The sequence below is a fragment of the Phaethon aethereus genome (genome assembly GCF_964289735.1).
Source record: "Phaethon aethereus genome assembly, chromosome: 26".
Lineage (NCBI taxonomy): Eukaryota > Metazoa > Chordata > Aves > Phaethontiformes > Phaethontidae > Phaethon > Phaethon aethereus.
The window spans coordinates 5,135,699-5,200,974 of NC_138602.1; the positions used below are offsets into that span (position 1 = coordinate 5,135,699).

The following is a 65,276-nucleotide window of genomic DNA, read 5'->3' on the forward strand; positions in this document are numbered from 1 at the left end:
GGGGGGACACCCCGCCTCAGCCCCGGGCCCAGCCCACATCGGAGGCCGGGCGAGAGAAGCACCAGGCCCCGCCGCGACCCCCAGCCCAGCCACCGCCCCCGCCAGGACCAGAGGCGGACGACTCCCGGCGCGGAGCGCGGCCGGCCCGCCCCCCGCACCGCCGCTCCCCCCGCCCCGCTCACCGGGCGCCCCGACACTCGTCTCAGCCGGGGCGGGCTCAGCACTGCGCCTGCGCATTGCCTCCGCCCAGGGCGCGCCTGCGCTACCGCCAAGCACCGCCTACACCCGCCCCGTCCTTATGTGGACGGGAGGAGGCGACAACGCAGGCGCGGAGTCCTCGACGCATGCGCAGTCTGCGCTGCTCGGAGGCGGGGCCGGAGGCCGGGAGTGTAGCTGTCGCCCCGCCCTGATTTTTACCATAGAGAGGGGGCGTTACTATGGGAATAGACGGGCGGGAGCTCTGGGCTGGACTGCCGTTCCCGACGGGGTTCGGCTCCCGTTCCCGGGCTCATGGCGCTGCCCCGTAGCCGCCGAGGCTGAGGGTCGGGGCAGGGATGGGGCTCTACGTGTGCGGGCGGATGGGCCGCTCCCCCCGGCCAGGATGGGGTGAAGGGAAGGGAAGAGCGGCCCAGTCCTCCACGCTCCCAGAATCCCTCGGCGCGGCCCATCTCTCTGCCCGTCTCTATGGTTGGGGCACATGCTCCGTGCGTGGGGCCGGCGCCGTCTCCTCCCGGCCTCGTCAGCAGAGCGAGGCCTCCCGTTACCCCCGGCACCCCCGGCATGGCCCCCCCCACAGGTACCGGGCGGCGTCGGGGGCACCTGGGGTGCAGCGGGGGCCTGGGGCGGGGTGGGGAGCATACGGGGGCGGGTGACGGCGGGGAGGAGACGAGGGCGGCGGGGCGGCGTGGCGGAGGTGGAGAAAGGGCTTGGGGGCCGGAGGAGGTAGCCGGGGCAGCCCCCCAAGGGCTGTACAGGGAGGCCGTGGTCTCCTGCTGCCCTCCCTGAACCCCCTCCACCCAACAGCTCCTGCCCCGGGCAGGGCACAGCCTTGCTCCTGGGCTGCGACAGCCGCCCCCCCAGCCGTGGGCAGAGGCACCTGCCAGGGACACGGCGAGGAGGGAGTCGGGTTTCTGTGAAGGGCTTGTCATGGCTGAGAGGGTAAAGAGTGCCCGGAAAATAATCTGGTTGCTGATTGCCGCCAGCACCCTGGTTCTTTAAGGAGCCTTTTTCCCATCAGCGTGGTGTGTTTGCTGGGCCTCTCCTTTAAGTCCTTTTACCGAGCTTTAGCTATGCAGCTGAATTTTCTTTGCAGCCTGCCTAAGACTGCATCTCACAGACCATTTCCTCCCCACGTCCCCAGGTAACGTTGTGGATAGCCAGTCCCCCAGGCTACTGGCAAATCAGCTAAGATGGGACCTGACTGCCGAACAGATAGAAAACATGGCTGCAGAGCTGACAGAGAGGACCAAGCTCGTGTATGACCGGGTGGGCTCCCAGGAGCAGGGCGAGGTGTCCTATGAAAACACTCTCAAGGCACTGGCAGATGTGGAAGTGGAATATACGGGTGCGTACACCAAGAGGGAGTACTGGCTTTCTGGAAATCAAGATGTTGTTAAGATTTTCTTGCTGGTTTTGCTCTGTACTTGCATATCCTTTTTTCTTCCCTTGGGTCCCTCAGCAGTATGTTTGTTTTTTTTCCAGTTAATGTTTGTACAGCTAGATAGAAGTACAAAGAATAGAGTAGGTTTGGAACGGAAGAGCGAGTCTAAAACAAGGACGGTGGTTTGGCAGCAGGATGGTCTGCGGGAGGAGTAGCCAGGTTTTCAAGGTTGTCTGCTGCTTTTATGTGTCAAGGTGCGTTAATGGGAACAAATTGGGCATTGGCAGAAATGGCTCAGATGAGATAAGGAATCCTCAGCTCTTTTCTGACGTTTTCCCTGAGGCAGCGAATGTCTCTCTCTGTGCCTTTTTTAAACGCTGCTATCGTTTTGGGGATTATGTGTAAAATAACACGACATGATGGCATCGTGGTGGCAAATGATGCAGACTTTGATATATCTCTGGCTAATTATTTACAGCAGTAGAGTGCCAAAGTCATGCAGTCCCCCTCCTGCCTTGCGGCATCTGTTAGCTGTCCTCACCGCCCGTGTTGCAAGGTGTCACGTCTGTATGAAGCAGAAGCGAGCCTGCAAGCCTCCTCTTTCTTTTCTCTGATTTATTTCAGATCTTCTTTCAGATATTCTTCCTAAAATAAGAGAAAAAGCCCTTACTAAGCAGGGGGTAATGTTAACTTCAGCAGAACTGTCAGCACTTTCCTTGGGCAACAGAGAGTAGCTGCCTGCTCACCTTCTGCTGGGTGGAGAGTTCTCGTGCCTGGAGGGCAGCACCTTCCCACTGGAGTTGTATTATTTGAGGTTTTGCAGAGGTGGCGGCAAAGAATATTCTCCCTGTTTTCACTTCTAAAATGGAAATATGTCAGAACAGAGCACACCTGGGACGTTGTGGCTTTTGAGGAGCGCCTGCAGTAAAAATGTGCCACTTCTAGCCTGGTCCTCTAAGGGAAGGAGTCATGCAGTGATGCTGCACGTGTGTCTGTCAGTGTAGAAGTCCTGTGATTCTTGAAACTGTTGATACCAGCTATAGCTGGGGCAAAGGCATTGGGATCTCACAGGCATGGCATTCGTGTGAGGTTTGTGAGAAAGATGGATTGTAGCAGGAAATCGGTGGACAGATGTGCTCGGCAGCGAGGAAGGGGTGAACGGGTGCTGCTCAGAGAGAACAGCTCAGGGTTTGTCTGACAGCAGCAGCTTGCCTTGCTCTTCCTTTGTGTGGGTGGGCAGGTCAGGCTCTAGGGCCATCAACTGGCTCCCAGTTAACACAGGCTCTGTGTGTAGACTCCCACTCACAAGCAGTTCTGGGACGTGAAGCCATTGCCTTCGCTGTAAACCCTCTTCTGTCTTTCCAGTCCGTCGGAACATGCTGGACTTCCCCCAGCATGTCTCTCCTTGCAAAGACATCCGTGCGGCGAGCACGGAGGCTGACAAGAAACTCTCAGAGTTTGACGTGGAGATGAGCATGAGGCAGGACGTGTACCAGAGGATTGTCTGGCTCCAGGTGTGTGTTTGGGAGGATGCTCTGTCAGTGATGCACCTGAACAGGGCACTGAAACCTCCTGGAATTACAACAAACCCTTTTCCCTTGCCCCAGAACTTAGAGGGGGATGATACTGAGTCAGGTCTGGAACTGAATTGCTGTGTGATTGAATGGTTGAGCTGTTAGTGAGAAATGGGAAGTTGGGGTCTGAGGGCTCTGCCCCGTCTCGGGGCCTCGATTAACCCTTTGGTAAAATGGTGTTAGTAAACCCATCCTGTCTCGCTCTGGGACGGGGCTGGGTAATGCCCTGAAAAGGGCTGTAATACGACATAAAGATGAGATGTTTAATCAACGTGGTACGAATTAATGCACCAAACCAAACCCTTCTTGTGGGGTGTTTCCATCTGTGTCTGAGTCACTGATGTTACAATAACCCGCAACTCCTCCCAGGAACCAACTTCCTGCAACACCTGATCCTGCAGTTCCCTGTGCTCATGGGTTTTGTTTTACAGGAGAAAGCAGAAAGCGCTTCACTGAAGCCTGAAGCAAAGAGATATCTAGAGAGGCTGATCAAATTGGGTAAAAGAAATGGTCTCCATCTCCCTGAGGAAACACAGGAGGTGAGATTACAGAGCTTAAAGTGAGCACACGTAGAGGAGGCTAACGGGACAGTGTAGTGTTAGAGCAGAGGACTGAGACTCAGACTCCTGAATATTGCATCTGATTCATGTGGCTTTGGGTGCATTGGGTGATGTCTCTGTGCCCCTCTTTTTTCCTTTCTGTTGGATGGGACGTTTACAAAGTGGGGTGGACACTGGGAGTTGGGGAGCTTCCAAGAAGCTGAGATTGCAGATGGCTATGTGCAGGTCAGGAGTGGAAGTAGCACCCGGTCCCCACAAGCAAAGGGGCGGTCCAGGGGGGTGCCCCCCTGGAGCTGGAGTTGGGGTGCGTGGACTGGGGGTCACTGAGCTGCTCAGGGTCTCCCTGTCTTATCTTGTGCCAATGCATGGACCTCGAAGCTGGGTTAAAAATAGAAGAGAAGGTGAAATGAAATAAGGGTAGAAGAGGTTGTTGCTTAAACACCTGCAGCTCCTGAGCTGGCAGGAGACGGCTGGGACCTTGCTGAGGTGGCTGCTTTCCTGCCAGGTGTGATCAAAGGGAGCCTGTTCTAGGCTGAGAGCTCAGCGCCTGCACGCAATTAATTCTGCAGCGTTGCGTTTGAGCAAGAGCCAAGTGCAGACCACTGGGCAACTTGGCAGGCGGGCTGCTGGCTGGAGGTGGTGAACGGTGCTGTTTGATTTCCCCCTTTGGATTGACTTTTCTCTGTTCATCTATATTTTAAAGAAAATCAAAGCAATTAAGAAAAAGCTGAGCGTCCTTTGCATAGACTTCAACAAGAACCTCAACGAAGACACCACCTACCTGCCCTTCTCGAAGGAGGAACTAGGTATGGAGCACTCAGTCTTGTTTCTCTGCTGGTGTGCCCCTGAGGGCCTGGATTCCTCTGGCCAAGGACCAAGAGCCTGCTCCTGTGCTCAATCCCAGAGCTGGTATTTCTGGAGAGGCCTGGGCACTCCGTCAGTCCTGTCTGCTCTTTTCTCAGGGGGGCTCCCTGAGGACTTCCTGAACTCCTTGGAGAAGACAGAGGATGGCAAGCTGAAGGTCACCTTGAAATACCCGCACTATTTCCCTCTCCTGAAGAAGTGCTACGTGCCTGAGACAAGGAGGAAGGTGGAAGAAATGTTCAACTCCAGGTGCAAAGAGGTAGGTTGGGCCTTGCTGCTTGCCAGCAGGGCCAGACAGGGATGCCAGGTCAGGGCCAGGCACCGAGGGTCTTGTCTGAGATTTGTGCTTCTTTCCACACTGGGGCTCGTGCTTCCTTTCTTTCCTGCATACCCCACTTCACTCTGTCTGACTCTACCTTGCAGGAAAATTGCTTGATCCTCAAGGAGCTGGTGGACTTGCGTGCTCAGAAAGCCAGTCTCCTAGGCTTCAGCACGCACGCGGACTTTGTGCTGGAGATGAACATGGCTAAAAGCAGCAAGACAGTGGCTACGTTCCTGGGTACGGCACTGGGCTGCGGAGGGGAAGAGCAGGGGCGTGCACTGGGCCGGGTGTGCTGCTCTCGGCCCCGGGCACTAACCCTGCCTTGCCTTGGTTTTCCTAGATGAGCTGGCCCAGAAGCTGAAACCCCTCGGGGAGAAGGAACGGGCTGTGATCCTGGACCTGAAAAAGAAAGAATGCGAGAAGCGTGGCCTGGAGTTTGACAACCGCATCAATGCCTGGGACATGCGCTATTACATGAACCAGGTGGAGGAAACCAAGTACAGCGTGGACCAGAATCTGCTGAAGGAGTACTTCCCCATGCAGGTGGTCACCACGGGCCTGCTGGCCATTTACCAGGAGCTGCTGGGGCTCACCTTCCATCTGGAAGAGAAGGCTCAGGTCTGGCATGAGGACGTCCAGCTCTACACAGTGAAGGACACCTCTTCTGGGGAGACCATCGGCAAATTCTACCTGGACCTGTACCCGCGGTGAGGCCTTAGGCAAGGCGAAGCGAGGGAGGAGGGCTAGGGCAGGGGGAGCAGAGCCTGCCCCACGCCTGGGGAAGAGGAGGGGCTGCCCTGCTCCCAGACGCCTGGCTGTGCGGAGGGAGCGGGGCTTCTGCTCTAGCAGGACCGCGGTGGCTCCCAGCTGACCGAGGAGGACGATCCATGTGACAGTCTTCTCTTCCTGGCGTAGGGAAGGGAAGTACGGGCACGCAGCCTGCTTCGGCCTGCAGCCGGGCTGCCTCTTGCCGGACTCCAGCCGGCAGATCTCGGTGGCTGCCATGGTGGCCAATTTCACCAAGCCCACGCCAGATGCGCCTTCCCTGCTGCAGCACGATGAAGTGGAGACATACTTCCATGAATTTGGGCATGTCATGCACCAGCTGTGCTCTCAGGTGAGGCCTGGCTGCGCTGGCAGAAGGTTGGTTTGTCACCCTTCCCCCTGTTGTGCTCTCCTGTGGGGTTAAATGACACCCCGCTCTGAGCTTGCTGTGTCTCCTAGGCGGAGTTTGCCATGTTCAGTGGGACACACGTGGAGCGGGACTTTGTCGAGGCACCATCACAGATGCTGGAGAACTGGGTGTGGGAGAAGGAGCCGCTGCTGCGCATGTCCAGGCACTACAAAACTGGAAGCCCCATCCCTGATGAGCTGCTGGAGAAGCTCATTAAATCCCGGCAGGCAAACACAGGTGGGGCCCTGCAGAGGGAAGTGGGAGTCAGCAAAGAGTGGCTGGAAGGAACAAGGGCTGGGTGCTGTTCCCAGCATGGGCAGAGCCTTGCCATGGTGTCCCCTGTGCGTGTGGAGGGGAAGGGGACCCTTAGTGACCTGGCTGGGTAGAGGAAAGGCTTTGACTTGCTCCCTGTGGTGCTGTGGGGACCGAGGGGACTGGGGGAAGGAACCACATCTGCCTGCCGTTCATCCGGGAAGAGTGAGCGTGGTGCGGCAAGACATGCAGCGGGCTGGGTGGTGGCACGGTGAGAAGAGGTGCCGGGGAAGGCAGAGTTAATCTGCAGGCAGGGGATGAGGCTTAGGCCTGAGCGAGTGCTGCTGAACTGGGCTGGTCTGGGGAAGCGGGTCGGAAGTTGGGTGTGAAGAGAACCCCCCAGCCTGCCCTTCTGTGACCTGGCCTCAGAGATGCTCCTGCCTGCAGGCAGGAGCTCAGTTTGCCCCCTTCTTCTGGGAACAGGGCTCTTCAACTTGCGTCAGATCGTCCTGGCCAAGGTGGACCAGGCGCTGCACACCCAGACAAAGGCTGACCCCGTGGAGGTGTTTGCCCGGCTGTGTGAAGAGGTGCTGGGCGTCCCTGCTACCCCAGGTACCTAGGGGTTTGGGGGTCCTGCTCTCGCTTTCTCTCTAGGCCTGGCCTGCAAGCTTGGCTCAGCAGGTTCTTTTGAAGGCTGGGGCTTCAGGCTGGCTCAGTGGGGACCGTTTCTGCTGGCTCTGGGAAAAGCAGGGCTGAAACCATACAAAAATAACTGGAAAGTTCTTCCCTGTTTCCCCTGGGATTGTGAACAAGCTGACCCAGTGCCTGCTCTGCCATATTTACAGCACGAAGGGGTTTTTCCATGCTGTGAGCGGTTCCAGCAGCCTTTCCCGTTAACGCCCTTTCCCTTCCTTTGCCGCAAAGGTACAAACATGCCTGCTACGTTTGGCCACTTAGCCGGGGGCTACGATGCCCAGTACTACGGCTACCTCTGGAGCGAAGTGTACTCCATGGATATGTTCCACACGCGCTTCAAGCAGGAGGGGATCATGAACTGTAAGGTAGGGAGGGCATCCTGTGCCGCCAGGCTCTCGGCGTGTGGCCAGGGCTGCCAGAGGTGGTAGGAGATGGTGGGGAGCGGCATCAGTGGGAGGGCGGGTGTCCTACGCGTACCCCCGTGTCTCTCCCCTTGCAGGTGGGCATGGATTACAGGAACTGCATCCTGCATCCCGGTGGTTCCCTGGATGCTTCCGACATGTTGAGGAAGTTCCTGGGCCGTGAGCCCAAGCAGGACGCCTTCCTGGCCAGCAAAGGACTGAAGGTGGAGAGCAACTCGCTGCCTTCGGCCTGCTGAGAAACTGCTCCAGCCCGTTCCGAGTCAAGCCAGCTCCTTTGCCTACGCACCAGTCCTCTCAGGCCAAGCAATACCCGGTACCGCTGTCACCACACGCATCCTGGGCCAGCCCCTGCCTGGAGCTCTTCCTCCAGGATCCTGCTCCGAGCTCACCGTGGGCTTCAGGAGCCGAGTCCGGCCCTAGTCCGGGGCTCTGCGGTGACAGCTCTGCAAAGGGAGTTGAACTGCCTTTGTCACCCCCCCAAGGGGGATGGGGCTGTCGGTAGCCCACACAAATTGGCTGAACTTTGAACCTGATTTCTGCACGAGGGTGAGTTTTGGCCTCATTTATAGCTGGGGAGGAGGGTGAGAGGAGTTACCAAACTTGAATTGTTGTTTTAAATTCCCTTCTTTTTAAGAAATGAGACTTCCCATCGGGCTTGGCTTGTTTTGTGCCCCAGGGCAGACTTACTGTTCAGAGCACGAAACAAGCGGCCTGAGAAGCTGCGCTGGGAGTCGTGCTCTCCCCATCTTGGGGCAGCTGGCGGCTGTGGAATAAAGATGGGCAGATCCCAGGGCTTAAAAACCATTGCTTTTACTGGAACATCCTGCCCTGAGCCCCACATGTTCCTGCCTGGGCAGCAGGCCTGGGAGGGGGGCAGAGACAGCCGGTACAGCTATTCCCAGAACAGGGGGTGTGGGGAGCGTGGCCTGGGCCCCACACGCTGCCGGGCATCCTGGGGGGGGTTTGTACTTCCCCCAGGCTGTATCAGAGCGGCTGAGACCCCACGCCCGGTGCCATCGCAGGGCAGCCGATGGCTTCTGGGCTCAGGTCGTAGCGGCAGAAGGGTGTGTTGCTATTGCTGTCTCTAAGCCGGGGTGGGTCAGGGGAGGGCTGTGAGGGGAAAAAAAAGGAGGGGGGGGGCGTGGAAAAAGCAGTGGACAGCTTCAAACAACACGGATGCTGGGGATAAAAATATCAAGTGGGCTTTGTGCCAGGCCCTGAGCAGCCGGGCTCTGGGTGCGGCGCCGAGCTGGGGACGGCAGCCAGCCCTTTGCCCAGCCTTGGGAGCTGTGCCACCTGCCCCCCAGCTGTTCCCCTGTCCCCAAGAACCCTAAAACCGGTGCCCTCGCAGCGTGGCGTGGCGTGCCTCCCTCTCTCTGCTCGCCTCTGCAGAGCTGTTCCTCTTGAGCAGGCAGGAGGGCGGCTCTGCCGACGCGTGTGGGGCTGTGGGTGGGAGCTGCCGGCGGGGAGCGCTGACCCCAAGGGCAAAGGCCGATTTCTGGTTTTGCTCACGCAGGAGTCACGCGCCGCCTTTAGGGAAAGGTATTTAGCAGCGCGTGTGCAGGGCAGGCAGAAGGTAGGCTGCTTCCTCGGTAGCAGAGGGGAGCCGAGGACCTTGGAGGGGGGCTGCGAGCCCCCACCGGCGTGAGGTGTTTGTGGTGACGGGGTACTGAGGGCAGATCTCGTTTTCTGGTATCCCACCCCGCCTTCAGCCTCGGGTCACTCGGTGTGACGCCATTCGAGGGCTGTGGAATCGGGCCCCGCAGCTCTTCCCCTGCGGTTTGAGCACGTGGAGGGTCCCGGCAGGAGGCCGAGTGTCCGTGCTTGCACCCGCCCCGGCCCAGGCGCAGGCTGTGTGTGGGAGCTGCCGTCCCTCCCCAGGGTCTCGGGCTGCGGCTCCGTCCCCAGCTGGGCTGTTCCTCTGCTTCTCCTCTCATCTGGGCTGCGTCACCAGAGCGGCTCTGGCTTTCTTCCCCGCAGCCATGGATGAGAGCATGGGAAGGAAGCTCATCCCAAGTGCAGACTTTGTTGTTGCTGTCACCTCCCTCCCCCAGGCCCCCCTGGTGACACGGGAGGGCCGGTGACACCCTCCCTCGCCCCCGGTCCCCTCTTGCGCTGACATGTGGACGGGTCCGTAAGCAGCAAAGCGGCTCCTTGGTGCTTGCTGGGGCCACGTTGAGCATCTTGTCTTTGTCCCCACCCTCTGTTTTAGGCATAGGCAAGTGTCTGTCCCGGGTGCCGGCTGCGCAGGGCCGGGCGCTCTCGAGTTGACGCTGTGGGTGTTTTTAAGTGTCATGTTTTACTGAGCTTTCAGGGTTTTCTTTCAGACCTCTTCTCTCGAGGGAGAGAACTGAAGCTGAACAGGGAAACGGCGCACTTTTCTCCCTCCTTCCCAGGCCACAAATAGCTCTGTCCCTCCCTCCGGTAACCCCCGCCGCTGGCGGTGCGGCGAGAGGTGCTGCCGAAGGCTGCGGCCAGGCAGAGCGGGGTGACCCGACGCCTCTGCAGGTGCTGCCCTTCCCTGTGCATGGGTGATCCCCAGGAGCAGCGCCGGGCACCGGGCTCGTCCCCGTCCCGTCCCAGGCTGGTGGGGAAGAGAAGTCCCTTTCGGGTTTGGGTTTGGTTTATTTTCTGTTAACCTTTTCTAAGGGCAAACTGGTGTGTGTGTGCCGTTCGTAATGGTCACGTCCCACTCTGCTTGTTTCAGTGACTGGATTTTAGACGGTTCCTAGCACTAATAAAGGTTTTCCTAAGCGGATGTTTGCATGGCTCAGGTCCTGCTGAGGAAGCTGCTCCTTCGTGGGGCCGGGGGGGAGACGGTTGTCTCCTGGTTGCTGCCGGGCCGGGGCAGCAGGACTGAGTCCCGGTGCTCCCAGCATGGCCACCACCTCACAAGCACCGCGGCAGCCCCCCGCAGCAGCCTGGACAGCGGGTCCTGTCCCACGAAGATGGGGGCTGAGCGGCAGGCACGGGGTGGCAGCCTGTCCGGCGTGAAGCCCTGGGGAGCGAGAGGCAATGACCCCCCGGCCCTGCCGTGTCTGTGGGGGCCGTGCCCCCCACCAGCCCCACACCTGGGTGAAGAAGCTGTGGTCCAGCACGTCCTGCAGGCTGGGCCGTGCCGCAGGCTCGGGGGCCAGCAGGCGGGCGATGAGGCCCTGGGCACGGGGCGAGAGGTGGGGGGACGGCGGGTACTGTGCCGCCCGGATGCGCCGGTACAGCTCCTGCCGGTGAGCCGCCTCGAACGGGGGGCTGCCCGTCAGCACCGTGTACCTGGGGGGGGGGTGTCTGGCTGCTCAGCGGGGCCGGGAATGCCCCCCGCCCACCCTCAGGGTCCCTGCTTACATGGCGCAGCCCACGCCCCAGACGTCCGAGGGCACCCCGTGTCCCTTGCGGTCCAACACCTCCGGGGCCAGGTAGCTGGGTGTCCCGCAGAGCGCCCTGGCGAAGCCGGGCAGGATGAGCCCCGGCCTGGCAGCACCCCTGGCAGCACCGCAGCCCCACTCACCCCCAGCGCCGGCCAGCCGGTGCCTCCCGCCGCGCCAGCCCCAGGTCCCCGATCTTCACCTGCATCTCCTCGGTCACCAAGAAGTTGCCTGCGGAGGGAGATGAGCCCGAGCGGGGCCAGTGTGGCTCGCCCTCCCGCCGCCCCGGCTGCCCCACGCACTCAGCTTGAGGTCCCGGTGGATGATGCCCTGTCCGTGGAGGTAGCGCAGCCCCAAGATGATCTGCCGCAGGTAATACCGCACCTCCGGCTCCGTCAGCCTGCCCCGGGCCCGCAGGATGTCAGCGAGGGACTGGGAACGGAGCGAGGCGCCAGCTTGGGGCCTGGCGAAGCCCCGGCACAGGGATGCTCCGTTTTGGGGTGCCGGCGCTCGCTCACCCTCCGGCTGCAGTACTCCAGCAGCAGGTAGATGCGGCTGCGGTCGGCGAAGTGCCCGTGGAGGCGGATGACGTGCCGGTGCCGCAGGCAGCCGTGCAGCTCCTGCTCCCGCTCCACCTGCATCGGCGTGAGCCCGGCAGCCCCCCGGGGATCCTTCCACCCTCCCAGTGAGCACCCTCGGGGCGACGGGGACGGGAACCCACCCAGCAACCCGAAAAGGAGGGAGAAGGGGCAAGGCCAGGGTTCTGCAGGGTCCCCATGGGCATCGCCCCTCACCCCGGGACTTTCTGTGTGTCCCCCAGACTCACCCTCTCGGCGACGCCAGCCATGGCAAGCCGGGCCCGTGGGATGACCTTGGCCGCGTAGGCCCTGCCGCTGGCCACCTCCGTCAGCTGGTAGCAGCGCCCGAAGGCCCCCTGCGAGGAGGGTCCCGCAGGAGCGAGCAGCCCGGCACCCTGGGGCGAGCCAAGGGGCGAGAGGCCGCGGCAGAGCGGGGTCCTGGCTGTCGGGGCACCTGGTCCCAGTGTCCCCCCGCACAGCCTCGGTCTCCCCTAGCGGGGACGAGGTGAGCGCCCCTCGGAGCGGGACACCTCGGGGACCCCCTGCAGCCCCGCGGGCTGTGGGGTGCCAGCTGGGACGAGGGGCTGGCCGGGGGTGCAGGGATGGGGCCAGCGCGGGGGTGATGGGGGGGATTTACCTCCCCCAGGAGCCGTCCTCGCTTGTAGAGCATCCCGCTGCCCGCGTCCGCGATGTAGCATGGGGGGAGCTCATCCATCGCGCCCCCCCCGGCCATCCTGCCCGCTCCCCAAGGGACCCCCTCTCCCCAGCACCGTAACCCCTTCGGCTCCAGGCTGGGTGAGGGTGCCGGCGCAGCCCTGTGGGGCCCAAAGGCGCTGGGTGCAAGGGGGGGCACCCAAGCCCCCCCCAGCAGCTCCCACTACATCTTCCAAGTACTAAGCAGGGACCCAACCCTGGCACTAACCCCCCCCGGCACGCCCAGCCTCAGGGGGCACCGGGAAGGTCCTGGATCAGGATGAGAGCGGGTGGGGGGAGTCCCGTCTGTCCCTTCCTCTCTGCAACTGGGGCTGGAGGGGCCCCGGGGGGGTCGCAGATGCAACGATGACCCCCCCCGGCACCCCACCAGCCCCTCTCGGTCGCCGGGGCTCCGGGCCCCGAAGGGTTAACGGGCGGCCGGGGAGGGCCGGGCGCACCTTTGGGGCTGGATATTAATAACGCGGCGGGGAGGGACGGGAGGCGAGCGGGGGGGGGGGGGGAGCCTCGCCCGGCCCCCCCGGAGCTGCGCAGGCTGATGCCCGATCGTCCCCGGTCCCCCCTCCCCGCCGCCACCGGGCCACCGGGCCAGGACTGAGCTGCCGGGACGCCCCGGACGAGGGGTGGCATGGCCGGGGGGGGGTGTCAGGGAGGCCCGGTCCCCCGTGGGGGATCCCACGGTGCTGGGTAAGGTCCTGATTTCTCATTAACCCCTCGCGGATCCCCGAGGCTCCCCCTTCCACGCCGCGCCCGGGGTCAGCCCCGGTCCTGGGGGGAAACTGAGGCACCCGGTGCCCCCCCCGGCCGCAGCGGGGGCTGGGCATCACCCGACCCTGGCCGGGCTCCGTACACGCACCCCCCCTCCGCCCCGGAGCGACGACACCGCGACCCCCGCCCCCATCCCCTGCCCTGCCGGGGCGGTGAGCGGCCACTCGCGACCCCCGGTCCCCGTGGGAGCTGCGCGGCGGGAAGACCTCGGGATTCTCCGAGGCGGGACCGGGCCCTCCCGGGCCGAGGAGGTCGGGGTGCTCCAGGGTCAGGCGCTTTGGGCCCGGGGAGGCTCCCCGCTGCCCCCATCCCGCTCGCCCCATGGCGGGGCCGGATCCGGACCGCGGCGCGCCGGCCCCGCCGCGCAGGTCTGGTCCTGCCCCGACAGGCAGCGAGCCGCGGGGCCGGGGGCGGCCGTCCCGCCTCCCGTGCCCGGGGCCGCGTGGGTGCGTGTGCGGGACGCGGCGTGGCCCGCTCGGGGCTCCGGCCCCGCAGCCCCGGCTGGGCACCCCCTCCCCGCCCCCGGGTCCCCTCTTGTCTCGCCGCCTCCCCCCTGGCCGCGGTCCCCGTGGGAGGCGCGGCCGCGGCTGTGGGGGTGTCCCCCCGCTCCCCGGCGGCGCTGGCGGCCCGGCGGGATGCGGGACACCCCACTGCCGGCGCGGGGCACGGTGGGGCTCAGGGCTCTCTGCTCCCGCAGGCGGCTGCTGCTCCTGGCCTGGCTCAGCCTGGGCTGCGGCCCCGGCGCCGCGCAGGTGAGGGGGTCGGGGGGCGCGGCGGCACCCCCGGGCTGCGCCAGCCGGGCCCCGGCGCTGACCGTCACCTTCCTCCCCCAGGACCCGGCCCTGGGGAGGCCCGTGTGGGTTCCCGAGCCCCCAGGCCCCGTTCGGCCTCCCCGGCAGCCGCCCCGGGGCTCCTGGGGGCCCTGGGGGCCCTGGAGCTCCTGCTCCAGCTCCTGCGGGGACAGCGTCACGCTCCGCACCCGGAGGTGCCTGCGGTGAGTGGGAGACAGGGCAGCGTGGTCACCCTCGGGGCGACCCCGCTCCCCGCCCCCGTAGCACCCAAAGCCCGCCTGGCACCCAAATCCCGCGACACGGCCCCCCCAGCGGCCCCGCACGTGTCCCCGCAGGCCCTCGGCCCCGTTTCAGCCTGGTTTCGGAAGGGACGGGATGGGGCGCATGGGGGGAGCCGGACCCCGTCGCCTTCATCCCAGAGTGCAGGTCCGGCAGGATGCGGCCCCGAGCGGGACATGGTGGTCCCCACTCCCGCTCCCCCGTGGGGCTGGGCCCCTGCCAGCCTGGCTGCAGCTCGGTGGCTCAGTGTCCCCCGGCCCCGGGGACAGAGAGACTCCCCGTGGGGGATGCAGCGCACAGGCAAGGGTGCTCAGGGGGGCCGTGCCCCAGCCCCACTGTGCTGACGCTGTGGCCGCAGGTCCACTGAGGAGGAGCTGTGCACGGGCGACCCACGGCAGTACCGGCTCTGCCAGCTCCAGGTGAGAGTGCGAGGGCTGTGGCACAGCATGGCACGGCACAGCACGGCCCGGCGGTCCCCACGGGGCTCCATCCTCCCCGTCCCGTGGGGTTCCATCCTGCCGCTCTCGCAGGGCTGCCCCCGCGGCTCGGTGCCCTTCCGTGCCATGCAGTGCTCCCTCTACGACAACAAGCCGGTCCTGGGCACGCCAGCCCGGTACCGCTGGGTGCCCTTCCATGGAGGTGAGTCCCGGGGGGGCAGGTGGCATCGCCCGGCTGGCCGGGGGCCACGGCTGCCACCGGCATCACCCCCTTCCCTTCCCGCCCGGCTCCGGCAGCCCCCAATCTCTGCGACCTCAACTGCCTGGCCGTGGGGCACAACTTCTACTACACCTTCGGCCGGGTGCTGGACGGCACCCGCTGCGGGCCCGACTCCCCAGACCTCTGCATCAGCGGGCGCTGCCTGGTGGGTGCGCGTGGGGCCAGGACCCCCGGGACCCCCAGCCCTGAGCCCCCACCCTGAGGTCGTGTCTTGGCTCCCCACAGAGCGTAGGCTGCGATGGGATCCTGGGCTCGGGCGCGCGGCCCGATGCCTGCGGCCAGTGCGGCGACGGCCACGACACGTGTCTCTTTGTGCACCGGCTCTTCCAGGGCACGGATCCCTCCTCCGGTGAATGAACCATTGCCCCGGCCCCCTCCATGGGTGAATGCTTTGGCTCTTGGCTCCCCTGTCCTCCCGTCCCCCATCTGTGTCCCCAAGGCATCGCCTGTGTCCCCCAGCACCCGTCCCCTCTCCATCTCCCCATCACCACTGGGGCATCATCCCCGATTCCTTCCTGTCCCCAAGACGCAGGGACAGGGACAGTGGGCTCAGAGGAGACCCGTCACGGGTGATTTTGCCTCGTTGCAGAGGGTATTGTACCTCCGGGGGCTGGGTGGGGGATCTCTGGGGCACGCCTGTGGTCCATGGGGTCCCCAGGGGAGTTCAGGGGTTCCTGGGGGCACCTCGGGTCTGTGTGGTCCACAGGGTGCCCGGCTAGGCTGCGGGGACAATGATGCCCGTGAGGGCAGGCAGCTCCGGATGGCACCCCGGGGCCCCCCAGATGTCCCAGCACGTGGGGCCCGGCTGGGTTAACACCGCTGGTGCCTGGGACGGGGCTGAGGCTGCCCCAGACCCAGAGATCCTCGGTGCCCAGACCCCTCCCGTCCGTGCCCCCGTCCCTGGGCTGTCCCCTCACACTCTGCCCTGACTGTGCCCCCCGCCAGGTTATTTTGGGTACATGAACGTGACCAAGATCCCGGCTGGGGCCACCCACATCAAGGTGACGGACAAGAGCCGCAACTACCTCGGTAGGATGTGTCCTGTCTCTGTCCCAGTCAGTCCCAGTCAGTCCCAGTCCATCCCAGTCAGTGCTGGTGTGCCACCCATGGGTGCAGGCAGGGCAGGGCAGGGAGTGGCCGTGCCGTGCCATGCCGTACCGGTCCCCCCGCTCAGATGCCGATTTGAGCATCGTGGGCTCAGTGAACTCGCTGGTGCTCGGGGCACTTTTCCAGAGGTCGTGGGTTTTGGGAAGTGCTGAGCTGGAGCGGGGCCAGACCAGCCACCGCGGGACCAGGACCAGGATCCCCAGACCCTCCAGCCCCCTCCCATAGCAGCCAGGGCCCCATCCCTGCCCGGACCAGGGCCGGGGGCTCGGGGGGTTTTGCGCACCAGGTCTTGGCTCTGGCTTGGGACAGAAGCCAAGTTCTTACAAGAAAGCAGATTTCCCCCGAGCCACAACCGCAGCTCTCCCAGCCCACACTGCCCTCCCCGCTCGGGGAGAGGCCTCCGGTGGGGACCCAGGCGTCCCGGCTGCCCCCAGCCCGGCGCAGCGCGGGGGTCCTGGTGACCATGCAGTGCTCGACCCCCCGGACACGCTCCCTCCCGCAGCCCTGATGACGAGTGATGGGCGCTACGTGCTCAATGGGGACTGGTCCATCGCCTGGCCGGGGCCATACGAGGTGGCCGGCACCCGGCTGCACTACGCCCGGGCCCCCGATGGCACCGAGAGCCTGGAGGCGCCCGGGCCCACCGACGAGGATCTGCACGTGATGGTGAGGGTGGGGGCGGCGCGGGGACGGGGGCAGCCGGCCCCTGGCCCCCATCGCTCCCCTTGGCTCTGCCCCTGCCCGCGCAGGTCCTGCTGCAGGAGCCCAACCCTGGCATCGAGTACGAGTTCTGGCTGCCCCGCGGGCACCCCCAGCTCGGCCGTGGTGACACCAGCCCCCTGCGGCAGCCCCAGCCCCGGGGGGCCGGCAGCCCCCCGCCCCGGGAGCCCCCCGTCACCCCGGCCCCCGTGCTGCCGCCCCAGCCCGGGGGCTCTGCCATGGAGCCAGCATCAAGAAGCCCCCTTGGCCGGAGCTGGGCCGGGGCTGCCGCAGGTGCCTGCTCCCCCACGGGGGTCCCCACGGGGGTCCCCACGGGCCCCCGCGCCCCTGGGCTCTGCTATGGGGAGTGTCCCGGAGAGCCTCAGGGGTAGAAATGAGATGGGGGCCCCCAAAAAGGGTCCCCTGACTTAACCCTCCTCAGGACTCTCAGGAGCCTGGTGTGTCCCCTCTCTCATGGGGTACGGACCCTCAACGCCCCCTCCCACTGCTGCAGGAGGGGGTGTTGGAGGTGCCGTGTCCCCTCTCCCCCCTAAACTGCCGCAGCTTTGCCCCGCAGGGCGATGCGGGCGGTGCCGCCCGCCCAAGGGACGCTCCCAGCGCATCCGGCACTTCTGCCAGAGCGACTTCGGTGAGCGCCGGGGACGGGCAGGGGCTCGGGGCGATGCCGGCGGACGTGCCCGGCTCAGCGTGCCCCGTGCTCGCCCCGCAGTCTTCCAGGGCCGGATCCTGGCGCGGCGCTTGGTGGGGCAGGAGACGCGCTACGAGGTGGAGGTGAAAACGCCGTATCGGCACCGCTTCCCGCTGGTGCCCCGGGAGTACGTGTGGGTGCCCAACGCCTGCGGCTGCCCCCCGCTCCGGGAGGGCGGCGAGTACCTGCTGATGGCGCGGCGGCACGTCAACCACGAGCGCACGCTCAACCGCATCCTGCTGCAGGGCGACGGCTACGCCCGGCCGTGGACGCCCCGCGAGGACCGGCTGGTGCGGGAGGCGGCCCGGCACTGCCCCCAGCCCCGGCCGCCCTGAGCCCCCCACGGGCTCCCTCACCCAGGGAGGGGGTGGCCGGCGGGATCCCGAGGGTGAACCCGGAGGGCTGGGAGCGCTCCTGCCATGCACCGAGCCCTTTCCACGGCTGTGGAGGGGCCGGGGCCCCCAGGGACCCCCGTCCTGCCCTCTGCCCCGTGCCGGGCATCTCGCCGTCCTTGGGGTCGACTTGGCTGGGGGGGGGCCGGAGGAGGGTGGTAATTTATTTTTTTGCAGAAAATAAACCTGTATATCGCCTCGCCCGCCGCGCGCCCCTTCCTGGCTGGAAGCGGCCCAGGGCGTCCCACGCCCACCCCACCCCAGAGCCGGTCCCCTCCCGCGTCCCCATGCTGAGCCCCCGCGGCACCGCACCCGCCCAGCAGCGTGTCCCTGTCCCCGACATGGCCACCCGCCAGGCTCTGCCTCTCCAGGCCGGGCACCCGCCGCTTATCTCTCTTCCGGCGGAGGCGAGCGGGTCCCTCCCTGCGCCGGAGCCCCCTCGCCCGTAACGCAACCCGCGGCCTGGCGGGCGCAACCGCGGGGCCCGCGCGGGGACGGGACGGGACGTGCCCGGGGGTGCTGCAGGGACGGCCACCCCAGAGGCTGCGCTGGGCACCCCGGGGCGTATCACCCGCTCGGGGCTCCTGGGGTGCTCTCGCACCCGCCCGAGGGCGGGTTTGGAGCCGGTGCCGGGAAAGGGCTGAGCTCTCCCAGCTCGTGTCGCTGGTGACCGTTCCCAAGCTGGGCACAAGGCTGGGGCAGCAGCCTGGGTGTTCCTGGGGTGGGTGCCCTGGGGTGCCCCGGGTGGCAGCTGCCAGCCCAGGAGGGTCCTTAGCGTAACGAGCAATTAACCTCCGGGAGCCAGAGATGAGCCCTGGGGGCAGCTGGGGCTCTGTCCTGAGGTCCCCAGCTGGTCCCAGTCACACCTGGGTGCTGCCGGGATGGAAAGGTGTCTCCACCCTATAAAAGTGCCTCCTCCCACCCCCCCCATGGCTGTTTTGGGGCTGGGGGCTTGTCTCTGGTCAGGGTTGGTGTGCTGGCTGCTGTGCCCTGGGGGTCCCCGGAGTGGGGCAGCACCCCCAGCTCCAGCAGCTCTTTCGGAGCGAGGGATGCCCGGCAGCCCCGGGGCGGGGGCTCTGCGCTGTCACCTTGGGGCGTCCCTGTCTGGTTGTCCCAGCCATGGCGGGTTTGGGGACAGTGACCCCGTGCGCAAAGAGACCCCGCAGGGAGAGCAGCGGCGACCTGGGGCTCTCGGCCCCCGTGGCTGGGGCTCGCCGGCGGGCCAAGAGCCGGCTGAGAGAGGGGGGCCGGGGGGACCGTTGCCTGCTGCAGGGCTGGGACCCCTGGAAGCGTCTCCCATGTCCCCCCTTGGCACCCGTGACCCCCGGGAAGGGCCGGCTGGCGAAGCTGCGTCTCGAAGGGGAGTGGGGCAGACCAGCGTCTGCTCCCCCCTGCCCCGGGGAAAGGGGTAAGTGTGTCCCCCCCGGGGCACAGCATGTCCCCCCGGGGGCAGTCCCCACCCGGGGAAGGGGGGGTTGCCCCAGGCTGGGCTGACGGGACCCCTCTGTCGCACAGAGCCTGCGAGCCCCCCGTTGCAGCGCTGCTTTAAGGGAGTTTACTTCTCGGGGCTCCCTGGGGACGAGTGGCAGGATCCCGCTGCCCCCAGCCTGTGAGTATGCGGGGGGGGGGTCCCCCCCCAGCCCCACAGCACCACCGACCCGCTGCCTTCCTCCGGCCAGGCTGGTCCCTGCGGTCCCAGCACCTGGCAGAGAGGGTCCCCGGAAGACCCGCAGCACGCCGGAGCGCACCCTCGTCCTGGAGCTGGTGAGCTGGGGGGGAGCTGGGGGTGGGCTGGAGCCCCGGGGCTGGGGTCTGACCCTGCTCCCTGCCTGCAGGAGGGGACCCTGGTCTGCTCCTCCGTGCTTGCGGGCGCACGGCGGGGTGCCGCGGCCGCCTTCACCACGGTCTTCCAGGGAGACGCCTACGAGGTGGGTGCCCGCGTCTGGGGTGGGGACGGTGGGGTGCTGGGTCCCCAGCGGGGCACAGAGGGCCGTGGCTCGGGGCTGTGAAGAGCCACCATGTCCTCTGTGCCTCTGTCCTTCTCCAGTGGCCGGCGGGGAAGTGGGTCCCAGGGGAGAGGGTGGCTGAGGGACCCCTGGGACCCTGGTTGGGGTGCTGGCCCCCCTCTTGGGGGTCACCTTGGTGTCAGGACATGGATACTGGTGGTTTTCTGGGGCTGCCCAATGGTGCTGCTCCCTTCCAGGTCCACGTGAAGCTGCGTCCCCATGTGCAGCAGTTCCTGGAGAGCCTTTCCAAGACCTACGAGGTACCCAGAGCCCCCATCTTCCCCCAGGGTCTGCGGGGAGCCGGTGGGGTGCCGCCACCTCGGGGCGGGGGGACTTGGTCAGCCTGTGCAGGGACCTCCGCCTGCTCCCCCAGATCTTCATCTTCACAACTGCGAAGCAGGACTACGCTGAGAAGGTCCTGGATGTGCTGGACCCCAAGAAGAAGCTGATCAGGTGATGGCCTTGGGGAAACCCGGCTGGGGACCCCCCACGGGGCAGGGTCTGGTCCCCATGGGCTTTGCCTCCCCCTCCAGGCACTGCCTCTCCCAGCAGGACTGCCTCTGCGCCCGGGGCTGCTACTGGAAGGACCTGACCCGCCTGGGCAGGGACCTGGCCAAGACGGTGGCCCTGGACCACACCATCCAGGGCTTCCCCACCCAGGTACAGGCAGCGCTGCCTCTTAGGGGGGTGAGTTGCGTGCACTGGCCCCATGGCCGCGACGGCTCCTCCACGGCCAGTGCTCACCCTCTCTTCCCCAGGTTGCCAACTGGATCCCGGTGCCGAGGTGGTGGGGGGACCCGCGGGACGAGGAGCTGCTGTGCCTCACCCCACTGCTGGGACAGCTCGGCCGGGCGGTGAGGACCGGGGGGCTGGGGAGGGGATGGATGCCCTGGGCTCCTGGGGCGGGGTGTTGTGAGCTGCTCCAGGCAGAGCCCTCCTCCATCCCCGTCTCTCCCCGCACAGGACGACGTGCGCACCGAGATCCAGCGGCAGCTCCCGCACCGCAGGCTGCCCGCCGAGGACTAGGCCAGCCGGGGCAGAGGGGAGCGGGATGGAGAAAACCCCTCGGAGGGGCTGGTGGGGCTCGCGCCGCTGTGGGGAAAGAGCTGCACACCGGCGCATCCAGGCTGTAACTCATCCCGCGGTGCTGGGCTGGCCGGTGTTTTGGCAAAGCCGTCACCCCTAGGTCCCTCCTGTGGTGTCTGCGACCGCGCTCTGCTCGCCTGCCCGGCAGGTTGGGAGGTATGGATGCCGGCCTGTCCCGGGGCTGGGGTCTCGCTGGGGAGACCCCCTTGCTCTCAGGTCCGTGCCGGCTCCCTCCTGCCTGTGCTCTGTCTGGCCCGGCCAAGGGCCGGTTTCACGGGTCATTATACACTTGTAGAAAGGTCTGGCTCTCTTCGTAAGCGTGCCTCAGCCGCGCAAACACGCCGCGCTCGGGGGTGGGGGTCAAACCGCCCTGCCATGCCGCAGCCGGGGTCCTGCGGGCCGGAGGTCGAGCCCCACACAGTGCCGATGCCCCTGGGAGGGCCCCAGCTGGCAGCCCTCTGCGTGCCCGTCCCAGCACTGCCCAGTGCCGCACTGCGTGCCGGGGCGCAGCTGCTGCCATGCCGCTGCCAGCCCTACTGGGACAGCGAGGGCCCGGGGCGTTCATCCCCGCTGCCGCGGCGGGGGGAGAGCACGGCGGCTGTGGGTGCGGCAACCCCCGGGACCCCTTTTTTAAGGACTAAAGGCTGCCGGTAAACAAGAGCCAGGGACTGCGCCATGCAGCAGTGGTGTGGCTCCGGGCTGTCCTCCCCAAGCAGCGGCTCAGCCTCCGCTCTGCCAAAAGCTGCGTGGGCTCGTGGCTACGCTCGCGCTGGAGGAGCTGGCTGCGGTCACTTGGGTGCAGCTGTTTGGAGAGAAGTCACATCTCCTCCTCCCCATGGCCCTCCGCGCCTGGGAAAGGGCACAGGGCTCCCGGCCACGCAGCCTGACCCTTCTGGAAATAGCTCCCTCGCAGCAGTGTGCCAGGCCGGGACCCCTGGCACGGCACCGGTCCCTGGGGGACGTGGGGGGATGAGCCAGGCGGGGAGGGAAGCCACCGCTCCCGTCTCTGCCACGGCACAGAGCTGGACACAGGGCAGGATCAGCCCAGACGCTGCTGGGGGGGGAAGTCACCCGTTGGAGAGGGAGGACCAAAAAGCCAACAACCAGTTTATTTTGGAAGCCAGGCAAGGGCAGCTCTGTCCCAGGCTGGGATCTGGCCGCCTGTGTCCGTGCAGCCCAGGCTGGTGTCACGCTGTCCTTCCAGCCCGGGGCCAGCAGGAGCTACCTTTCAGCGTGCAAAAGGCCACACGGTATGTGACAAAGAGGATGGCTGAGAGGACCAGGCTCCCGCAGATGAGGACGAGGAGGAGGCCCCTCTGCGGCCCCTCCTCGGGGGGGAAGCCCTGCAGGGGGGAGCAGGAGTGGGTGAGCTCATCGAGGGCGCAGGTGGGGGGACAGGCTGTGCAGTTGTTGGCCGAAGCGCCGTGGCACGTGTAGCAGGAGGGGTGGCAGCTGGCGCAGACGCGGGCTGCGCTCGTGGTGGTGGCTCTCCGGCTACGGCCGTAGTAGCGCGGAGGGCAGTAGGACAGGCAGGAGCGCTGGTAGGCGTACAAAGAGCTGCCGCACTCTGCGGGGGAGACGGGGACATGAGCCGGGCTGCGGGGCCACCCGGGGCCGAGAGCACCATCCCCTCCTGCCCGAAGACTCACCCTCGCACGCTCCCTGCGCGTCCCGCCTGATGCACTCGTCCATGGCAGTGGCTGCAAAGCGCCTGGCCCTCATGTCCTCGTCCGTGCCGTGCAGGCGCAGGATGAAGCTGGTCAGCAGACCTGCGGGAGGGAGGCACAGGACTCGGTGCTGATGGCGGCTGTGTTCCCACCCTCCAGGGTTTGGGATCTGCAGGCTGGTGGATGCGGGGCTGGAAGCTCTGGGGCCGCGTGGAGGACAGCGAGCCATGCTCTGCTGGCCAGGGAAACCCTCAAAACAGGCAAGCATGTCCCTGCAGAAGAGAGGGCTCTGGCCAGACCCCATGCCCAGGAAGAGAACAAGCCAACAGGTTGCTAATCCACAAGGAAGAAGGAAGAGACAGGAATGGCTGGGTGCTGGGTGACCCTGGTGAATGGGGTTTGCTCCCCTGGGGCCCTGAACACCCACCTGTGTTATAGGCATCGCCCTTGTTCTCTAGCAGGAGTGTCCAGGTCCCGTTGGGGTTCTCGTCCCAGAAATGTGTGGACATGAAGGTCCAGTCCTTGTAGCCCTGCTGGCTGGTGTCGTACGGGCTGGAGGAGAGGAGAGCTGGGAGTGACAGCCCAGGGGCTGGAGGGGAGGGATGCAGCCCAAGGAGGCCCTAGAGTCACCCTCTCATTGGTAAAATGGGGCATTGCCAGGACGTGGCAGGGGCCACAGAGGAGTTTTGGGCACAGTGAGCCCATTCCTTGTGGGGACCAGAAGGAGCTGCTTCAGTGTGGGGGCCTCCTGGCCCCAGGAGAGGCTGTGAGGAGACCCCTCTGCCCCCCAGCAGCTGGTAAATCTCATTGCAACCTGCTCCCTGTGAGCTGGCAGAGCGCCCTTACCGCACGGTCAGCAGCGTGGACGTGGTCCCCATCGGGCTGGTCAGGGTGATCACCAGGTCCCCCCGGCGGCTGTAGCTCAGAGAGAGCTGGACCTGGACGTGCTCCAGCGAGCGGATGTGCTTGGTCCTCCCTGAGCAGAAGGAGACGTCTGTAGAGACGGTGAGCTTGGAGGTGATTTTCCTACCAAGTACAAGACAGAGGCGAGGGCATGTCTTCGCCCTCCAAGGGCATCCTGCCCTCCACCACCACCTCCAGGCGCAGCCCTGTGGCTGCAGCAGAAGCCGTGCAGCACAGACCACTTTCTGGGAAGCATCGCCCGTTCCTGTAACGGGCACAGCATGACTTTGCCACAAGCAAGTCCCTGTGTGAGCTCACGTGCAGTCAGACCCAGGGGGTAGCGTCCCTTACCGGGGAGCGTGAAGAGCCTTGATCGAACACCCGCGCTGAGGCTGAGTTCCTGTCCATGCCTTGGCCATCTCCACCAGCAGACCAGCGTCCAGGAGCCCGTAGCCGTAGTGGTGGCTCACTGAAAAGCAGATGCCACCCAGGAGAGGACACGTGAGCCACTCCGCCCTGAGAGAGCACCAGAGCTCGTGATCCAGGCCTGCTGGCAGGAGTTTGAGGGGCATCACGTCCCTCCGCTGGGAGGGGAGCAGGAGCAGGCAGGGCAGGCAGCAGCTGAGCCCTGAGCTCACCCTTGCGTCCGACCCCGTTCACGGCCCAGTCTTCTGCCTGCAGGTGAGCGGGCTTGGAGGCCCTGATGACAAGATGCTGCAGGTCACGCCAGGTCAGTGCTGGGCTGGAAGGAAAGGGGACTTGGGGACAGAGCGCTCTGCTTTAGGTTAGCTTTTGAGGGTGAGATTTGGTTCTTCTAACTTCTGACATGGGTAAGTTAGCTGTCTGAGTCCAAGCTGGTCCCCCCACAACTTCCTTCACTGCCAAAATGGGAGCAACAGAGACTTGCAGGGGACAACTCTCCCCCTGCCTCCGGCTGCTCTCCTGCGGTGTCCTGGGAGAAGAGGCTGCCCCACCAGAACCAGGGGAGACCTCAGCTCCGTACCCCCAAACCTCCCTGCTAGCGATGTCCCTTTTCCTCGCCCCTGCAGGGCCCTGGCGGGTCACCAGGTGCTCCCTGGGGCTTGTCCTGCTGCCACATGGCACCTACTTGGCCTCCAGCGCGAGGGCGATCATTCCAGCGGCCAGCGGGGCCGAGGCGGAGGTGCCCGTGTGCTTGTCAGTGCAGCGGTGGTGCAGGTCGGTGGTCACCTGGGGGGAGGAGGGGGGGGGTCTTGGCCATGTTGTCTGCTGCTGGAGCAGAGAGCAGGACCGGTTGGAGTTGGGTAACTTCAGTAAATGCTCTCTCTCGGTCCCGTCATGCTTTTTGGGGTCTAATGCAGACACTTTAATAAAGCCTCCCTCTCCCTCCCCAGGCAAGGAGGGCTCAGATGAGCCAGCTCTGTGCTGGGAACCTCTGGCTGAGGCTTGCTACTCCGGCAGAGCCGGCACGGCACTCACAATCTGCACCGCACTCGTGGTCCTGCTGCTGTAGGTGGTGGTGAGGATGGCAGAGCAGCCCTCGCTGTACCAGGGCCTCCGGCCGCCCGCCAGGACGCTGCCTACTGACAGCGTGTAGATGCTGTTGGCGTACCCGTCGCAGTTGCAGTTGTCATAGTTGATCCCGCCGTTGCCGGAGGCCCAGATGAAGATGGAGCCGAGGCCACCCCGTCCCTGGCAGGGGAGAGGCAGAGGGGGGGTGAGCAGGGAGTCCCCGTGCCAGCAAGGTCCCCAGTGCCATCACCAAGCTTACTTTGGTGACCCCTCTGTAGAAGGCCTCCGTGGCCAGCACGCCTGGCCCATCCACGGTCTTCCCGTCATCCTCGGGGCCCCAGCTGGCGCTGTAGATGTGGATGTGCTGGGGACGCAGGCTGAGGGACTGCGCCTCCACCATGTCCGTGATGGGACCGTCCAGCATCCGCACGCCTGCGGGGCCAGGGCGAGGAGCGGCAGTGCCCGAGACGCGGCATCACTCGGGGGGCTGTGCCAGCTCCAGGTGGATGGGAGCCTTGTGCACGCCACGTGAATGTAAGGGCTGAGCCGGCCCCCACTTCACCCCCAGTTGCCTTGAGCACCTTTCACGATGCTGCCCTAAGGGGATCAGGCTCCCACAAGTCTGTGCGGCTGCTGCTGTGAGCTCATCCCCAAAGCTCCTTGTTAAGCCCTTTGCAATTAAGCCCAGCGAGTTCTCCCAGCTTTTAACCCCATTTGCCATACTAGCTTCCACAGGGGAGCCTGAACCTGCATGGTGCTGGTGCTGCCTGCCGGAGCCCCGTGTTGCACTGGGCATTAAACCCCCAGGGAGCACCAAGCCCCACGCCACAGCCAGGTGTGCGGTGACACCACAGCACCCTCTACCCCCCCTGCAAGTTCCTGGCTCCCCCCAGAGCAGCCCTGCCTAAGGCCATGCATCACCCCAGGGTGCCGGAGCTGGTTCGTGACTCCCGTACCACCAGCACACCAGAGCAATGGCTCACCTCCGACTTTGGCGTTGTACGCAACGCCTGCTCCGCAGATTCGGTTGTTGGCTGCAGCTGCCACTTCTCCGGCACAGCGTGTCCCGTGCCTGAGGGGCAGAGCCAGCCTGTGAGCCATCCTCTGCGGGGGGTGAAGGGGCCTGGGACCGCCTCGGCCCCTAGAGAGATAAAGCACCCAGCCCAGGGTGCTGGGCAAAACTCACCGGTTCTCATCCCCAGCGGCGTACCTGGGCTGGGGATCAGGGTCGTTGCTGTTGAAGTCATAACTTGCCAGGGGGTCCTATTGCAAAAAGAGGCAGCGGCATGAGCAAACTGCCTTTCAGCATGGGTTGTGACAGCTCAGGATGGGCTCCTGGCGCTTTGCCCAGCGTCTGGCAGCACGGACCCCCCTGCCTGCCCACAAGCTTGCTGCCTGCCCAGCCCAGAGAGGGCAGGGGGGGCCCTTTGCGCCCAGCAACTCCGTGGGGTTATCCTGGAGTTGCTGGAAACAGGGTTTCACTGAAGGAGCATAACTTTGCGCATCGCTGTACTGCTTCGTTGTACCCAGGCTCACGCTCAGTGAGCGCGCACGGCACAGCGAGTCGCCCGAGGGTGAGCCTCACCGGCTGTGCAGTTAGGAGAGAGGAACTACAAACCACTGAAACGACGTTGTTATAAACAACAACTAACATTTACCTATTCTTTCCTCTCGGTTCTCGGAGCACGTGAGGGCTTACCAGCTTTACTGGCTTTGCAGCTTGCTGTAATTACACCTATTTCGGGGGCTTGAGCATGTACAAGTTCTAACATTTCCTTGATGTGAAAATTCACTGCGGGAGACATCAAACCTTTTGATCCAGCCACGGAGAGGCTGAGTTCCCACTGCAAAGTCCCACGGGCGGGATGAAGGCCCTCCCCTCCCCTGGAGACAAGCCCTGAAGGAGCAGGTTCCTGCAGCCCACACTGCTCAGCCCCTTGTAGTTACGTAGTTGGCAGACAGGTCCGGATGGTCCTTCTCGATCCCATCGTCCAGGACTGTCAGCACAACCCCCAGCCCGGTGTAGCCTTTGCTCCAGGCAGTCAGGATGTTCAGATCAGGATTGATGTCATTGTTCTGGAAAAGGGATTCAATCTGATCAGCCCCGAGGCAGCAGGCTGCGGGTGACCTTCAAGGACTCTTCTGCTGCCTCATCACTGTCAGCATTAGTCCTGTTTACACATCGGGGAGGTGATTTGCTTGAGGATTAGGAGAGAGAGCAGCAAAATCTCACCATGTACCACTGTTTATGGAACCAGGGATCTGTTGGCACCACGCTGACGTTTCGCTTTGTGCGTCTCTTTACAGTTTGCTGCTCAAACCAGAGGACCTGGGTGGGAAGCAGCGTTGTCGATGTCAGGCAGAGCCTGCCCAGCGTGGCAGGACTCCATCCCTGCAACCGCCTCCTCCCTGCAACCGCCTCCTCCCTACCTTTGGCTCTTTTATCAGGCGCATATTCCAGCCCCAATGTCTGCTTAAGGCTTTCCGCCTGGTGCCGCGGTGTTTGAAATGATAATAAGGCTCTCCCTCCATCACCTGCAGGCGCAAAGAGCTGTTGTAAGAGACCGTTTCTAGACAAGCGGCCAGGCTGGGGACGCGCGTGCCAGCTCTGTGTGGGCCGCAGAGATCAGAAAGTTGCGTTTATTGTGAGATTAGGTGGCGGGACGAGCAGAGAGCACCATTTGGAGAGAGAGCAGGCTCCCAGGGAGGGATTGTGTGTGCCCTTTGGGTTTCCTCGCTCACTGGTGCCATTAGCAATGTGCACCCCTGCTGCACCCATGTTTTCATCCGCGTCCGATGGTGGGAACAATTGAACGCCCTATTTTAAAATTAAACCAGCGTCCCGCTCTGGGACACGCATGGTGGGGATGAGCGGAGGGGACAAGAGGAGTGGGACAAGGGCGTGTGGGCGGGAGGTGCTGGGCTGGCCCCGGCCCCCGCCTGCCCCGTTGCCCTCCCCGCGCCGGCCGGCCGGCCCGCGCACACCCACCGGGCCGCACCTGGCCCAGGCAGAGCAGGCCGTGCCGGCGGGCCAGGCCCGCGGCCTCCCGCGGCCCCGCCGCCAGCCGCACGGCCCAGCTGCTCAGGTAGACGCGGGGCTCGGCGGGGCCCGGCGGGGCGGCGGTAGCGGCGGTGGCGACCACCAGCACCAGCAGCCCCGGCCCCAGCGCCGGCCTAGGCCGCGCCGCCATCGAGGCCGCGGGGGCTTGAGCGGGCGTTGCCATGGCGACAGCGTCGCCCCGCCCCTCGCGGCTCCGCCCGGCCCCGCCCCGCCGCCGCATTGGCCCGGGGCGGCGGGGGGCGGTGGGAGGCGGTGGGAGGCGGTGGGGCGCGGGGGGCCGGCCCGGCACCGGGGCCGCCGCCGCCGCCGCCGCCGCCGCCATGGGCACGGTGCCGCAGCGTCTGCAGCGCCTCCTCGATCGCCCCGGGCCGCTCGGCGACCTGCTGGGCCGCCTGGAAGCCCGCACCGGCGTCCGGCGGCTCTACCTGGCCACAGGTGCGACCGGCACCCCCGGGACCCCCCGGCCCCGCCCCTGGGCTACGCTGCCCGCTCCCCTCCTGCCGCTCCCGTTTTGGGGGGGGGTGTCTCCGGGGTCCTCCCCTCTTTCCTGAGGTGCGCCGGCAGCCCCTCACCATGCCTCTGGCCTCGGGGGGGGGCGCGGGCAGGGCCCCCCCTTTTGGGCGCCCTGGGGGGCGGCCGCACCGTCCGTCCTCGCCTTCGGCAGGCGTGAAATCCCGCACCCCGAAACAGGCGGGGTCTGCGTGCCGGTGGTCTTGACCCTGAAGGCCCTCCAGGAAGCCTGGCCCTGATGGAGGGGGTCCCTGCTCCCTGGCAGGCGAGCCCCCAAAGCGCGGTGGCGACGGTAGCGCCGGGGACCGGGTCCCTGCCCGGCGGGAGGGCAGAGCTCCGGCCGTCAACCAGGCCCTGTTTGCTCGTTAATGGGAAGCCAGCCGGCATCTTGCCCGGGAAGGAACGGCCTCCCGGCACGACATGACCCCTCCGTCCTCGCTGCGGCTCCGACCCTCAGCCCCGTGCCGCGCTCTGCCAATTTACGTCTTGCCCGTTCGCCTCCCCCAATCCGGTATTTTATAGAAAACCCCCCAGGAGGGCTCGGGGTTTCCCGGTTGCCCATGTCCTGCCGGGCGCTCCCTCTGCCTTTCGCCTGCCGGTGCCGTTTCCAGGCCCTTCACCTGCTGCAGGGCTCGTTTTCCCGCTCCGGGGGGAGAGGGGTGCGTGAACGGGCACGTGCCGCTGCCCACGGCTTGCGTTTGGACGCGGTACGTGGTGGCCGGGCGTCTTCTGAGCAAAATGCTCCCAGGACTTGGTTGTGCTCAGGTGTGATGGGCTTTTGGGGGTAGGGAAAAACGGTACCCCATGCTCCCGAGTCCCCGTCCTGCGCAAGGAGAAGCTGCTGCTAAACTACAAATACCTGATTTCTCCCTCCCCTGGCTTGGGAGCAATTCCTAAGTCATGTTTGAACCCAGCAGGGTCTAGTTCTGCATCTCTGGAGCCAGTAGCGACCCACGGGCTGCAGTTCGGAGCTCATCTTCCCTGGCCTCCGGGCAGCACAGCTAGGTCAGCCATGTGGTGGCTTCAGCTGGGTAAAAATCATCCCGGAGGAGGACAGTGTCCCCTTCCCAAGGCACGGGGCCAGCCAGGCTGGCCGTCACGCCGGCTGCTTGCCCTCCTCGCCAGGGAAACCTTCTCTCTGCCAGGCTGGCAAAGCCCCACTCTCTTCTAAGCTCTGCCAAATGTCCCCTCCTGCGTGGGGCTGGGGGACTCGGGGGCGAGGGGGGACGGGACAGGCACTGCGGGAAGCAGTTCTTCTTTGTTAGTGAAGCCTTTCACTTGGTTTTTTGCTGTTACGTAAAATTTCTCAGGGGACTAAACTTAGCCCGTGAAATCCCTTCTGAGGCTCCTGGGGCAGAGACACCCGGTGCTGCCTGAACCTGCCCGCCAGCCTTCGTTGAAGGGGGGTTTGCGATTGCTCCGCCTGAGCTGCGGGAAAAGCTGCGCCGTTCCTGCCCGGCTCCTGGGAAAGCCCCGAAGGGCCGTCCGTGCCGGGAGCCGCGGCTGCCCTGCACCGGGGCCGGCGCAAGGCGCAGAAACGCTGCAGTGAGCAGAGCGGGGATAATCCGTCCTCCGAGCCCGAGCAAGGGCTTTCCTCTAATTCACCGGCACGGACAGGTTAAGTCCTGGCTTTGCTGCTCACTGCGGGGCTGGGACGGTAAATGCCCTTGACTCCAGCTCTGCCTGTCCCCGGGCTCTCCTGCCCTCCGCCCCTTCGGGGTCTGGTTTTTGGCTGCCTCGGGCAGGTGCTTGCGTGGCCAGATCCGGGCTGTGTTGGGAGGGAGCTGCTGGGTGCCGGCACCTCCGGGCCCTCTGAGCCTGCGTGTGAGCGAGGGCTCTTGGCTGTGGCCATGGTTTTGGCAATGAGGGCTCCTTGCCTTGGCTTCCCCCATCCGCCAGCTCTCCAAACTCCGCTGATCCTGCCTCCTGCAAGCGTCTTTCTAGGGCTGGGCAGGCTCCAAACGACCAAAGCCTTGGCTTACGTTTAATTTTAACAATTTAATTTAAATAATTTAATTTAATAACAGGGCAGCGGGATTGGATTGCTGGTTCTCAGGGGGCTGAATCCTTAACGAACGGTGGCTGCTCAGCACAAGCATGTGCAGGGAATGCGTACGGGGAGCGGAAGGGAGACGCAGGCTGCGGTAGCAAGGCTTGTCCTTGAACAGTCGTTATCGAAATGCCTCCAAGCCCTGCGTGCGGAGAAGCTCAATCCCTTAACTTTGGACTATAGGTGTGTGTTAAAGGCTCCGCTTCCGACATCTCTGCAGCCTTGGCCCAGGTCCAGGCTGGCGACGGGTCAAACACGCTGCGAGTTTGTTGCAGTAAAGTCCCTTCCAGGCCAGGGAGGGGACAAACGGTGACGGGACCAGATCGTGGCCACACGTAGTGGCTCAGCGTGGTTGTGCATGCGGCGTGTTGAGCACCTCAGTGGTCCGGTGTGTGGAGGGCTGTACTGGAATTAATTGGGGGTGGTCGTTATGCCCACCTAGAGGGTCGCGGCATGCGCCTCTTCTCACTACTGGGATGAGAATTCCGCTCAGCGGACGGAGCCAGGGTCTCTCCTGGCCATCTCGGTGCCGGCAGGTACGCGACCGTCCCCTCTGTGCCCCCCGGCAGGCTCTGTGGCGTTCCTGGGGCTGTACCTCGTGTTCGGCTATGGCGCCTCGCTGCTCTGCAACCTCATCGGCTTCGTCTACCCCGCGTACGTCTCGTAAGTACCAGTGCGCCGGCCCAGCCTCCCTGCAGCGCCTGGAGAGCGTTCCCTGCCCTTAGCTGAGGGTCTCCCCGGTAAATGAACGGGCGGTTATGGCCGGGAAGCTCTTGAGACCTTCCTGAAAACACTGGGGCCTGGCACGATCCCAGCTCGGGGAAGCAGCGCCCGGTAGGAAGGTTTGCTCCAGGGTTTGGAGGACTCGGGAAGGAGGTGCCCGCCCTGGCAGCAGGGCTGCAGCGGCCATGCCCTTCCCCTCTCCTGCCGCAGCATCAAAGCCATCGAGAGCTCCAGCAAGGAGGACGACACCACGTGGCTGACATACTGGGTGGTGTACGGCGTCTTCAGCGTAGCCGAGTTCTTCTCCGACACTTTCCTCTACTGGTTCCCGTTCTACTACGCTGGGAAGGTAATGGTCGGGCTGGGGGGGACTGCCCCGTCACTGCCCTCCTTCTGGGGGCTGCCTTGCTCAGCCCCTGCCTGTCCTGCCTGCCCTGCCATCTTCCAGCTCTGGAGCATCTCTCCTCCCCGCAGTGCCTGTTCCTGGTGTGGTGCATGGCCCCAGTGTCCTGGAACGGGTCGCAGGTGCTCTACCAGAACGTCATCCGGCCCTGCTTCCTCAGGCACCACCAGACCGTGGACAACGTGCTGGGCAACCTCAGCACCAAAGCCCTGGACGCGGCTTCCAGCGTCACCCGGGAAGGTAACGTGTGTCCCCCGCGGTCCTGCTCCATGGCTGGGGCAGGTGGTTTTCCCCGGAGCACTCCGCCGGGATGCGGGCAGCTCTCGTTTTAGTTACCGGCAAGCGGCCATCTCTCCGTGACCGTGGGCCGTGCTCTCGCGGCCCCGACCCCCGTGGTGGCCGTGGCCGAGCGGGGGGCTCGCTCTCCCCCGTCTCTGTAATTCTCTCTCTTCTCTTTGCGCCTCGCGGTCCAGTCCTGCAGACTCTGGTCAGCAGCAGAGCCCGGCTGGCGGCCGAGGTGGCACCGCAGCTCAGCCCGTCTGTATGTAAAGAGCCGCGGGTCCCACTGCCGCAGAAGGGAGAAGGGGCCGTTCTGTGCCAATCGCCCCGCCGCTACCGCCAGCCGCTCGGCTGGATGCTGCGGCCGGCTGCGGCCGCCTTGGCGCCGGCCGAACCGAGCTCCTGCTCTTGCAGACGCCGGCGGCGGCTCGTGCACAACCGTCCCGTTCTCCCCTCGCGTGGGTAGAGCAGGCGCCTTCCCTCCCGCTTCTCCTTAGCGAGCCCCGCCATGTCTCCTCCCTCGGCCCCGCCGTGTCTGTGTGTGCGGGGAGAGCCGCTGCCTTCCTCAGCGCCGATGCCAACTTGGGGCTCCCCTTTGAAGCCCCCACCTCCCCAGGCGCAGGCAGGGCGGGCAGCTGCCTGCCAGCCCTGAGGAGGGCAGGAGCCGGCCGCCAGCCCCGTGCTGCGGCAGGAGAGGGAGGGAACGGGATGGTGACGCGTAGCTGGGACGGGCTCGTCCCCGGGCTACCGGCTGGGTGGCCGCTGCTCCAGGGACCAGCCCTAACGCCATCCCCGTGTCTCCCGCAGCCTCCAGAGCAGCCCTGAGCCTGGCGCAGGAAGCGGAGAAGAGCAAGTGAGAGAGGCCTGGGCCTGGGTCCCGCTCGGCCGGGCGCAGCCGAGCGGGGCCCGGGTCCAGGTCCCACCGCTGCTGTCCCCAATAAACCCCCGGTGTTCCGCGAACCGCCTCTCCCGTGTGTTCCCTACGGGTGGTGGCGGCTCCTTTAAGAACGGGGGTGGGCGGTACCTTTAGGAGGGGCGGGGCTCCGGCGCCGGGGCGGGGCTCCGGCGCCGGGGCGGGGGCGGGGCTCCGGGGCGGGGGCGGGGCGCGCTGGGATGACGACACTCCGGGGCGCGCCGGAAGTGAGGCAGCGTGGCGGGGCGCCGGCGCTACGGTGCCCGGGAGCAGGGCGGTGGGTGAGGAGCTAGGCCGGGGGCGTGTCTGTCCGTCCGGAGTAACGCGCGGCGGAGGCGGTCGGTCTGTCTGTCCTGGGGGGGGCCCGAGGGTCTCTGTCCCTAAGGACGGGGAGCGGCTCTGTCTGTCCCAGGGGCAGGGAGCTCTGTCTGTCCCGGGAGGGGACGGGGGGTTGCTGTGTCTGTCCGGGGGGGGCCGGCGGGGGGGGGGGTGTGTCTTTCTCTCTGTCTGTCCTGGGGTGGACAAGGCGGGGGGGGGCGGCTCTGTCTGTCTGTCTGTCCCAGGGGCGGGGTGAGACGGGTTTCTGTCCGTCCTGGGGCAGGGAGGGGGAGGTCGGTCTGTCTGTCTGTCTAACACGCTTCGAGAGGGCTGCTGTCTGTCCTGGGGCAGCGGAGGGGGTCTGTCTGTCTGTCTGTATGGAGCCGGGGGGAGCAGCGCAGCCCCCTCATCCCGTGCCCCCCGCGCCAGCCCCCGCGCATGAGGCCACCCCGTGATGAGCTCCAAGGCCAAGCGGGTGCTGCCCACCCGCCCTGAGCCCCCCAGCGTGGAGCAGATCCTGGCCGACGTGCGGGGCACCCACCCGGCCGACCCCGTCTTCCTCCTCCCCACGGAGCCCCACCGGGACCACGGCCCCTCCCCAGGTGAGCCCCTGGGGAGCAGCCGAGAGCAGCGGGTGGGGTGCTCCACCAGCCCCTGCTGAGCCTCCCACCGTGGCTCTGCCCCCCGCCAGGCTCCCCCGGCCCCAGCAGGCAGGAGGCTCCTGCGGAGGAGCGGGAGCGGTTGTATCGGCAGAGCCGCTCCTACGTGGAGATGAACCAGCGGCTGCAGGAGTCCCGGGAGCGGCTGCGGGAGCGGTGCGAGGAGCTGCGGCGGGCGGGAGCGGCACTGGAGCGCGGCATCTCGGAAATGAAGCAGAAAGCTTTCTGAGGCCAGCAGGCTCCGTCTGGGCGGTGTTGGTGCTTGGGACGCGCCGCAGTTACGGTTTCGCCTGCCCAAATCAGGGGTAGAACCAATTGCGTTTGATTTACGGGAGGATCTGGCATTGCTGCGGCTTGCCGGCACCTCACCGGCGTGCGAGAGGGCCAGGGCTGTGCCACCTTGGCAGCCTGACCTTTTTCTGGGGAGCGGCGGGACCTGCTGCCCGTGCCAGGGAGGGGCTGTCCGGGCGCCGTGGCAGGTTCTTGGCGTGGGAGGAAAGGCTCGGCCACCACGTTTGGTCCCGGCTGTCCATGAACTCGATGTCCTCCTCCCTGGTGGGTGGCATGTCATCTGCGCCCTCACGCCGAGGCTTCACCTATGACTTTTCCATCTGGTACTGCCCTGAGGACGACCACATCGCCTCCTGCATCTCGGAGCGCTTGAAGAAAGAGGGTTTTCGGGGCTACACAGAGCACCAGGACGAAGTGGCTGGGACATCCGTCATCCTGACTGCCATCGAGGTGATTGAGGCCAGCCGGGTGGCCATCCTCCTCCTCTCCACCAAGTCCCTGGGTGACCCGTGGTGCCAGCGCGTTTCCCAGTGGAACCTGTATCACATCATCCACTGCCATGGGACCAAGATGATCCCCGTGTACGTGGGCGTGAAGAAAGCCGAGGTGCCTCCCTTCCTGCAGCACCTCATTGAGCTGGAGTACCAGACCGAGTTCTTCTTCGACAGGCTTGTGGACAGCCTGAGAATATCCCGCTCGGCAGCGAGCAAAGCCAGGCCTGCCCGCTCCTCCAAAGCAAAGAGCTGAGGGACCGCGAGTGGCCGGGCTCTGGTTTTGCAGCCTGCTCGGGCGCCAGAAGTGGTGGTGGGAGCGGAGTTGTCCTGCCCTGGTAATAAAGGTGGTGGGAACAGGTCACCCCAGTGCTGGCGATTGTCACCAATCTCATTAAAAACCCTTCTCAGAGAACTGAAGATGTGATGTTCTGTCCGCACGCCCCCGTGTCGCTTGCTGAGCAGGGAGTGAGGTCAAAGTAAAACCCCAGCAAGCACCAGGGTTGCTGTGGGTGGTTTTACACCCCCCAGCATTCGCCCTGCCCGCAGGCGCCTCTTCCGCTTCCCCCCCCCCTTAGTGCCCCGCTGCCACCCTGCACCGCTTTCACATGTGACGTGGGACCTCCTCCGCCACTGCACTGGCTTGGCGTGGGGCGCGGCAGCGTCGCGTCGCTGCCGCAGAGGGATGCGGAGCTGGCGGACGCTGCCACCCCACAGCGGGCAAGGGATGGGGGCGAGGGGCTGCCTGGGGCTGCTGGTGCTGCTGGCCCTCCCTTTGGCCGGGCCGGGTGAGCGCCGGGTGCGGCAGCCGGGGGGGTTTCGGTATTGCTGGCTGCGGAGGGGGGCAGCCAGCGGGGTCTCGGCATCGCTGGCTGCAGCGGGGGGCAGTCGGCTTTGCAGGGGTGGGGTTGCTGGATGTGCTGCTGGGGGGCTGCTGGCTGGGGACCCCCGGCCTTTCCCTCTTGGTGGGGCAGCTGACCGGCAGCGGCAGGACGGGAGACAGGCTCTCCTCTTCCCAGCAGCGTGGGGCTGGCTCCAGCCGTCGGTCATCGGGGGCCGTGAGGCCAAACCCCACTCCAGGCCCTACATGGTGTCCGTCCAGTTCGGGGGGGTTCACGCCTGCGGGGGAGCGCTGCTGCACAGGCGGTGGGTGCTGACGGCCGCCCACTGCTTCCCTCGGGGGTGAGTCTGGAGCGGCCGCATCCTGCCCGCCACAGGGATGGGGTCTTGGCAGGACACCGTGTGGCCGGCACCGGGCTGTGGCCGGCACCGGGCTGCCGCTGATGCCGGCTCCTGCTGCGGGGCAGGACGAAGGCGGTTGGGACGGCGGTGGTGGGGCTGCACAGCCTGCGGGAGCACGGCGTGGCCACGCAGACCTTCTCCATCCGGGCGGCCTGTCCCCACCCCAGCTACAACCACCAGACGATGGAAAATGACCTTCTCCTGCTCCAGGTGGGGCTTGCACCGGCCGCGGGGAAGGGTGTGCCGTGGGGCAGGAGGAGTGTGACCGTTGGCGGTGCCAGAGAGGGGGCCGAGCAGGTTCGTACCACGCCGGTGCAGCCACAGCGAGGGGCTGGGTGACGTTTCCTGTTCTCACCTCCGAGCACTTTCACAGCTCGGCGACGTCTCCCCGCTCCTGCGGCGCTGCGCCGGCTCGGTGCTCCTCCTCAGCCGCCCACCCACTGCACTGGGGTGCTCCCTTGCCAGCCCCCCGCCGCGGCGGGGGTCTGACACTGCCCACCACCCTGCCTGCAGCTGGAGGGGACGGTGACGCTGAGCAGGACGCGGCGGCTCATCGGGCTGCTGGGGCGGGAGCCGGCGGCCGGGGCGGCGTGCAGCCTGGCGGGCTGGGGCGCCCGCAGGCGCGGTGGGCTCTCGCCCACGCTGCAGGAGCTGGAGGTCGCGGTGCTGGACGTGCGGATGTGCAACAACAGCCGCTTCTGGAACGGCGGCATCGCCCCCACCATGATCTGCTTCCAGGGACGCCGCGGGGGCTCGGCACCCTCCAAGGTGAGGAGCTGGGTGGGGGCAAAGGGCTTCGCACCGCGGCCAACCGGCTGCAAAGCTCTGTCCCACCCTGAGCCGCCGTTCCTGGGCACAGCGGGGAGGATGCTCACCCCGAGCAGGGAAGTGAGATGCTCCCATAGCCCATGGGGGGGTCCCTGGCCCCTGGTCGGGGTCCACTCCCACTGTCATCTCCACCCAGGGTGACTCCGGGGGCCCCTTGGTGTGCGGGAAGCGGGCTGCGGTGGCCGGCGTGCTGTCCTTCAGCAGCCAGGACCTCACCGACCCTTTCAAGCCGCCAGTTGCCACCTCGGCCGTGAAGCACAAGAAATGGATCCGGAAAACGCTGCGGGGGGGCTGCGGCTCGCCCCTGCCCAGGCACGCGGGACAGACAGACCACCCCTTCCTATTTACACAGGTTGGCTTTTAATTCTTAATACTGTCCGGAGTCCCGGTAAAATAACATCCTTAGTACATACATACAGCGATGGGGGGAGCGGGGCACCGCAAAGCCCGGCGGGGTTGTCCCCGGCGGAGGGCTGAAGCCGACGGGCCAGCGTGGAGCAGAGGCGGGCGAGAGCGGGGCTGGGCGGCGGGGCCGGGAGCCGGGGCCGCGCGTGGGGCGACGCCGGCGCTCCTGGCACGTCCTGCGCTCCTGGCACGTCCTGCGCTCGGTTACAGCGCCGGGGAGTGGGGGCACGTGCCGGCCCCAGGGGCTTCGCCCCCGTCTCTTCAGCCCCTGCCCCGGGTCCCGCTGTGCTGGCCGCGGGCTCCCGGCCCCTGCCGGCACCGAGTCCGCAGCGGGCACCGGTCTGTGCACATCCCCACGACCCCGGTGCACGTCCCTGGGGACCCCGCGCGTGTCCCCACAGCCCTGGTGTCGCCCTGGCCCCCGTGCGGACCCCTATGGCTGCCGGTGCAACTCCCCAGAGCCCCTCGCTCTGTCCCCACAGCCCCCCGGGGGTATCCCCGTGTCCCCTGCCCACGTCCCCACAGCCCCACGTCTGTCCCTGCAGCCCCCCCACGGCACCGGTATCGGGGGGGCCCATAGGTCACCCCAGCCAAAGCGGGCAGCGAGCCACAGGTTGTGAGGATTGGGAGACACCCAAGGGGTGGGGGAGCACGCGGATTGGGGGGGTCCCTCCACAGCCCGACCCGCTCCCCGGCGCCGAGGCGCTTCCCGCACCCCCCAACCTCGGCACACGCGGCCGGCTGGCAGCAGCAGCCGGGGCGTCCCCGGTGCTTTGGGGCTGGGAGCCCCCGTGCTCGTGGGCGTAATCCAGTCCTGGATGGACTCGTGTCCACAGCTCGCGGGGACGCGCCGGGATCCTGGCCGCGAGCCGGGATGGGGCTCTTCCACCCCGGGGGTGGGAGGCTGGGGGGCTGCGGCTGGGGGTGAGGGGCCCAGACCCTTCCCTGGGGGTTGGGCGCACCCTGGTGCCAGCTCAGCACCCTGTCCCCTCCCAGGGCAGCTCCCCAGCCTGGTGACAAGACCCTGCGAGCAGCCCCCCGGGACCCCGGCCACGTACCAGCAGGTGCCTGCCCGGCTCCTCCCGCACCTTTTCCTCCCGGTGCCGCCTCCAACCAGCGCAAGCACCAGGGCTGCGGTTACCCGCTAGCGATCAGCCGCGCGCCTTAATTACGAGCCTCCAGCAGCACAAATGGGGGGTCCTGGCCCCCGTCTCCCCCCCGCGAAGCCTCTCCCTGTGTTGATGCAGCCGTGCGTTCCCTCCTCCCGTTAATAAACGGCTGGCAGAGCCAGGCGCTGGTGCCGAGGCGAGCTGAAGCGTGCGGCGGAGACCTGGTGTTGCGGCGCAGCATGCCGTCTTCCCGGCGCGCAGGATCAGGCCCTGGTTCAGCCTCTGCCTGAGGCGAGGGAGCGGGATGGGGGGACATGGGGATGCGGCCCCCCCCTTGCCTCGTCCCGGGATGTCCATCAGCGGGAGGAGACGGCCAGGTGGGGGCAACAGCCCCGGCGCCCTGCGGGTCCCCCCGGCTCTGCCCAGTCCTCGGCGCTGGGAACTGCGATGCTGCCGTTCGGCAAGACCCCAGCCGGGGCAGGCAGCGGGCTGGGGCGACCCGCCGGTCCCCAGCCGTGCCACGTCGCCATCGCCCCCCCAGCACAGTCCTGGGCAGCTCCCGTGGGGTGGGGGGTGTCACGGGACCCTCGCCGGGGCTTCATCCGCGGCAGCTGCTCACGCCTGGATTTTCTCCATCGCCTTGTCAGCCACCGCTGTCACCGCCATGGGGCTGGGGACGTAGTTGAAGGGGGTGACGCGGGCGGCTCTGCTTGGGGAGCCGTGCCGGCTGGCGGGGAAGGTCCCGGCGGGCGCCTCGTGGCCGAAGGAGATGGGCAGGGCGGCTTTGGCGGGGGCCGGGGCTTCGGCGGTGCGGGCGTGCGGCGGCCCCTCGCGGGTCTCCAGCGTGGGAGAGGTGCTGGAGTTGGTCTTGGCGGTGGAGAAGTCCTCGGTCTGCACCACGGCATCGCTGGTCTTCCGGGGGCCGGGGGTGCCGGGGCGCTCCTCCTCGCCGGCCCCCGCCAGCGGCAGGGCGGAGGAGGGCAGCGTGCTCTTGAGGATGTGGGGGATGTCTTCGTCCCGAATCCTCCGCCACGTGCCCTTCATCACCACCACCGGTGGCTTCGCCGGCTGCCCGCTGGGCACCGCCTCGGTCTGCCGCCGCCGTGCCGAAGCCTCGGAGCGGGCGGAGAGGACGGAGGAAGGGCTGCCTGTCCTCCGCGCCACGCTGATGTTGGGTGAGGACGAGTACCTCTTGAAGGGCTCGGGCGCAGGGGTGCTGGTCTTCACCGGCAGCCGGGATGGGCTCTCGGAGCTGGTTCTCCGCGGCGGTTTGGCCCCGGCGGGGACTTTGCCGCCAGGCTGGGCCCTGGGGACGAGAGGCCGTGGGCTGGGGGCTGCCGGTTTGGCCGCCTTGAGCTCCTCGCAGCGGGAGGAGCAGAGGAAGACGGCCGGGAGGGCGGCGCGGCTGCGCTGTGGGGAGGCGCGGCGAGGTAGAGAGGCCGCCGGCTGCGCCGGGGAGAGCTCGGCGCGGTGCCGCAGCAGCAGGCTGGACGACTCCTTGATGAAGGTGAGCTGGCGCAGGAAGCCGGAGCGGTCCGAGTCGCTCCCGCTGGAACGGGCGGACGACACCCGCACCAGGTTGAGCCGGCCGCCGCCCGGCCCCCCTGGCCCACCGCCCCGTGCCTTGCCGCCGGCCGCCTGCTCCTCCAGCGCCGGCATGGGCCCCCGGCCCGGCAGCACCTTCCTGCTGGGCTTCTGCATGAAGGGGATGCGGACGGGCGACTTCTGCGTCTTGGACTGCTTGGGGGCCGGGGACTTGGGGGCTGGGGCTCTGGCCGGGGGTCCCGGCGGGGAGGGCGAGCCGCCCGCCTTGCCCGCAGCCGGGGGACCCTGCTTGGCGAGCTGGGAGGGCGACGGCAGCTTCTTGGGTGCGTGCTGGGAGGGGGTGGAGGTGCGGGAGGAGCCCGACGAGGGGGGTCCCTTGCCGATGCGGGCGGGCGGCGTCGTGCTCCTCTTGGGCAGCGCCAGGTCGCCGGTGTCAGGCGGCTTGCCCAGCCGGTGCAGGCTGCGCGAGCGCTGCTGGCTCAGGGAGAGGTTCTTGGCCGGCGGCGCCTCAGGCTTCGCCGCGGGGCTTTTCCTCGGGGTGGCCCGCGGGCTTGGGGCGTCCTTGGCCAGGCTGGGCATGTAGATGACTGTCCTGCCGCGGAAGACCACAGGCAGGTTGGGCACCGGCTTGGTGGGCGCCGGGCTCCGCTCCGCCCTGGTGTTTCCGCGGCCAGCGGGACGGGCGCCCAGCACATCCTTCCTCTCTGGACGGCTCTTGCTGTGCTCCCTCCTCGCCGCATCCCGGCCGGCCCCGCTGCCGGCTCGCTGCTTCTCCTGCCTGCCCAGGGAGAGCTGCAGGGTGGACCCGACCGAGAGCCCCGACACGAAGGAGAGGATGGAGTCGGATTCGGAGGAAGGCTCCCGCGAGAGGGAGGCAGCCGCCTGGTGCAGCCAGGTGACGATGGAGTTGGCACCCTCCTGGATGGCTTGCCACTCCACGCTGTCCAGGTCCGAGCCCCGGTCGGAGCCGGTGTCCTCGGCGGGGCGATGCCTCACCTCCGCTTTCCGCTCCCTCCCGCTGGCACCCGGCGGCTTCTGCTTGCGCTCCGCCATCCTCCGCCGAGCCGAGGGCCGCCGGCGCTTGGGCACGGCTGAGCCGGTGCACGTCTGCAGCAGGTCGTCCTCCGAGTTGAGGCTGGGGGAACCCCCCCGCGCCTGCCCCACCGCCGCCGCGGGCCGCGGCCGGGGGGCTTTGCCGCAGGGCTGGCCCCGCTCCCCGCCGTCGGAGAGGTTGGCATCGCTCAGGGAGCTCATGGAGGAGCTGAGGGAGTAGCACGGCGGCGTCTCATCGGCGATGAGGTTGTTCTGCGGCTTCGTCTTCGCGGGCCGGGGACCGGGCTCAGGCTCCCTGCGGGGGACGGAGCCGCCCCAGGGCTCCCTCCCGGGCACGCGGCCGGGCCGGGCTCTGCCGCCGGACACCTCCCTGCCCGCCTCGGGCAGCTCGTCCGAGTCCTGCTCGTAGAAGCAGTAGACGGCTTCCTCCGTCGGCGTGGTGTGGCACAGCGACTGGAAGGCCGCCCCATCTTCCCGGGGAGCGTCCTTCCCCCCGGCGGGACCGCCGCCCCTCCCCACCTCCAGCTCCAGGCCGGATCCGCTCTTCAGGGGGGCCTGGCCTCGCGTCCCCTCCCCGCCTTGGCCACGGCTCGACCCCGCTTTGCCCTTGCAGGCTGAGCTCAGCCGGGCAGGCGCCGAGCTGCCGGAGGCGGCTCTCCTGGCCGGGACGGCGCCGGCGCTGCCCGCCTCGCGATGCCCCTCGGGCAGAGCCCCCGCCGGGCGCCCGGTCCCCGGGCCGCGGGGGTGCTCAGCCTCCTCGGCGGCCGGGTAGCGCAGGGTCTCGTCGCTCAGCGAGGCGGCACTGGAGAAGTTGACGGGGGTCCCGTCGGCCGAGTCGGTAAAGGAGTCGTCATCCTTGAAGAGGTCGCGGGTGGTGGCACGCAGGTGCTTGGGGACGCTGGGGTGCGCGTGGGCTGGCACCAGCATGTAGACGGGGACGTGCACCGGCTTCTTCGTCTGGGGGTGGAGGACCTGGCCAGAGAGCAGGGAGGTCTTCACCTTGCGGAAGCGGGAGGGCATGGCGGAGCTGATGCACTCCTTCAGGATCTCGATGTCGTCATCGGAGGGGGGCTCGGGGCGGTCGGCCCGCCGCCGGCCCTCCAGGTACCGCTCCTCCCGCCGCTCCTCCTGCTTCTCGTGAGCCGCGAAATTCAGGCTGTTCTTCTCTGGGAAGGTGGGCATCAGCTTGAGCTCCACGTCCTTCTGGACGTAGTGCTCGTGGAGGGGCAGGGCGCTCAGGCTGGAGGCGCAGGAGAAGTTCTCGTTGGGTTTCTCCACCGTGAAGTAGACCATGGAGTCCAGGTCCTGGGGCAGCTGGAAGCGTTCCTTGAAGTCGGTGATCTCCATGAACTTCTTGACGTTGTTCTCCCACTGGATGTTGAACTGGCTGGTCTCCTTCTCTGGTTGGCAGCCCAGCTCAAAGAGGGGTGTCTTGCTGCGGCTGGGTGGCATGGTCTGCCCGGGGCTGTCGGGCAGCTCGCTGGGGCTGATGGTGCCGCTGATCATCTCGCTGCAAGGGTCGCTCTGGATGGAGCTGGCGATGGAGGGGCTCTCAAAGCTGCCCAGGGAGCTGACGGAGCTGCAGCGGCTCATCACCAGCGGCGTCTCCTGGATGTAGTTCTCCGAGGAGCTCGAGGGCGTGAGGTCCTCCTGGCGCGATGGCGACGACTCCCGCAGGAAGATCTTGTCGCGCTTCGGGAAGGGGATGGTGATGGGCTGGGAAATCCCCGCCAGTGTGGCCGGACCCGGATCCACCGCCTTCTCCTTCTCCTGCCTCCCATCCTTGCCTTCCCCGTCCCCTTCCTCCATCTCCAGGATCTCCAGGGAGGAGTCGCTGTCCAGGTCGTTCTCACTGTGGCTCTGCCCGTCCAGCACATTGTCTGCCGAGGAGAGGGAGGAGAGGGAGCTGCACCGGGAGAAGCAGATCGGGGTGTCCTCCACCGAGTACTTCTGCACCGACTCCTGCTCCGCTGTGGCCGGCGGGTGGGCAGGCAGCTTCTCCGGGATCTTGCTCAGGGTCTCGGCTGTCTGCAGCAGCGCCGGGGCGAGCCAGGCTTGCTTTCTGCCCAGGAGGGAGGGGTGGTGGCCGGCGCCAGCGGCTGCACCGCTCTTGGCCAGGCTCTCGAGCAGGGGGATGTGCTGGTAGGATGGGGAGAGTTTGATGGTGCGGACCTGGGGGTCGGGGGAGAGCTTGCTGCCCGCCTCCTTCTTCCACTCAGGCTCCTTCTCCAGCGCCTTGGGGCCGGGGAAAGTCACCGTCTTCTTGGCCCGTTCGGGCAGGTCTCGCTGCTCCGGCTTGTCCGGCTCAGCTGGGTCTCTGCCCTTGAGCACGGGGGGTTCGACCCGCTCCGGCTTGCCTCCCAGGATGCTCTTGAGGTCGAGCCGGCTCGGCCGCTTCTGGTACCGCTGCAGCTCGTCCCGGTACTCGAGGAAGGTGGCCCTGGTGCAGGGCTTCATGTGCTCCTTGGTGCAGTAACCGTCACTGGTGCTGCCGCTGTTGAGGCTGTCGTTGGACAGGCTGGTGTAGGCGGTCTTCAGCCGCAGCAGCGTGTGCGCCCGGCTCAGGCTCTCCCGCCTGGCGAAGCTGCCGGCGTCCGAGAGGCGACACGGCGAGCAGGACTGGGCGCGCGCCTCGTGCACCTCCTCGGGGCCGTACTGCCAGTCCAGGCAGTGGTCCTCCGAGCTGAGGCTGAAGCTGTCATCCGAGGAGGTGTGCATGGTGGAGATGTCCTCCACCAGCTTGTCGATCTTGGCCACCGTGCTGGAGATCTTGTTGGCCAACTTCTCAGCGGCCAGTGAGACGTCGTCCTCCGGCAGCGGCAGCTTCTTGGGCTCTGCCGGCTTGCCGCTGCCGTCCTTCTCCGGCTCCGGACATCGCCGCTGTGCCAGCGCCCGGGGCAGCGCCTGCCCCTGGAGGAAGGAGGAGTTGAGGAACATGGAGAGGACGGAGGCACTGGCCGTCTCCACACCGGTGGAGACGTTGGGCACCTCGTCATCATCGAAGCAGCCGGAGTCAGAGGCGTAGTCCTTCACCAGGTTCTCCATGTGCCGTGCCGGCTTCTTGGCGCTCTGGCTCTTCAGGCTCTGCTTCTCCATGGTGTCAAAGGTCTCAGCCAAGTGCTTGGCATCCAGCTCGGCCTCCAGCGCCTTCTGCTTGCGCATGTAGAGCGAGGGCATGCAGGAGCCCGGCGAGACGACGGCGGCGTCCTTGTACTTGGGGGGCCGGTTGGTGAGGAGGTTGCGGAGAGCGGCCGCGCTGCCCATGGCGATCATCTTGTGCTTGGAGTGGATGAGGTTGCGCAGCATGCTGACGGCCCCCAGGTCCCAGAGCAGCTCCTGGTCGCGGGGGCTACGGGCAGACAGGTTCCAGAGGGTGCCGCAGGCGTTGCTGACGATGGTGAGGCTGTGCGAGCGCAGGTGCTGCAGCAGCGTCTGCAGGCAGTTGTGGTCCCGGAGCACCTGCCTGTGGGACAAGGGGGGGACCCCCGGCCGTCAGGACGATCCCTGACCCCCGTCTCCGCCGCCGTCCCCACCCCGTGGTCGCCCTCACCTGTAGTCCTCCCGCGTGGCGACGAGGCTGGAGACGTTCCTGAGGATGCCGCCGCCGCTCTCGATGATGGCCAGCGAGTTGCTCTGGCACTTGTAGGTGAGGGTGCTCACCAGGAAGCCCAAGGCTCCCTCCACCCCGCAGATGGCGGCTTTGTTCTCCGTGCTGTGCGCCGACAGGTTCCACAGCGCGCTCAGGACGCTCTTCAGCGTGGACTCCTGTCCCGGGGGGACACGCGCACCCATCAGTCCCTGTCCGGCCGCCCCGGCACCCGCTCCCGCCCGCTCCGGCGCTCACCTTGCCGGCGTGCAGCGCGCAGCGCGTCAGCCCGGTCACGCTGCCCACCTCCCGCAGCACCTTCTTGCTGTTGATGTCGGCTCGCCAGGAGAGGTTCCTCAGGATGCTGGAGACCACCTGGGAGGGCAGAGCAGGGTGGGTGGGCGCCGGGACCGTGCCCCCGCCTGCCCCCCCGCCCCGGGTGAGCCCCCCGCGCCGCCGGCACCCACCTGGTGCAGCTCCTCGCTGTCGGAGCCCAGCTGAGCCACGATGGCCTCCATGCAGCCACGGCGGGAGCACAGCGTCGCCTGCGGGGACGGTGAGGATGGCCAGAGCGATGCCGCAGCCCCCCGGGGCCCCCCCCCCCCGCCCCGCAGCCCCCCCGGCGCCCCCCCACCTTGTTGACCACGTCGCCGAAGGTGAGGTTGGTGAGGGCCATGCCCGCGTAGCGCCGCAGTGCCAGGTTGAGGGGGTCGCTCGTCATCTTGTGCATCTCGTAGTCCACCTGCAGCAGCTCGGCCACCGCCTGCAGCCCGCCTGCGGGAGGGGAGAGGGGGTGACTCGGGCAAGGGACCCCCCGGCACCCCTTCCCCAGCGCCGCCGCCGTCGCAGCGGCGCCCCGCGCTCACCCAGCTCGTTCATGGCCCGCCGGTACTCCTCGTCGAAGGAGAGCTTCATGACGGCGCAGGTGGCCTGGCAGATCTGGGGCTCGATGGGCACCGGCGCTGCGGGGAGAGGCGGGGGTCAGCCCCCGGCTCCGGCACCCGACGGGTCCCCCCGCGTCGCCCGCCGCCTCCGGCACCGCGCCGGCCCCCGTACCCGCGCCGCCCTCGGGGCCTCGGCCCCCCTCCCTGCTCCGCATCCGCAGCCAGTCCCAGCAGGTCTCCGAGTAGGAGCGGATCTGCTCCAGCACGTGCAGCACCCGCATCTCCTTCTTGGCCTGGCCCTCGTCGGGCTGCGAGAAGACGATGTTGTGCAGGGCGGCGTTGGCACGCATGCGGGCGTCCTTGGCGCCGGCGGGGCTCTCGGGGGGCCCCGGCTCGCCGTCCGAGCCGTGCAGGATCTGGAGGAGCAGGGGCAGGCAGCCCGACTTGCGCATGGCCAGGCAGCTCTCCTGCGAGCTGGACATGGCCAGCAGCGTGCGGGACATGTCGTCCTTGTCCCGCGTGGCCAGCATGGACAGGAGCCAGAAGACCACCTCCACCTGCGGGGGGGACGACCTGGGGTTACGCCTGGCCGCCCCCCTCCCCACCGCCAAGGCAGCCCCCCCCCCCTCCCCGGTGCGGCTGCCCCTCACCTTGCCGCTGCCCCCCTCCTCGGGGTGGGTCGGGGGGTCCAGGCTGCCGACCCCCTCCATGCCCGGCGCCTTCCCGCAGAGCTGCAAGGAGGGGGCGGACGGGGGCAGGTTGCGGCGCGCCGCCCTCGCCCCCCCTGCCCTGCCCCTCCCCGCTTTCCAGGAACCCGCCGATGCCGTTACATTCGGCAGCGTCTCCCACTCGTTGCGATCGCGGCTTCCGTCAGCGCCAGGGCTGTATTTTAAGCCGGATTCGGGGCCGATCGGGGGGGGCTGCCACAGTGGCGGGCTCGGGAAGAGCGTGGGCGAGGCGAGAGGGGTGGGCAGCGTGGGCTGCGCCGGGGCCGAGCCCGTGGCGCCGATTGCGTGGGTCGGCGACGGAGGGGCCGCGCGGGATGTGGGGCTGGCTGGGGCGGTGGGGAGGCTGCGGGTGATGGAGAGGGCAGAGATGATGGAGGGGCTGTGGTGATGGCGAGGTGTGGGTGATGGAGGGGCCGTGGGCAATGGTGGGGCTGGGGGCGATGGTGGGGCTGGGGGGATGATGGAGCTGTGGGCAGTCTCCGGCAGCCGGCAGATGCTGCGGGAGCCACCGTGGCCGCCCGCCCGCCGCGCGCCGTGGCCTACTTCTCGTCTCCATGGCAACTGCCCATTTCACGGCGCCCGAGCCGCACAAAGCCCTGGCTGTGCCGCGCCGGCGGGCGCCGGGGACACGGGGACAATGGCGGGGGGCTGCGCCTGGCCCCCTCCTCCACCCTCCCCAGGCTCCGCCGCCCTGCTCAGCCCCATCCCGCTACCTGCGGCTCCGGCTGCTGCACCTTGTCCTGCGCCTCCATCAGCTCTTTGTCGATCTGCTCCAGCCTGGACGCCCGGATCTGTGGGGGCAGAGCAGGCGTCAGCGAGGGCCGGGACCCCCCCCGGGACCCTCAGCGCCCCCAGAGCCAGGCATGAGGGTGCACGGGGCCGGGGGCAGCTGGGTGCGACGTGCCGGGGTGCGCGGGGTGCGAGGGTGCACGGAGCTGGGTGCGAGGGTGCAGAGAGCCGGGTGTGAGGGTGCGCAGAGCCGGGTGCGAGGGTGCGCAGAAGTGATGCAAGAGTGCACGGAGCCGGGTGCAAGGAGCTGCACGTCAGGGTGCACGGAGCCGGGTGCGAGGGTGCATGGAGCCGTGCTCGAGGGTGCATGGAGCCAGGTGCGAAGGTGCACGGAGCCATGCTTGAGGGTGCACAGAAATGGGTGCGAGGGTGCACGGAGCCGGGTGTGAGGGTGCACAGGGTCGGAGATGGCAGGATGGGGCAGGAAGGCAGCTGGGGCCCCCCGAAGCACAGGACGGGGACAGGGAGGAGGGGAAGGGGAGGGGGCGGCTCCGGCCCCCCTGACCTGCGCCCGCTGCACCATCTCGTCCGCCGTCCCGAAGCGCTCCTCCATGAGCGAGCGGATGTGCTGGGCTTCGAACTCCAGCTGCTGCCGGATGAGATCCATCTGCATGGAAAACTGGGGGGGCCGGGGGGGGGCGGCGTGAGCGGGGCGGGGTCCTGCCCGCGCCCCGGGGCCGGGGGCTGCCCGGACACCCCCCACTCACCGTCTCCACGTGGGGCAGCTCGTCCAGGCGCGTGGCCAGGCTCTGCAGCTGGGCATAGTACCACACCTTCTCCTTCTCCTCCTTCTCGATCTCGCCCAGCAGAAAGCACCTGGGGAGTCGGGGAGCCCCGTCAGCGCAGCCCCCGGCCCCCCCGGCCCCATGCATCCCCCCCCCCGGCCATCACCTCTCCCGGTCGAGCTCCTCCAGCAGCCGGAGGGTGGCTCTGCCCAGGTCCCCGGTGCTGTCGCGGAGGGGCGCGGGCGGCGGCGGGCTGTCCTCGGCGCTGCGCCCGGCTCCGGCCGCCTCCGGGGGGAACTTGAGGTTGTAGAGGCTGGTGATGTCCATCTGCAGGGCTGGGGATGAGGACAGCGGCGTGAGGGTGGGCTCGGCAGGGACCCCCGCTCCCCACCCTGCCTGGGCACCCACCTTTCAGCTGGTCCAGGACCTCCGTCTGCCCCGAGGACACCATGACCCGCGCCTCCTGCTCCAGCTTGCCCTGGAGGTGCTTCAGGACCTCCTAAAACAGGGATGGAGCCGTCAGGGCAGGGGGGGACACACGGACGCGGAGGGAAGCCCCCACGTACCCTTCCCTGCAGCCGCAGCGCGGGGTCCGTGCGCGCCCCTGGGCTCGTCCTCACCTTCATGTCGGAGGTCTCATTCTCCAGCTTGGAGAGGTGGTGGGAGTTGTCCTCCAGCTCCCGCCGGAGGTGGCTGTTCTCCTTCTTCAGCGCCTCCACCTGCCGCACCAGCTGGTCGTACGAGGCGATGGAGCCGGACATCTTCAGCCCCTGCAGCGCCTGCGGGGGGCGGAGGTGGGCAGCACCCCGGGGTGCTCCCTGCGCCCCAGCACCCCGCCACCCGCCCGGGACTGCGGCACAGCCCGGGGGGCCCCCGCCACCCGCAGCCCACCCAGGGAGGGGGCGAGTCGCCCTGGCAAGAGCTGGTGCCCCCCCCAAGCCTCCCAGAAGGGATACCCCCGGCACGGGCGGCAGCGGCCCCGGCCCCCAGCCCCTGCCAGCCCCTGCCTGATTCCCATCCTCCGCCGCAGCTCAGCCCTCCGCTCCCTTCCCCCTTTGTCTTGCTTTTGTCTTCTCCTCCCCGGCACCGTCGCCCACTTTGCTCCCGGCCGCAGCGGGGCCAGCCCCGGCCCCCCGGCAGCGCCCCTGGCCCCGCTCTGCCCCCTCCAGCCGCCCCCAGACCCCGTGTCCCCCCTCAGCCGGCCCCGGCCCCCCAAACCTCCTCCTCGCCGCAGCGCCCACAGCCGCCCCTCGCACCTGCCGGGGGGCATGTGGGGTGCCGGCACACGCGGGCGTGGGGGGGACGGGGACCCCTCGCCACCGCCCCAGCGGGTCGGGCTGGCGGCCGAGAGCGCGACGGCCCCGCGCCGCCTTCGTCAGCGCCACGTGCGTGCACGAGTGTGTGTGCAACGGGTGTGCACGGATGGGGGGGTGAACAGCAGAGAGGGGGCTTCCCTTCTCCCCCCACCCGACTGCACCCCCATCTCGGCATGAGCAAGCGCCCGTGGGCTCGTCCCTCCCTGCGCCCCCCGCGGTGCTGGGGCAGGATCGGGCCCGGCCCCCCCGGCCGCAGAGGGGTCAGGGACAGCGGCTCCCCGGGGCGTCGGCAGAGATCGATCCCCCGGTGCTGCCGGGGTCCCTGCCCGCCCAGAGCTGCCCCACCGAGCGCCCTGGGGTCTCTCTGCCTCCACGAGCCCTTTGGGGGGGCCCCGGCACCCCCCTCCAGCACAGACGCCCCACCCGGCAGCGGTGGGACCCCAGCACCCTCCCCAAGGCCCCGTTGACGTCCTTCCCACGCCGGGAGCCACCCCGGCCCCCACCCCAAAGCACTCCCTCATCCCTGCACCCCACGAGGGCCAGGACCCTGCCGCGGGGTGTGCCTCCCCCCCGGCTCTGTCCCCGCCGCGCCGGGGCGGCAAATAACCCCGGGAGGGCAATAACCCCCCGGGGGGCTGGGCGCGGGGTGGGGTGGGAGGTGACGGAAGGACGGGGGGTGCAGGATGCGGGATGCGGGATGGGGCATGCGGGATGGGGGATGCGGGATGGGGGATGCAGGATGGGGGATGCGGGATGGGGGATGCGGGATGGGGGATGCGGGATGCGGGATCAGCACACAGGCTGCAGCTCTGGGATCCAGGACAGACAATGAGGGATGCAGGAGGGAGGATGGGCGAGGGATGCGGGATGCGGGCCCGGCACAGCCTCCCGTTGCTATGGCGACAGTGGTTGGGGCAGCGCAGGTGGGTCCTTCCCGAGCACCCAGCAGGCACAGAGGGGTTCGGAGGGGTTCGGCACCGCGGGATGCAGTGGGGTGAGGATGATGCCAGAGGGTCCCTGAGGGGCAGCACACAACCCCCCGGCACCCCAAACCTCTCAACACCGACTGAACTGCTCAGAGACAGGAGTCCCCTTCCCCGCTCAGCCCTGCTGGGGGTGGGTGCTGCTTGAGCCCCCTCCCCTGGGGCTGCCCCCGCCCTGCGCGATGCCGGGGTGCTCCGGCCGCCCTCCCCACGGTGCTGTGTCACGCTGCAGTGGGCCCGGATGGGCTGGGACGTGCGGCTGCTGGACCCCCTGGGCAGTACATGTCCCCAGCCCCATTGCATGGTGGGGGGAAACTGAGGCACGAAGCTGTTGCCCCCCCCCCGGACCCCTCATCCCCACAGCTCTGCGGCGACAGCTTCGGTTTGCAGGGGCTCGGGCGCTGCTGGGGCAGACAGCGGCTGGAAGAGCCTGGGGGCTGCTGCAGCCCCTCAGCGGGGCAGGGGCCAGTCTGTGGGACCCCCCCAGCTCCTGGGGGGCTGTCCGTGCAGCCGCAGGGCTGGGGCACCCCACCCCACCAGCACCCCACCAGCCTTGCCCCAGCTCCTGTCCCACTCCTGCCCTGGCCAGGGGAGCCTGGGGGGGGCTGGGGGTTGACGGGGGGAGTCTGAGCCCTGGACCCCGGGTCCCCCGGCGGGGACGGCCGCGCGCAGCGGCCCGCAGCAGCGCTGGGGATCTGCAGCCTGCGGGGAGGGGCTGGCGCGGCGGCACCTGCATTTGCGAAGTGTCTAGACACAACGGGAAAGGGGGGGGCCAGGGCTGCGGGAAGGGGGGGGGCCGGGGCTGCAGCTACGCTCCCACAGCCCACGCTCTGGCACCGTGACCGTCACTGGCCCACGGGACCCGGTGTCCCCTCACGGGCTGGCGGGGGCTCCGCGGTGCGGGGCTCGATCCCGGGCAGGGCCGTGGGCTGCCGTGGGCACAGCCTGGGGGGATGCGATGGCTCAGGGACCCGGGCACCCGGCCCCTCCGACACCCACCAGCTGCCCCTCTCTGCTCAGGGTGCCCTGGGACTGGCCGAGGCCGCTGGCGGGGCCTGGGCCCGTCCGGCAAGGTCCTGGCGGGGAGATGCTGCAGCAGGTCAGCGGTTGGAGAAGCAGCATCTGTGCTGCCCACCGCACCGCATGTCCTCCGCACCGCCCGCTGCCCCCCGCAGCCCTGCCCGCTGCACCCTGCTGCCTGCAGCACCCACGGCTCACTGCACTGCCCGCCGCTGCAGCAGCCTTTTGCACCACGCTGCCCACCGCACCGCACCGCACCGCACCGCACCGCACCGCGCCACCTCAGCCGGGGACGCCTGGGCCTGGGCAGAGCAGGGCAGGGCTGGGGTCTCCTGTGCCCCGCGCACCCCATGCTCCCCACACCTCTCCGCTCCCTCCAGCCCGGCGCCAGCCGTGGGGATGGGGATGGGGGTGGGGACGGGGACCATGCTCGGCCCCAGCACTGCAGCATCAGCCAAGCGCAGCCACCGAGCGCAGCCACCACATCTGAGCCCCCGACCGGCTGCGGCTCCCGGAGCCCCCCGGGACGTTAAACAAACAGCGTGTTGTCACCAGCTCCCGCTGATTGACCTGGCCCCGGGGACCCCCAACCACAGCAAACCCACCCCAGGGAGTGCCAGGCCGGCCCCACGCATGCAGCCTCCCTGCACGGCTCCTGGGTGGCAGGGGCACACGCGGGGCACACGCGGGGGCACATGTGGGGACCCTCGCACATGGGACCTGCTCCCTGCCCATGCACAACACCCGCTCCCCCCTGCAGCACCCACGTCCTTCCCACGCCCCTGCACAGCGGCTGCTCCCGCACACGCGTGCACACACGCACGTATGCTGCATGCACACGCGTGTGCACACGCGCATCATGGCCTTTGGATGAATGCGGAGCCCTGGCAGAGCCCCGCTGGGGCGAGTGCTGGGGCCCCTCTGTGCCCCCAGCAGAGACACCCCCCTGCAGGGACCCCCAGGGCCGGGCCCCCGCCTGCCCCGCGCCCCAGCCGGCGGGCAGGGCGGCCGTGGGAACGGGTACCGGGGCCGGCAGGTGGGGACGTCGCCCGCCCGTGCCTGGGGCAGCACCCACCCCGCACCCCGGCAGGGCTGGGGACGCCCCTGCCCTGGTGGGACCCGGGCATCCCCCACCCCTTGGTGGGAATGAGGTGCTGGTTTAGAGGCCGCGGTTTTTGGGGGGTGGGTTTGGGGTGTGGGGCCCCAGGTCGGGTGCTCAGCCCCAGCCTCCCGAGCGGGGGGAGCGCTTTGGGAGCGTCGCGGGGGGGCTCCGCGGGGAGCCGAGCCCGCATCGGAGCGGGGGGAGATGCTGCCACCCGAGCGGGGACCCCCCGGCCGCCGGCCTCGCTGCTCCCCCCGCCCGCAGGGTGTGGATGGGTATGGGGATGGGGAGGAGGATGGGGATGGAGCCGGCCGGTGCTGCCCCCCCGCCCAGGGGCTCCCGGCGCAGCCCCGGCATTGTCCGGCCTTTGTCCCTGCGGCCGGGATGCGGGACGCGGGGACTAAATGATGCCCGGCCCCCCGGTCCCCCGGGACGGAGCCGCGCCCGTCGCATGACGGCGGATTCCGCGCAGCCAGAGCCGGGGGCACCCTCCGCCGCGGCGAGGGGCGCAGATCGGGGCCCCCCCGACCGCATCCAGCCCCCCCGGACCACATCCAGCCCCCCCGAAACCCGGCACCGCACCCCGATCCCCCTCCGACCCGGGGGGTACCCGCCGTGCAGACCCCCCCCCCCGCTCCGGTACCCCCCATCCCTGGCGGCTGCAGCGGCCGGAGCCGCCGGGACGCGGGGGGTTGCCCGGGACGGCCGGGAGGGCCGGTGCTACCGTACCTCATCCCCGGCGGCGGCGATGCGGAGCTGGGCGAGGCGCCGGCGCGGCCCCGAGCAGCCGCATCCCGCCCCCGCCCCCGCCGCCCCCCCCCGCCGGGATTTTCCAGCGGCGCCGCCGCCGTTAGAGGGCGGCAGCCGCCCCCCCCCTTTTCAGCCCCTCCCCCCTTGGGGGCTGCGGGATCTGCCCCAGTCCCCTTGTTCTGGGGTCAAACCTGCCCTCCCGCACCCCCCCCGCACCCTGTCACCGTGTCCGAAGGGGTCAGCCCGGGGAGGCCGCACTCTGCCCGGTGCGGGGCTGAGCCAGGCAGCAACCCCGGGTGAGCGGGACCCCCGGGTGAGCGGGACCCCCGGGCGAGCTGCCCCCCGCGGCCGCCGCCCCTTCACCCAGCTCCCGGGAGCACGAGTGGGGCCCAGGGGGGCACAACCCGGGGACGTATCCAGCCCCCCCAGCCTGGTCCTGCTGCCCTGGTCATGGCCGTGGCCTGTGTCCTGCACCACACACACGGGGCCACTGTCACCCACCTCCCAGCTGGGGTCCCCCAGGCATCGCCCCCCTGGAGCTGCAGGGCAGGGCTGGGGCTGGCACGGGGGAGCGGGGCCAGCGGAGGGTGCGCACAGAGCGACCCCAGCCCGGCATCCCCCCAGCAGGACCTGCACGATGACCACCAAGGTCTCGGCACTTAAACCAAAGGGACGTGGAGCCCGGTGACAAGAGCCCTTCCCTAACGGACAAACGGCCCCGGCCGTGCCATGGCGTCACCGGGGAGGAGGAACGGGCTGGTGGGTAAAAGGCCCGAGGAGCTGGCACGGGGCCCCAGCGGACCCCGTAACACACTCAGGGCCAGTGGTAGAGATGAGCCAGAACTGCCCCACGAGCCTGGCGTGCCCCATATTCCCCGGGCGTGCTCCCCGCTCCTCGCCGTGAGCGGCGGTGGCCAATCCCACCAGGGCCCAGGGCAGGTGCTGGGCCCAGCAGCTCCTTGTGCCGAGGCCTCGCTAATCCTGGAAAAACCGGGGTGACACCATCAGGGCATTTGTCCACCACCTCCAGCAACGGGATGCCGTGGCCAGACACCTGCGTCACTGCCCGCCTGAAGGTCATGAGGTTTTCCCGGTGCAGGTTGTGCCAACACCCATCATCGCGATGCTACAGATGCGCCGGGGCAGGGCGGTGGTGTTGGCGCCAACATGGCAGCCAGGAGGAAAACCAGGGGACAAAGCGTGCCAGGAGCCATGGGGACAGTGACAAATGCTGCCAAGCGCTGGCTTCGCAGAGCGCAGCACTGCCAGGCCTCACCGCCGCCGAGGCCGAGCCTGACTGCGGCTCTCGGGGCTCAGGCGTCAGGTGCCGGCTGGGCTTCCCTGGGCTGAGCCAGATCATTCGCCAGGATCACCCACCTGGTCCTGGAGAGCAGCTTTGCCCCTGGAGCCGCGTGGGGAAACGTTCCTCCCTCTCAGCCCCCGCTGTGAACCACCGGCTCAACCACCGCCTGCCCGTCCCCGCCGCTCCCAGCCCGTGGACACCAAAACTTTTTGGAAGCCCAAATTTAAGATGAGAAAATGGTTGTTTGGGATCTCAGGGTCCTGCGACACGTCCTTGGCAGCTTCCCCCACAGGAGCGGGGCTGCTTCCAAAGCCCCGGGAACCCACCTGCCCACCTCCCTGCGGCTAAGCTCACGCAGCGAGGGGCCAGGGCGCGCATCACCGCATTCCCAGGGCGATCCAAGCAGTGCTTGAAATGCCAAAAATGAAGTTTACATAAAGGGAAGTGCCGTTCATTACTTCCCGGCAAAGCACAGGGAATGTCATTAATGCAATAAACCCCCTCACGGAGAGGTGAGCGCCGCGTGCGTTTATGGAAAAGCACCACCAAAAGAAAAGGGAAATCTTCAGGAAAACATCAAGTCGTGATTTAAGCCTGGAGTTTTGCTGGCCTGTGCCCCAGCCCACAACCCGCCCTAAGGGGAGCCCCCACAGCCCCGGAAAGAGACAGCTGGGAGAAATTTCTTTATTTACACGTGGAAAAGGCTCCCTGCAGCGCTTCACTTCAGAGGAATGAACCTGGAGGAGTGGGTGGCACCGATGCCAGGCCGACCGTGCTTCACCGGCTTGTAGGTGATGGAGAATTCCCCCAGGTAGTGACCGATCATCTCGGGCTGGAAGAGAAAGGAGGGATCTGCGTTAGAGGCGCCACCCGGTCCAGCAGCACAGACCACCAGCCCCCTGCAAACCAACCCCTATGCCCCCCCAAGAGCCCCCGACAAGCACCGCACCTCCCGCGAGAGGGGACACGCAAGCCTCGGGGGCATTTTGGTGCGCTTTCAGGCCGGATTTGAGCCAGGTACAAGCAGAAATCGCCATTTAATCTGGTCAGCGATACCAGGTCACATCACTCCGCAGGTTATTCCACTCCCAGGAAATCTCATGGATCGGATTCATCTGAAGCCGGCACTGCGAGGCTGAGCACAGCCAGCACAAGCCCCCAGCCCTCCTGACGCAGCAGCACGCCCAGGCTCACAACGGCCACGCTGCTTCATTACTTCCAGGCTGCACTGACAGCTCGTGAGAGGCCTTCAGACCCCTCTGTGAGCAGCCCACCTTCAGGATGGGACACGTCGGGCTGTCACTCGGGGCCAGCTTTGCTCCAAGCAGGAGCCTTGACCTCCTCTGACACAGGGCAGGAGTAAAATTACACAAAGCTCTAAAAAATTAACGCAGACACATCCAGGACACTCAGCCTGGATCAGGACCGAGCTCTCGGGATGCTGCTGCGACGCCTCACCTTGATCTCCACCTGGTTGAAGGTTTTGCCGTTGTACACGCCGACCATGCTGCCCACCATCTCGGGGAGGATGATCATGTCCCGCAAGTGGGTTTTCACCACCTCTGGCTTCTCCATGGGCGGCGCCTCCTTCTTGGCCTTGCGCAGGCGCTTCAGCAGGGAGTGCTGCTTGCGGCGCAGCCCGCGGTTGAGACGTCGGCGCTGCCGGGCGCTGTACAGCTGCATCAGCTGCTCGCTGGAAGGGATGGAGAGACCCAGCCTGGAGCGCAGCCCGCGGGGACCCCGCACTGGCAGCGTGACCCCCTCGGGGACTTCCAACAGCCCATAACATGGGTTACTGCAGTTATTTTAAGACTGCCTGAGCAAAGGGTGACGGGCTCTGCCCCAACAGCCCCCAGCCTCCTGGCCCAGCCCGGAGGGGTGCCCAGCTCTTACTAGGACATGTCGAGGAGCTGGTCCAGGTCCACCCCTCTGTAGGTGAATTTCCGGAAGGTTCGCTTCTTCTTTTGCTCGACCTCCGCCTGCAGCCGGGAGCACCAGGGAAGGAGAGAGGGGGTGACGGGGCCGCCCGGCGCCGCCTTCACCCCCCACGCACACACGAAGACCGCAGGCACCGAGCGCCGCAGGGCGCCTAAGCCGCCCCGACTGCCCCCCCGCTCCCTCCCACCGCCAGCGCCCCGCGACCATCAGTTCCGCCAGGCCCAGCCCTGGGGAACCGGGCTGCCGCCGCGTCGAGGCCTAGCCCGGCCGGGGCAGCCACGGTCCCGGCAAGGCCCAGGGGACGCCAGCGCCCCGCCCCCAGGGGACAGGCCGCGCCGCGCTCGGTAGCGGCGGCGGCCCCGGCCCCGGGCGGCCGCCCCCGCGAAGGATGGAGCCCGATTAGAGCCGCCAGCAACCCCTCCCGCACCCACCATCTTGGCCGGGTCTCCTCGGAAAGGGCCGAGCTCCGGCCGGAAGCGGCGGAGCTCGCGAGAGCAGCGACGGGGCGGAAGGGACGAGAAGCCCCGCCCGCCGCAGCGCTTCCGCCCTGACTTCCCTTAAAGGGGCCGCGCACCGCAGGCTGGGGTATGACAGGGAGGGGGGTGGCGGTGGAGCGGAGCAGCCAGCAGCCTGACGGCTGTCCTGTTCGAGGGACAGACCCTTCTCTTCCCCCCTCAACCTGGAGGCTCCGCGCGAGGTGAGGGGCAGCGGGGGGCAGGAGACATGGCACCCAGCAGCAGGGCGGATGAGCGCGGAATGGCTGCCGTTCCTGGGGTGGGGGGCACCGTGGAGCTGCTCCCAGCCCCAGGTGGGACCCAACAGCAGCAGTGAGGGAGGCCCAAGTCACCTTCATGGCACGGGCACCTGGTGCTGCAGCACAGGCCAAGCTCGCTGCCACATCAGAATTGTCTGTCACGCAGCCCTTGTGGGAAGGCAGTAGCCTTCATCATTCAGCCATGGACCTTCATCTTCCTGTGCCTTCCTCCTCCCCACAGCTTTTCCAGGTCAGGCTGCAGCAGACATTTGCAGCCAGGACACATTACCAGTGTGGCCAGAGGGCACAATGGACAACACAGCTACCCCGTGGCAGCATACGGCTGTTACACAAGGTGCCTCCTCCTTCCCATCACGCGGACATCACCCTCCTCCAGCCTCTGACCCCATCCCGCTCGCAGGCTGACTCAGCCAGCGCTGAGCCGTGGTGCGGCAGACAAGTGCCGGCTCATCTCTCGGCACAGGTCAACTCATCTCAGCACAAGGTGATTCGGTTTATCCCTGGGCAGAGGAGAGCTTCAAGTTCCAGTTGGCCTACGCTAAGGTTCTGTGCAGAAGTTATCTGTCTCCAAAACCTTTTATCCAAGAAGAGCTTGAAAGGCAGCAGAGCAGTGACTTTAGGTCTTCTCCCATTCTGCATGTCAAAGTGCCACGGTTTTGCGTTACACCATTTTCAACGGTGTATTTCACATGCAATAAACTACAAACCAAACCTCGTTGAGGAGTCAGAGTGGTCGTGCCACATCGAAGGGAGAGCATGAAGTTACACCTGGGCAAACAAACGCAAGAGGAGCACCTCCCGTTTTGGCAGGGAAGCACCACGCACTTTGAGCTTGTGGAAGCAACTGAGCAAGGAGCAGAGGGAGAAGGGCTTGCGAGTGGAACCAGTACAATCCAAACCACAAAAAACCCTCTGAACCGGTCAAAGTCCTTCCGAGAGCACCACAGTGACCTCCAGTGCCACAGCTACATCCCAACACATCCTGAATTTCAAGCGTGCTGAGCAACGCCACATCTGCTCCTGCAAAGTCTTTTAAACTTGCAGCGGTGCACTACTATCAACTCCTGGAGTTAAGCCCGATTAACGAGAGCAGGGAGGACTAACAAGCACAGATGCACACCCAGCAGTACAACCCCTGGAGAAGGCTCCTTGGGTAAGGTTTGGTTTGGACACAGCAGCTTGCCTCAGACTCGCGTATAAAGGATGGACAACATGTAGCACATTGTTGCCTTCGAGCCAACGACCAGTTTCACTACACAGCACTCATTTATCACGTTCAGACATTCATCTCCTACAGGCTTAACCCCACATTTAAACAAGACAAACACTGACACAATATCCTAGAAGACCCAAGTCAAAGTTATGACTAATCTACACAGTAAGATGCTCAGAAATCCATGTTTTACCTGGTCTATGCTGCTCTCAGCAGTTACGGAGAGAACCTCAAAAGAGGGGGTACACAGTAACTACATCATCAATCCAAGGTAGTGAGAGCACACGTAACTGCGTCAGGACAGAAACTAAGAACACTACCCTGCACTAAGCACTAGCAGATCATGTCACCAGCAAGATTACTCCAAATTCCAAAAGAGGGGAGAGACATAGATGAGGGGCACTCTCCTGGAGGCACACAAATCCATGAGATCTCTACAGGTCCTACTTGTAGCTTGTAAGAACACACTTTTCACAGCACCTTGAAGCTCCACGGTCAGATGAAGAGCAGCACTCAACCCAAGCACGTCACCGTTATCAACGAGCGAATGACATAACTCAAGGCAAGAGTCCTTCACCACGTCCAAATCCAGCCCAGGTCAGAGCCAGCGACAGCTGACACGGCTCTTCAAGCCTCTACAAAGCAAATCCGACAGTGCCATCCCCAGACCCTTTACCAGCAGAGCTGGTTCTCTCATGAAGAGGGTAAGAGTTGCATGGGCATGAGGAATTAGTGACTTAATTCCACTGCTAGTAGTTTAACAGTCCATTGAGGCACAGCGTAAGCCTGTATACTGATGTTAAGAGGTGATTTTCAAGGCTGCCAATTGATTTCTCATGAAAACACAAATTCACAAGAAACTTTTTTGTCAAAAGAAAAAAAAAAAAATGGAGACAGGCTTGTGTTTCTAATCCAAATGTACTTCTCTTTATTCAAACCAGGGGTAATCACTGGTTAGTGCAAAATGCACCTAAACCTTTTGCCTGAGGGAAATCTACATCTTAACAAGGCCTCCGTTAACCCCAAATGAAATCCACAGAGGATTTGAAAGCGTTCGAAGCACAGATCTAACGCTGCGCTTCGTAAGTGACTCTGTGCGTCAACAAGTCTGCACCTGCCTTGTTACCAGTTCTATACCATCAGGTAACAAAAGCAAAATACACTCAGTAGATTTCTTTTAACTCCCAGAGTTTCTGAACCATCCGCCCCACCACTAATGTCAGGAGTAAGGGGGTTGCAGCTTACCCTCACTTCCAACAGTGCTAACGGAAACCCTGTTTTAAATTAAAAAATAAGCCAGCATACATAGTAGAAAATTTCTCTTAAAAATTTCACAATCTGTAAATGTATATATTTTTTTCTTTTAAACATAAAAGTTTACAATATACGGTAAAACAAAGGCTCAGGAAAAATAATTTCAAAAAAAAGAAACCTGAAGTTTTGAATTAAAGCTGAAGACATTTTTAAAACCCTGTAGTTTGAACCAGTGACATTTTCTTTATTTGTGCTGATGGGTTAAGAGAAAGGAAAATATTTAAAAACTGCAGTCCAAACACCCACAGCTTTGCCTTCAGAAGCCACCTTCCCCCCCACCCCCCCCACCCCCAAAAATGTTGTTAGGTTTTTCTTCCATCAAGTATGTGATTGTCACAAGTTCAGAAGTCTGGGATTCCTGGGTTCAGCTGGTACCAGACATCCCTGTGTGGGCAGAATTCCCTGATTGCCAGCCCACGCTAGCGCCTGTAGGGGTGAAATCCTTGCACGTTATGGTTCTGTCCTCGTCCAAAACCACTTCCTCCTGCTGGTGGGCCACTTGATGGTTGCACCGAGGGGCCTCCATAGGGAGGGGGTTGCTGGCTGGGATCAGAGAAACCTTGTCCAAAACCACTTAAGTCTTGTCCATACCCTGGGGAGAAGGGGAAAAGGCAGCAGAGTAAGCTTCCAGTATCATCCGCACACACAACAACAGAGGCGCAAACTCAAAACCTGATGCCGCTCCCTCCCCCCGTGCACGGCCTCAGGAACAAACACCTCGGTCTCACATGTTAAGATAAGCCGCTGCTTTCAGTTCTTGCAATTATTTACCTCCTATACAGAAGAAACAGGCAAAAAGCAGAACTGCATAGGTATGCAGAAATGGTAATTTTCACTTTTGAGGTAATCCTACCCAGGCTGGTAGTTAAACTGTCATATTATGGCTGTTCAGAAGCTTGAAGTGGCTTGCAGGTTTGCTGTCAGCTCATTCTGAATATTTGTATTTTGGTTTGGGTTGGGTTTTTTATTGGCTAAAAACTGTCAGGTTCAGCAGAGATGAAGGTGTAGCAAGGAAGTTCCTTCCTGAAATCTCACAGCTATTAAACTGCAGCACCTCGGACTGACTGCGCAGTTACTCGACTCTGGCTTTGTACAGTCAGCTTCACCATCTTCCCTGGACAGTCAAAAAACTTCCTTTGCTGTAAAGACACTCTGGAGAAGACAATCTTAAATTCCCACTCAATAAACGGAGTACTGCTGCCCAAATTTATTTTAATTAACTAATCAGCCTCTCTTTCAAGGAATGTTCAATTTAAAAAATGTAAATTGAAACATGAGGGGGCAAAGTTGGCAAAGCAGAATCCTGAAGGTTGTGACTACTGCACCCGCTATACACTTTATATCAGAAGCCTCGGTCTCTAAAGCTGCCCTTAGAAAGAACTGACATCCTTCCTGAAAACTCACTGCAAAGGCAGGCTGAAGTGTATTTGTTTCAAGTTGAAAAAACAAAGCTCCATTTCAGAACCTGGCACCCTATTGCTACTGCAGATGGTGGCGAATACTTCTAACCCAGCTAAAGAGAAGCAGCAGTCAATAAGCAGCTATTAACGCCCTTCTCCCACGTCCCCTACACCACCAACTGCATCCGAGTTCAGCTGGTTTTAAGCCTGAAGGGGTACTGTGTCTCAACTAAAGTTTATGCTAACACGTGCTGCAAGTTCACGTTTATCTTGTTCTTTCTCAATCTGAGGAACTAAACACTTCTCTCCTGCCACGCTGTCCTTCTGCTTGCCCAGCGAGGCTGCGACCACAGCTCTGCAACATAATCCATGCCAAAGACCAGATTCAGAATAGGTTTAGAGTAAGCAGATTTGGGGATAGGGAGAAAGGGTAAAGGCGAAAGGCTTGCTGGAATTCTTGCTGCCGATACGAAAGACAACTAGATGTAAATTAAGAACATTGAGAAATTGAGAAATTTAATAAAAGTTCCATAATTAAATACTACTCTTAATCGTAATAGTAGCATCAGTGCAAGCCTCTGCTATGAAAGATGGTATTAAGAACCCTAATTACTAAGTACATTTCTGCAGTTCTGCTTCTCTCTGTGCAGGCTTAAAGCAGGTTTAACTCTCTTAATCCAAAACAAAGTCTCTTAGCATGTCTTCAGTATTTCAATTTCAAGCTCTGCCTGTCTCTCAGGACTTGCTACCACTAATGAGCATTAAAACACATCTATCACAGGCCTCTATTAGCTCAAAATGCTAATCCAGTCATTTTTTCAAACAGAGATAAGCAGGCAACCAAAAATACAATTTAATTGTTTGCCAAGGAGTGAGGCTCAGAATTGGGGGGGGGGGGCTGAAAAAATCAAGTTATTCTCACTGTATGCTGCAGTGTTACAGCATTACGTGGTGGAAACCACAGTTCTCAATTTGTTTATCACAAAGGAAACCTACAGCATAAACCTGAACAGCCAGACATTTAAGTACATATTGTCTTCCTCCTACTTTCTTAATTCCTGCTGCAGCTCTTGGTTTGCACCAGCACCTCACAGCAAAACACACAGCTCACCTGCCATTTCAGAGGGCTCTACTCTCTAAGTGAGCTGCGCCAACCACAACGGTTTTACTGTCTTGCTTAAGAACCTGAGCTCAGTTTGATTGCGCAGGATAAAGCCTGGCCAATGCAGCAGCTCTGGGAAGCGAACAGCAGCGTCATTCACACTTCAGTCGTGAGTTTTCACTTCAGGCAGCTAACGAACACGAAGAACTGTATTGCCCTTACTCGCAAAAGTGAACATTTGAGCCGCATTGTTCCCCCCACCCTCTTAAAAGAGACCCTGCAAGAAACACACAGGTTAAGTTCCCAAACGCAGATATAGCAAGAGCATTGGTTGTAAATAGGCACCACCTACCTAGGCTTCTCACTGCTCAGCCTGACCATAAGAGTGTAAACAAAGTATTGGCGCGTAGCCTGAAGGGTCTTGAGAATAGGTACCCAGCCCTAGTAAGAAATGAGGAGACCAGGGTGACGAACCCCAAGAGAGCCCTGTACAGAGATAATTTTTCAGGGTGAGGGAGACACACCCATGTTAGTGTTTAATTTACTAGTGTTTACATTCATCCTAGCTGTAAACATGGCAGCATTTAAGATGCTGTCAAGCCAGGACAAATCTTAAAATGCCACAGTGATTAGATAACTCAGTGCCTCTTTAAAGCCCATAAGCTTTATGCATTTATGTAAATACATGCAGATCAGCTAAACTGCCTCTTGTACAGCAATGCTGCTAACTAATTTGCAATCACATGAAGTGCTGAAGCTCTTTAAAAAAGTTTAAAAGATTTTACACATAGCTTTATGAATAGGTGGATGATCCTGTGGTACTGTAGCACATTAAATACCTCTATCCCTGTTAGCACTTATAACAGTCTTGAGACTAGAAAAGCACTCGAGGTGAGACTAACTGCAGTTGTGGTTTAAACAACTAACCTTCTTAGTGTTCTTCCTCAAAATGCAGTACTACACACCTCTTCCTCCCTCCTCCCTCCCTACCAGCACTCTTAAGAGACGACAGACACTTGATGTATTTCACTGGCAAAGATGCTTCCCAGAAAATACAAGAGGCAAGTGGTACTATACACACCAAATATTGGAATCCCCCCTCCCCAGTTTTTCACAATTTTGGAAAACAGATTCTTCCTAAACTTCCAACACCTGGCAAATATTGGCTCCCCACTGAATATAAATGATAGTGCATGGATTTATACTTTATTTAGTAGGGCCCACTCCCCTTCAAAAATGAGTCTGCAAAGAGGCAAGTTCTGGCAAGACAAGAACAACTTCCTCTTGAGTCACAAGGGCAAAGCTATCTATGAAAGCAACTGTGTTTATAGCAAATTGAAAAACATTTCAAATTCATCAACATGAGAACATATGCTTGCTTTAGAAACACATCTGAAAGGCTAAACTCCCTTCAAAGTCTGTTTTACATTTTTTGAACTTTGAATAGTATCTATTTAAATAACTTGATGAAGTGTTCATTTCGTAACAGTTTCTGCAGGCACTTCAAACAAAGCAGGCAGGCACTAACACACATGGAGAACTTGTTCAAGTAGGGAACAGTCTTAATCCATGGGCCTACTGCATGCAAAAGATTCACTTCAGAAGTAAAAAATAACCAGTTACAATCCCTTAAAAAAAAAAAAGCACTATGCCACGAACAGCTTTTTGGAGAATGCTGCTCAAAAATAGGGCTGAGTGGAAGAGCAAGATGAGAACTCCCTCTCAGCTTCCACAGGGAGGAGCAGAAGTTTTACTCAGGAGCACAAGCTCCTGCCTAGCAATTTTTTAAATTTTTGTTTTTGTGTAGTACTGTCTGCCTGGCTTAAAACTTGTTACATCAGTGTCGTCTATCGGCTATCTGAAAGTTATCTATACAGCACAATTAAGCATTACACACTTCTGACAGGACTATAACTTGAGATAGACAGGAAAGGAATGGGGGGGAAGGGAGGAAAAGGCACACAGCTTGGATTCTTATACCCTCTACTGCTTGCCTCTCGATGCTATTCTTACTCTTCAAGTCTATTCTCCAATCTGATCAAAGTCAGTTACACAAAAAAGTTGACTATAAGCTCCATGAAGCTATTGGCGAAAAAAGTTTTAACTATAGATTCAGGGAGAGCGCAACTCAGTGATTTATCTTATCAGCGCACAAGTCTCTGAAGACTATTTCACAGCATACAAGCAATGTTTCAGAGTTGATTAAGAAAACACCCTCTGGCTAGAATACTGCACGATTTAATGACCGCTTGAGAGCTGGTGGCTGCCATTCTCATCCTGGAGAGAAGTGCCTTCAGCATTAGCAAACTGTTTCTGAACACTGACTTTCTACTCAAGTATAAAAGAAAAGCAGGAAGGTGAGAAAGATCAAGCTGAGTTTGTTTTATATGCAGTTACTTACCAAACTGACTATAGGGGAATTCTGGCTGAGCAGTTGGAGGTTTGCTCATGTCCTGAGTTGCCTGAGATGGTGGTGGTGGTGGTGGAAAAGCTAGTGGTGTTGCCCCTGGAGTGGCAGGTGGAGGGGGTACTCCAGGTGGGGCAAACTGGTCAGGTGGAGGAGGTGGAGCACCGTAACCAAAACCTGAAACATGAGTAAAGAACAGTACATGTAAAGACATGGGTAAACACTTCCCTGACTTCTTGCTTGGCTTTAGAGTATAAGTATTTTTTTTAAAAAGTGTAAGCCTATTAAAACGAAAGTGTTACCTACAGCTGGCCATACAGTAATTCACTCCTACACTCCAGCAATCACTAAAGGTGGCTAAAAGACCCCAACAACGTTACCGTCTAACATGAAAAATCTCACCCCAAAGGAAGACTGCGGCCACATCAGCAACCAGCAAAGAGAAAGTGGTAAAGTAGAACTAGGGACCAAATTCTGTGCACTCACATGCGCATCTGAGAGACACGAGGAGGAAGCCATATTATTCAAGATCTTAGGAGGAAAAAAGGGATATCCCAAACAAATGGTTTATTCATATAACAAGCAACTCTAGATAACTGGGTGCTATTTTCCACCTTCCTTTTTAAACCAGGTTTGCGACGATACTTTTCAAAAGGTAGCCTGAGGGGGTAGGTGCCAAAATCCTATTTACATTTCCAATGCCAGTTGCAACCTTAATTCCTTAAGCTTCTCCAAAAATCCCAGCCTGCGTCTAGCCCAGGTCGCCATGCAGTAATCGCTACCTTTTCGTTCATATGTTGTAACAGGGGTACACAATAAATCTAAATTTGTTTAGCAACACAGATTTACACTAGAGAACATAAACGATTACTGCACCCAAGAAAAAAGTAACCCAAGTCACTGACAAAAATACGTATATAGTTAATTATAACTCAGAATATACAACCTAGGCAAAACATCTAAGGATAGACGAAACACAGGGGAAAAAAAATCCAAGTTCAGAGAAAGATAAACAAAAGCTGAACACTGAATTTGGTGACGGACCCCTGTAGGTCACTTACTAAATGGTGGAGGGGTGCCATAGCCCTGTGGAAATCCTTGTGGAGGTGGGAATCCTCCAGGAGGTGTAGAGACTATGTATGAGGTAAATGGTGGTGGTGGTGGAGGAGCTCCTCTTCCTGGAGGAGGTGGTCCATATCCACCTAGAAAATTGAGAGAAGACAAGGACTAAAGCGGCTTAATAATGAAAAGTTGCTGCTTAAGTCAGCATCCTCTAGATTGGGTAAAGCTGTTTGATAGATTTCAGATGCAGTCTCAGCTTTCTATGAATT

General features: G+C 64.5%; 10 protein-coding genes across 12 annotated transcripts in view; 6 read left to right on the top strand and 4 right to left on the bottom strand.

Annotated features, from left to right (window-relative positions):
- Positions 1-697: 697 nt before the first annotated feature.
- On the top strand, positions 698-7,700 carry THOP1 (thimet oligopeptidase 1; the record flags this gene model as incomplete). The annotated part of the gene is given in 14 exon segments (XM_082010961.1): positions 698-730; positions 733-796; positions 1,361-1,564; positions 2,966-3,114; positions 3,606-3,713; positions 4,438-4,540; positions 4,697-4,857; positions 5,022-5,157; positions 5,261-5,627; positions 5,836-6,037; positions 6,145-6,331; positions 6,830-6,958; positions 7,271-7,407; positions 7,542-7,700. Coding segments are annotated over 14 exon segments (2,139 nt in total).
- A 5,043-nt stretch (positions 7,701-12,743) lies between these two features.
- Positions 12,744-17,520, top strand: ADAMTSL5 (ADAMTS like 5; the record flags this gene model as incomplete). The annotated part of the gene is made up of 12 exons (XM_082011025.1): positions 12,744-12,802; positions 13,581-13,635; positions 13,717-13,877; positions 14,312-14,372; positions 14,484-14,592; positions 14,688-14,815; positions 14,896-15,019; positions 15,616-15,699; positions 16,280-16,443; positions 16,527-16,770; positions 17,054-17,125; positions 17,207-17,520. 12 exons carry the CDS (start codon positions 12,744-12,746, stop codon positions 17,518-17,520), a joined length of 1,575 nt encoding a protein of 524 aa, XP_081867151.1.
- Positions 17,521-18,696: 1,176 nt separating this feature from the next.
- LOC309413728 (CTD small phosphatase-like protein 3) lies at positions 18,697-20,609 on the top strand (the record flags this gene model as incomplete). The annotated part of the gene is made up of 8 exons (XM_082010927.1): positions 18,697-18,985; positions 19,226-19,341; positions 19,413-19,505; positions 19,781-19,843; positions 19,957-20,036; positions 20,117-20,243; positions 20,342-20,437; positions 20,547-20,609. The coding sequence occupies 8 exons, from the start codon at positions 18,697-18,699 to the stop codon at positions 20,607-20,609; spliced, it is 927 nt and encodes a 308-aa protein (XP_081867053.1).
- A 1,247-nt stretch (positions 20,610-21,856) lies between these two features.
- On the bottom strand, positions 21,857-28,104 carry PCSK4 (proprotein convertase subtilisin/kexin type 4; the record flags this gene model as incomplete). The annotated part of the gene is made up of 15 exons (XM_082010928.1): positions 27,730-28,104; positions 27,161-27,265; positions 26,964-27,059; positions 26,678-26,806; positions 25,917-25,993; positions 25,714-25,802; positions 24,990-25,162; positions 24,698-24,910; positions 24,348-24,448; positions 23,878-23,981; positions 23,591-23,708; positions 23,183-23,362; positions 22,764-22,888; positions 22,319-22,438; positions 21,857-22,236 (listed from the first exon to the last, which is right to left on the bottom strand). The coding sequence occupies exons 1-15, from the start codon at positions 28,009-28,011 to the stop codon at positions 21,857-21,859; spliced, it is 2,292 nt and encodes a 763-aa protein (XP_081867054.1). The 5' UTR covers positions 28,012-28,104.
- Positions 28,105-28,111: 7 nt separating this feature from the next.
- Positions 28,112-32,613, top strand: REEP6 (receptor accessory protein 6; the record flags this gene model as incomplete). Its single annotated transcript, XM_082010824.1, has 5 exons — positions 28,112-28,226; positions 30,921-31,014; positions 31,285-31,423; positions 31,549-31,717; positions 32,564-32,613. The coding sequence occupies 5 exons, from the start codon at positions 28,112-28,114 to the stop codon at positions 32,611-32,613; spliced, it is 567 nt and encodes a 188-aa protein (XP_081866950.1).
- An 828-nt stretch (positions 32,614-33,441) lies between these two features.
- Positions 33,442-33,916, top strand: LOC309413673 (UPF0449 protein C19orf25; the record flags this gene model as incomplete). Its single annotated transcript, XM_082010868.1, has 2 exons — positions 33,442-33,589; positions 33,679-33,916. The coding sequence occupies 2 exons, from the start codon at positions 33,442-33,444 to the stop codon at positions 33,873-33,875; spliced, it is 345 nt and encodes a 114-aa protein (XP_081866994.1). The 3' UTR covers positions 33,876-33,916.
- Positions 33,917-35,155: 1,239 nt separating this feature from the next.
- On the top strand, positions 35,156-37,036 carry LOC309413730 (granzyme M-like; the record flags this gene model as incomplete). Its single annotated transcript, XM_082010929.1, has 5 exons — positions 35,156-35,216; positions 35,403-35,610; positions 35,736-35,880; positions 36,184-36,438; positions 36,635-37,036. 5 exons carry the CDS (start codon positions 35,156-35,158, stop codon positions 36,860-36,862), a joined length of 897 nt encoding a protein of 298 aa, XP_081867055.1. The 3' UTR covers positions 36,863-37,036.
- A 1,591-nt stretch (positions 37,037-38,627) lies between these two features.
- On the bottom strand, positions 38,628-48,113 carry APC2 (APC regulator of WNT signaling pathway 2; the record flags this gene model as incomplete). The annotated part of the gene is made up of 14 exons (XM_082010998.1): positions 47,943-48,113; positions 47,731-47,821; positions 47,489-47,657; positions 47,305-47,413; positions 47,103-47,216; positions 46,522-46,599; positions 45,731-45,811; positions 45,253-45,637; positions 45,063-45,158; positions 44,831-44,970; positions 44,664-44,741; positions 44,455-44,571; positions 44,161-44,375; positions 38,628-44,073 (listed from the first exon to the last, which is right to left on the bottom strand). The coding sequence occupies exons 1-14, from the start codon at positions 48,081-48,083 to the stop codon at positions 38,628-38,630; spliced, it is 7,260 nt and encodes a 2,419-aa protein (XP_081867124.1). The 5' UTR covers positions 48,084-48,113.
- Positions 48,114-54,468: 6,355 nt separating this feature from the next.
- On the bottom strand, positions 54,469-56,180 carry RPS15 (ribosomal protein S15). Its single transcript, XM_082011120.1, has 4 exons — positions 56,166-56,180; positions 55,690-55,775; positions 55,255-55,489; positions 54,469-54,628 (listed from the first exon to the last, which is right to left on the bottom strand). Exons 1-4 carry the CDS (start codon positions 56,166-56,168, stop codon positions 54,515-54,517), a joined length of 438 nt encoding a protein of 145 aa, XP_081867246.1. The 5' UTR covers positions 56,169-56,180; the 3' UTR covers positions 54,469-54,514.
- Positions 56,181-59,455: 3,275 nt separating this feature from the next.
- Positions 59,456-65,276, bottom strand: part of DAZAP1 (DAZ associated protein 1) — a gene marked incomplete at both ends in the record, with an annotated part of 26,061 nt that continues 20,240 nt past the window's right edge. For all 3 annotated transcript variants that reach the window (XM_082011101.1, XM_082011100.1, XM_082011102.1), the window contains 3 exons: positions 59,456-59,628; positions 63,940-64,122; positions 65,007-65,147. In XM_082011101.1, coding sequence (XP_081867227.1) covers positions 59,456-59,628; positions 63,940-64,122; positions 65,007-65,147 — 497 coding nt within the window. The remainder of the gene's footprint in view (positions 59,629-63,939; positions 64,123-65,006; positions 65,148-65,276) is intronic.

Excerpts from the sequence above, each read along its gene's own strand:
- RPS15 (XM_082011120.1), bottom strand. Across the intron at positions 55,490-55,689 it reads CAGCTCCTCGACATGTCCTA|CGAGCAGCTGATGCAGCTGT; the intron begins GTAAGAGCTGGG and ends CATCCCTTCCAG. Across the intron at positions 54,629-55,254 it reads TCAACCAGGTGGAGATCAAG|CCCGAGATGATCGGTCACTA; the intron begins GTGAGGCGTCGC and ends TTTCTCTTCCAG.